Source organism: Juglans microcarpa x Juglans regia, chromosome 3D (assembly GCF_004785595.1).
Source record: "Juglans microcarpa x Juglans regia isolate MS1-56 chromosome 3D, Jm3101_v1.0, whole genome shotgun sequence".
NCBI classification, from domain to species: domain Eukaryota; kingdom Viridiplantae; phylum Streptophyta; class Magnoliopsida; order Fagales; family Juglandaceae; genus Juglans; species Juglans microcarpa x Juglans regia.
This window is the reverse complement of record NC_054598.1, coordinates 37,211,487-37,277,494: the sequence shown is the minus strand read 5'-3', so window position 1 is coordinate 37,277,494 and position 66,008 is coordinate 37,211,487. Positions and strand designations below refer to the sequence as shown.

Sequence of the window (66,008 nt, the reverse complement as noted above, 5' to 3'; positions counted from 1 at the left end):
TACATGTTATTTACTTTTTAAACTATTGTATTTAAGGTTTTTTTTTTAATCTTTTCAGTATTTTTATCTTACAGATTTGGACTTTGGCTTTGGTGATTATATTTATGTAGTTATATTTATGTAATTATATCCCGAGCAAAGACGTAGGATAAGTAGCCCACCGAGATACCAGAGAAAAGAGCTTTTTCTAAAGATAATATCAAATCAAAATATCTTCTTATATCCTCTCTATTAGATTGCATCCCTGATCATATTTCGGAAATCATCAGCTAGAAAAAAGTATCAAAGGAAATAAAGCATGCAGAATTCAAGAATTTCTTAACCATGACATGACGTACTCACTCATACAACAATCATGATCTAGAGATCGTCATTGTAACTATTCATATGTAATGCAATCCAAAGTTCATATTTTTTTCATTATTATATTCTAAAACATGATAAATGATGTTCTTTATTTTAGATTTTGTAATTATACATAGTCACGATTACAAATACGACATATTTTAAGCATATGTTCATTCAAGTAATAGATATATAAAACTACTTAAAATGTTACGCGTTGACATAAATAATTAGAGATGATTAAATTTAAAATAAAGAATGGTATTATTCAAACGTCCAATTAATTGTGATGATTACAAAATGTTCATTAACTATATATTAATGCACGTTAATATTTGGGGCCAAACCAAAACTCGGTATATATGCCTACTCGATCTCGGCGGCCTGTGAAACCTGTTTATTTATGTCAACCAGAACAAGCATGCATTAATGGTAGTAGACATTTGCTTTAATCCGGCTAGCTATAGTATGTACAGAGGTTGGAGCTGCCATTCGGAGGTCGGAGCTCCGACCTCCGATCGGAGTCCGACTCCGACTCCAGTTCGGAGTCGGAGGATCATTTTGGCTCTGACTCTTGTCGAAGTCGGAGGTCGGAAACAACAACTCCGACTACGTCGGAGTCGGAGCTCAGCCCTAGTCACATATGACAAAAACATACCAAACCCCTTCCAAATTGTAGGCTTTTAAAGTTATAACCGCACATAGTAATACGTATCCTGATAGACAAAAGCTTGGGGCCGAATGGTTGTGAAAGAATTGTTCACACCGGCCAATAACAAAATGCCACGTAGGCATTCCAAGATTAGAAACTCTGCACCCGCATGCACTCGACGCCCTCTCCTTCTTTCTCTCCCTCTCCCTCCCCCATTTACGTTTGTCATTTCGAAGCCAACCCTCTCTTTTCTTTCCTTTCTCTCCCTCCCAAGCCCCCATCTTTGTATATAGTCTTGTGAATGAGGGGCCATTTTGGTGCTTTCACCATCCACTTCTTGGTCCAGGAGAAAAAATGAAAAAAGTGGGGCTCAAAATAGAAATAAACTTTGAAGATTTTCAACCTCAGCCGTCATGTTGAATCTTCTTGAGGTTCTCTGTGGTTTTTGGTCAATAACATCACAGCTTTTGCATCATCTTTCTAGCTTTCAAGAGTTTCAATCATGCGAACAAAGTGTTTTGAAAAAAATAATCATGCAGGTTCCATGACCACAGACCAAATAGAAGATGATGTTTTGGGGCTTTCACACCCATCCGAAATAGACCAAACAGACCTAAAGAAAAGATTGTCAAGAATGAAAGAAATCGCACAAAGAAGCCCCAAATAGAAATTTTTTTACCTTTCAAACCAGTTCGTCGACATCGAGTGCTGCTAAAATCAATGTAGATGGGGCTCAAGAGGGAGAGAAAGGAGAGGGCTGGCTTCGAAATGACGAACGCAGATGGGAGAGGGAGAGGGAGAGAAAGAAGGAGATGGCGAGGGAGAGAAAGAAGGAGATGGCGTTGAGTACATGCGGGTGCAGAGTTCCTCATCTTAGAATGCCTATGCGGCGTTTTGTTATTGGCTAGTGTGAATAATTCTTTCACACCCATCCGGCCTGAAACTTTTCTCATCCTAATAATTGGTTTGTCAAAGTGAGAACAATGATATGGAGTGAAAACCTTCTTTTGTGGATTTCACTCTTTTTTAAAACAATTGCGTGATGCTTGTATATTCCATGATTATACGTAGTATTACTCATTTAAAAAATTCCAACAATAGACTTCTTTTCCTTATAAATCCTTGGTTAAAATTAGGAAATATAATAGGATTATTACTTTTTTATTACCCATTTATTATTCTTTTTATATTTAATTTTTTATTTTACTTAATGGTTAAGAAAGTGACTATTAGTAAAATTATATATTTTTTTAATTTTTTCTTAATGATTAAAGATATTAAAAAAATATTTAAAAGAAAATAATAAAAAAGTAAAAAATTTTAAATATAATATAAATAATAAAGGAATAGTGATCCGACTGCAAGAATACCATTATCCTAAAATTAGACCTCACGAACACGAATGGCCATACCTATCAGCAACTTGATGACGTATTTTTTGTTGCAATAATTACAGACTTTTCAATGGAGGAGATCAGTCTACCTAAAAATAGGACTGGGCAATAAACTAAAGCAGCAAAGGTTGACTTGAATAATGGAATTATAGGTTTTCATTTCAGGTTAGGCATCCTTCCCTTTTGAGATGGAATTCGGATATTTCAAAATTCAAAGAGGAGTGAAAAGGAGATCAGCTGTGCCTACAAAAACAGCTTCTCTCTTCCAGGTAAATAACATGCTGCTGTAACCATCCTTTATGTCAACTCATGAGCTACGAATGGATTAAAAAAAGGAAAATACTATTCCTACAGAAGAAATCTTCTACCATTTTTTTTTTTTTTACTTAACGATTAAATAAATATTTTTAAATGAATATAAGATTTTCTTTTTATTTTTAAAAATATCTAAATAATTTAAAAAATGATGAAAGAAAAAGTAAAAAAATAAAAAAAAATGTTTTGAGTGTTCGGTAGAGAATTTCGGTAATAATTATCTGTGGACGTAGCAACGTCTTTAAAAATAAATAAATAATCTCATAAATTAATATAATTTTATCTGATCTGTTATATTTATTTTATAATAATATAATTTCATAATCTAACGAGTTACATTAAACTACAACAGTTTATGAGATTATTTTGTATAATCTCTTTATGACTAGAGTATTTTCCTTACAGTGATGGGTTACGCAAAGCCATGCACTCCTTTTGAAAGAAATGAGAATATAAAATTTACATTAAAAAATTAGTTTTTTAATAATAAATTTTAATTTTTTTCAAAATAAATATATTATACAACTTATAACTATATTTAACGTTTATCGTCCGGTCAAAAAAGACTTCCTTAAAAAGTTATCTCATGTGGGCTTGACTATGATGCTTAATTAGTGCTAGATAATCGAAAAATGACCGGTGGGAAGAAATCATTGTAGCTCAAAGTTATGATATTATATGCAGTTGACTAATCTAATGTTGACATTTTAAAGATAAATTAAGCAAATATTTACAAACATTGACATTTGGATAATTTAATACCAGTGCTCTTATATCTTGCTTTCGCTTTCTTTTCTTTCAGTACACGAGAAGTTTGATCAATCTAAAAATGTTTATTCTACACACTACTCTTATAAAAAAAAAGAATAGATTTATAAATTGATATATTTTAATGTATCACGTAAATTTAACTTATCAAATCAACTACATTATTATTTTAGTTTACTTTTTATAAGATTTCAAAGTTAATTTAGCACTTCTCTTAACAAACATGGCTAATTGCGTCTTTTGCGAGGAAAATATAATACGTTAAAGCAAATCGCCGCCTCCAGGAATTTGCTCCGTTTGCTAGGGGAGGAGGGTTGAAGTTTTGGCTTCACCCACCTCCCTCCCTCCCTCGCCAGCCTTAGTCTCTGTTTAGGTTTTTCTTTCTCTGGCTTTTATGTTAGCTTTTAACCAGTGGCACCAAAACTAGGCGATCTGCTGCTTTCCGACACGCACCTCACCATCAACCTCCCCAAGCGCAAATCTTCAAGACGGCAGAAGAAATCTGCCCATTCGAGTGGCGCATAAACCTCACGTGCGGTCTATACCGTGTGCGAGTTTCACGTGCCGCCCTGCCTGCAGAAGCTTTATGCCGCCACGCACAGCACCGTCAGGATCAGCAGAGTCGGATCTTCCTGTTCCGTCCTTTCAACCCTCTCCAGGTGTGGCTCGTGTACTGTACGCGCCGCCACAGCCAATGGTGGCCCCTCACCAGCAATTCGTCTCAGTTTTTGGTTGCTACACTATGTTCCTTTTTTCCTAACCGAAGATAAAGTAAAAGTGAATGTGTCGGTTTCTTCCAGCCAGTCCAGACCAACACGTTGCAGCACACCCATTTGTATTGTGGCTTTTAGCTACAGGTTAAATGTCTGTTTATCAGACTATTCAAAAACCGTCTTTAAGTGGTCTCCCCTTGCGGGAATTGGGTGAGAGTCAATTTTTTTCTCCGATCACCTCCTTTGTTTTCTTATTTTTATATTGTAATATGTGTTGGCTTTGGGAAGACTATAGGGGACTTCCACTCTACTAAATTTATGTCTTGTATCTACTAGTTTATCTATAAATACTTACTTGCCGAGAAAGAAAAGAAAAAAAAAACCAATTCAAAAGGTAGGAGAGAAATTACAGAATCTTTCAAACGCAATTATACTTAGAAAGAAATTGAAAGTACACAATTTTTTAACAATAATTATACTTATTATTTCCTACACACCACACACTATATTTTTTTTTCCTATAATAAATATGTGGTGTGTGGATAATAAATAGAGCAATTCAATTAGTTTAATAAGAATAAAATAGAATAATAAAAAATAAAAAATAATATTAAAATATATAAAGTGTATGGTATGAGATAATTAACATTCCTATTTTTTAAAATGGTTACTCAAACGGGTCGCAATTATTTTCTAAGATAATTGTCAAGAAAAGATAATCTGAGGATTATTTTTGTGCTGAACGGTTGTGAAGTGCACTCGATAAAATATCGAACTGAATTCAAATCTCACGTTATAGGTAAGAGCATTTTCATTGATTTGGCCAAAATCTAATGATAGTTAAATTTTAATTAATATGTGTCAAAAAATCATCACATTAGATTGAGTATTTCTATAAAATTTTAGACTTCTATTACAGTGATTCTCTAAATTTGTAGGTGAACAATAGATTAGCCAAACATTAAAATATTCAATTCTCACTCTTCTCATAAAATATGTAGGTATTTTTTTGTAATTAAGAAATTTGGTTTGATTTATTATTATTAAATAAATAATGTTATAAAAATAAATTAATTAGTTAATATTAATTAGAATATTAATTATTAAGTTAATTATAATGATAAGTTAATTATAATATAATTATTATTAATATTAATATTTAATAAATGTGATAAATATAAATATTAATTTAATTAGAATATAATTATTATTAATATTAATATTTAATGTTACTTTAATATTTAATAAATGTGATAAATATTAATTTAATTTAATTAGAATATAATTATTATTAATATTAAGTTGGTAGAATTATAAAATGTGATACAAATAAATTAAATAAAAAATTATTAAATTAATAATATTTTATTATTATATAGAGAGTAAATGACTAATCTAATATAGAGATTAAATTTAAATAGAATATATAAATATAAAAAAATATAATATTGACTAAATTTTAAAGATAAATTTGATCAAATCAATAAAAAATACTTTAAGAGGAGCCTGAAACTGTAAAAAAAAAAAAAAAAAAAAAAAAAAAAAAAAAAAAACACAACAAATAATAGGAGGCAGGAAATAAATGACAATGAGTCGACGACGCACTCGTTTGGAGCATAAATCTAGCAAAAAATCTTTAAATAGAGCAAAGTCACCAAATGAATATTTTATTAAAAACAATACCGTCCGGACTTCAACTCCCCTCTCCCCTTTCCCTTGTATTCTCAATCCTCCCTCTCTCTCCCTCTTCTCTCTGTTTCTCTCCAATTTCTGCACATAGTCCCCCATTTATTTCCCACTTCTCTCCAATTTCTGCACATCTATCTCTCAAAGAAGAAATCGACGCACATCTTGAACAGAGAATATGATAAAAATTCTTCTGATGTTTATAGTTTTTTCTTTGAGTCCCTCTTCGGACAGGATGCGGTGGCTACATGAGAGACAGAGAAGACTTCAGGCCTTTACCTAGATTTCCTCTCTCTCTTTCTCCGATGGCTTTCGCTTCGTTTCTTGGGAGAGTTCTCTTCGCCTCTGTTTTCATACTTTCTGCTTATCAAGAGTTAGCGCATGCAATCACTACTTTTGTTTAACCTTCTATATGCTTTCAGTATTCATGGTCTTTTTTTTTTTTTTTTTTTTTTTCCTGCTATCGTAATCACATTAGTTCTTCAGCTTATTTGTGGTTTTTAAGCAAATATGAATTCTGGGTTTTGAAGGAATTTCATTTTTGACATGAAAATTGCTGTTGGATCTGTTATGTTAGGTTGCAACTCGTTGTTTGACCATTTTTATATTGAAACTTGATGTAGATTTGCATTTTCTTTTTTAGTATATGGTTTTGGTTGAAAAAATAACTTAGGGGTTTGACTAATTGAAAGTTACTTACCAGCCCATTTTAATTTACTTCATAAATCACTTTGAGTTTAGCTTGTTATGGGTTATTGGTTACATAAGGGTAACCTATTAATGGATTCTCTCTTTAAAACAAATATTCATTCAGGCTAAGAATTGGGCCAGATGTGTTGATGTCGGGTGTTTTGAAAATTTCACGTGTGAACATTAAGATGTAGTTGGTAGTTTTGGTATCATTTGGTGCAATTATGGTTAGAATCCTAGGAATGCAGCAAGTCTTCGCACAATGCAACATCAACAATGGGTGTCACTGCCTAAAGGTTGGTTCTTGGATTTTGATTTCTGCATAAGTTGAAGTAATGAGATCAAAAAGAGGTGATTAGTGTTCCTAGTGATGAAAGGTTGGCTCACCAGTTTCCTTTAAAGTCAAGTAGCTATGAAGTCCTTACTATAGAGTTGACATACGGTGGTTTTACTAGTGGTGGACGACCGGGTGGAGCTTCACGGTGTGGGAGAGAACGGTTAGGGTGCTCTATTTCGGATTCTTAAAACAAGGGTCGTATGTTTTGCTTGAATTGGTGCAATTAGATGAAATAATTTAATTATAATTTGATTATTAATTAAGATATGAACCGTAGAATTGCAAAATATGATAAAAATAAATTAGGTAAAAAAAATAATAAAAATATTAAATTAATAATATATTATTATTATTTCGGCTAATAGATGGACAATCCAATGTGAAAATTAGTTTTGAGTGTAATAGCCAAATACAAAATTATGCCATATTATGCAAAGTTTACATTTGCATATGTATATATAATTGTCACCAAAACTAACTGCCAATTTCTCTTTGCCCCATGATCAAAAGAAATATATATATATATTTCCCACAAGCATTCCAATAGAAGGACCACTGGCGCGAACATGAACTCTGGCAAAATGTTGAAGATTTTGATTTTAGTCTTTCTATTCTTCTTCCCATTTTGTAGTTCTTCCACTGAAACCTTAACACAAAGCCAATCCATCAAAGACGGCCAAACTTTGATATCCAAAGAAAAGAACTTCTGCATTGGCTTCTTCAGCCCAGCCAACTCTAGCTATCGTTATCTTGGTATTTGGTTTGCCAAAGTCAAAGAACAAATTCCGGTGTGGGTTGCAAACAGGAATGATCCTTTCAATGATTCCTCGGTAGTTCTCTCAATCAACCAGGATGGAAACCTTGTTCTCCATGACAGCTTTAACCGTTCTCGATGGTCTACAAATGTTTCAGTTCAAGGGCAAGCCTCCACTGCAGCTCAGTTCCTGGATTCAGGAAATCTAGTACTGGTCCAGGAAAACAACAAAAAGGTGTTGTGGCAAAGCTTTGACTATCCAACAAACACTTTGTTGCCAAACATGTCGCTTGGTTTGAATCAGAGAACCGGGCTCAACAAATTCTTAACATCTTGGAAGTCCCGAGATGACCCTGGAATTGGGGACTGTATCTATAAGCTAAATCTTACTGAGACGCCACAATTCTTCTTGTACAAGGGTTCAATCCCATATTGGCGGACTGGACCGTGGCCATGGAGGTCATCTGCAATAAGATCCAATTATAAGGTCAATTATATCAACAATGGAGATGAGATATCTTACAAATACTTCTTCGATGACTCTGCAATCATCACAAGATTAGTGGTAGACAACTCTGGATTGCTCCAACAATTTGTATGGAATGACGGTGAACATTGATGGAAGGAGTTCTGGTCTGCACCCATATATCGGTGTGACAAGTATGGACAGTGTGGCGCGTACAGTATTTGTAACCCAGACAATGTTGATTTCGAATGTTCATGTCTCCCAGGGTATGAGCCAAAGTCTCTGAGGCAATGGTATCTCAGAGAAGGTTCTGAGGGTTGTGTAAGAAAGAAGTCGGGTTTGTCTATGTGTGGGAATGGAGAAGGGTTTGTAAAGATGGAGCGTGCGAAGGCTCCGTTTTCTTCTGTCGCAAGTCAAATGTATTTGAGTATGATGAGCTATGAAGCGTGCAAGCAAGCTTGCTTGAGGAATTGTTCTTGCACAGCTTTTATGAGCTTGAATGATGGGAAAGAAACTAATTGCTTGCAATGGTATGGAGAGTTGATGGATATTGAAGTGCATGATGATGAGAGGTACCAAAGTGTAAATGTTCGTGTGGATGCGGCAGATTTAGGTATGCTTCTTTCTTTTGCAAGAGAAATGTTGGTTTTAATCCTTAATTTTGTTATAATTTAAGCAACTTTTTATCTAAGTGGTTGACTTATGAAACCATTTAAGATGTGTCATATTAACTAGTATAATTAAGGACGATAAAATCAAGATGGAAAAAATCAACATTACTTTTCTTATTTCCTTTCAGCCAAGAATACAAGGAAGTCCGAAGGTTTTCTTGGAAATAAGGGGAGGTTGGCTTTCATAGTAATGTCCATTGTTGTGCCATTGTTGCCCGTAATTTTCCTAGTCCATCTATGGCTAAGGAAGAAGAAAACAAGAGGTAAATAAAGTTGGTTGCATGGTATTTATTCACACACACACAGATATATATATATCTGTGTGTGTGTGTGTGTGTGTGTGTGTGTGTGTGTGTGTGTGTTTGTGTTCCAATAAGTCGTGACAAAAGTTCTCATATGTGAGAAGTTATTTAGGTTAGTTTTCCACATGATGAAGGGTCTTTAAATGCTCTATTAATTCCAATTTTTATTAAAGCATTTCTCCCATTACATTTTAGGACAATGAAGAGAAAATTGCACAATCAGTTAGTAAATTTTACTGGTACCAAAGACTCTTTGGAGGAAAATGAGCTTGAGGACAGTAATACAAACCCTGATCTACCCATTTTTTATCTAAGCTGCATAGTTGCTGCCACAGACAATTTCTCTCCAGCCAATAAACTTGGGTAAGGTGGTTTTGGCCCTGTTTTTAAGGTATATATGGTGACAACTCATGATTGCTATCTTGCAAGTTTTTTTTTTTTTTGTATTTCAAGTTCCTTAATATTCTATATCAATGAGGGTGTGAAATGGTTAAATGGAATTGAAAGAGCAGATTGACTAATCATGTCAGGGTCAATTACCTAACGGGCAACACATAGCTGTGAAAAAGCTATCCAAGAGTTCAAGACAAGGAGTAGAAGAATTAAAAAATGAAGTTAAGTTGATTGCGAAACTTCAACACAGAAATCTTGTCAAAATGTTAGGTTGTTGCATTCAGGGGGAAGAAAAGATGCTGATTTATGAGTACATGTCCAACAAAAGCTTGAACTTCTTTATTTTTGGTATGTCTTATTTCTAAAAATTTATTCCCATATATATATATATGTATATTCTTTGGTTGTCTATATACATAGAACCACATACAAATCACTATTGAAATCACCATTTGAGTGTTACTGCAACAAAATTGTTATAGATCCTACAAGAAGTTCATCCCTTAATTGGAGCAAACGCTTTGAAATAATCATTGGGATCACTCGTGGGATTTTGTATCTTCATCACGACTCGAGGTTGAGAATTATCCATAGGGATCTTAAAACAAGCAATATTCTACTTGATGATGAGATGAACTCCAAAATTTCAGATTTTGGTGTGGCTCGCATATTCAATGGGGACCAAATTCAAGACAGGACAAACATATTTGTTGGAACATAGTGAGTATCATATAAAAACTATTTTCACACTTAAAACTACACTAATTTTTAAGCACTAAGAAGATCTTAAGGTTGCCTTTTTATACTGTTCACATGTAATGACATTAAGATTAACTTTGACACAATTCTTGTGCAGTGGTTATATGTCACCAGAGTATGTAGTATTTGGAAAATTTTCGACAAAATCGGATGTCTTTAGTTTTGGTGTAATATTATTGGAGATCGTAAGTGGCAATAAGAATAATGGTTATTATATGTAGCACATTTCCCTAACTTTGATAGGGCATGTAAGGAACTAAAAATAACAATATTTACCACTTATATCCTCAGATTTAGATCCCTTAGCATTCTTATTCAAACTCAAAGTTTTCAAGAATGAGAGAGATATACACGTAAAATAAGTCTTACAACATTTATTATTGTCCAAGTGAATTTTTTGGACAATACTATATACTTGATAATTGTTGTAGGGTCTACTTTGGATTTATCTCTCTCTCACTCTTGAACCTAGAGTTTATAAGGGATCTAAATCCTTTATAATACAACGTTTTATTCATAATGCTACGAACCACATAGGTATGGGAACTATGGAGAGAAGATAGAGCCTTGGACATAGTTGATTCATCGATAAATGACTCATATGTTCCCCATGAAGTCTTGAGAAGCATTCAAATTGGGTTGTTATGTGTGCAAGAAGATGTTAGAGATCGACCAGATATGTTGGAAGTTCTACTTATGCTGGGTACTGATGCAACCACACTTCCTTCTCCCAAACAATCTGCTTTCATTTTTAGAACAACATCCAATGATTTAAAATTAGATGCAAAAGGATCTTGTTCTATAAATGAGGTGACATTAACCGAAGCTGAAGCTCGCTAATTAATTAGGTGGCTGCATTCAAATTGTTTCCTTAACAATTTTAAGGACTAGTAATTGACATTTTACTGTTTTTGGTGCTAAAGAAAAACTTCACTATTTTCTTTTTTCTGTTTTCTTTTTCTCAGTTTGCTAATACTACAATATTATTACTTGTATTCTGCGATAACTGAATAGATGAGGTATTAATATTTTATAGGTTGAAGAACCTTGATTTTGTTGTCCATCCAAAGATTCAATTAATTGAACTCAAATCTTGAAACTTACCTGCTCCCCAACAACCCTAAAGTATTTTAAGCCAAGTTATTGACTTTTTAAGGCTGAACTTCAAAGGGGGAGTCGAGTTTGGAGCAGGTGCCCCAAACTTGTCGCCTTAACATTACATCTCATAGCCATCGGCAATCAATCATCTCATGTACATGAACTTGACATAAATTATTGTCTTCTTCCTTGAATAAAATTTGCTATAAACTTGTCAAAGGCAGGAGTCATTATCACAAATGAATGCCAAGTACGTGTAGTAATTGCCGACTATTATATATACTAGTAATAGAGCAACGTCCAAGGGACGTTTACCTAGTTTATATTTTTAACAAAAATTATATGATTTTTTTACAAAAGAAAAATATTAATAAATTAATAAATAATGTTCTTTTACATCATTTTTTATTAATTCTTTTAAGTGAAATATTCTTTTCTGCATTTTAAAATAAAGACTTTTAAAATTTATTTCTTTCAATATTTAATAAGTAATGTTCTTTTACCTCATTTTTTATTAATTCTTTTAAATGAAATATTCTTCTATGCATTTTAAAATAAAGATTTTTAATTATTTTGGATGTGGGTATTAACACGAGAATTGTATATATGAATGATAGCAAAAATATAATTAATTTCACCTTATAGATCATGTCAAGGATTAATATATCTGTTAAGAAGTGTTACAACTACAAATAGATCCCACAAAAATAAATCTGCAAACTAGTATGGCTTCATATGATACATTATATGATCTACTTTATGATAAAAATAATTTTACAATCTAACGTATCATATTAAGTCACGTCTGTTTTGAATTTATTTTTATGAGATTTCTTTGTGGTTAAAATATTAATTTCTAAATTTTTTTGTACTAATGGCCACTAACGTATATTTTGTATTAAAAAAAGATAATGAGTGTGTAATAAGGCAAAAGCAGAAGAGGAACTTTCTTTGGTGAATATATTATTTTGGAGGGTGAACTTTTGTGGAAAAAATGAAACAGTATGGATTTTACAACATTACCCTTAATCTTACTATTTTATTTATTTTAAGTATAACCTTTAATCCTAGTTATTGGTTTGTTAGATAAGGAAAATATCTTCCCAAGTTTAATCCCCATCATCCATTTTTGCTTCTAAGGGAAGGAGTCTCAAAAGTGACTTAAGTCCTCAAGTCTATCCCCTCTTCTATCTCACTTTTTCCTTTTTCTCCTTCGATGCTAACCCTCACAATTTTCTCCAACATCTCTCTCTCTCTCTCTCTCTCTCCCTTTCCTTATTGAAAGCTTGAAGAACAAAATCATTCCGAGCCCTTCCACTGCGTCACTCAGTTCTCCACGAAGACCAACCAAAGCCTACAGAAATTCAAAGAAAATAGCCTCTGATTTCAACATAGACGACGAAAACAATAGCCATTGCGTTTGGGTCTAAAGATGTCTTAGATCTACACATTACCGATGGTTTTTCAATTTGGTTTGTTTTGGTGTACATCGGTATGTTAGTGTAAATGGATATGATATATGTAGTGAGTTTATACAAATTTGAATGGATTTTGTTTGGATTTTTGTTGTTTCTTTGAGATATGAATATATTTCTGTCAGGAGTCCTCAAAATGAAATTTTTCTTATTTCCTTTCATCTTTCCCTTTCTCTGTGTCGGTTTCTTTGTTAGAAATTTTCTTTGTGAATTCTTAAAAATTTGAAGAGATTTGTTTGGTACAAATCCAAGTGGTATTTTTTGTAATGGTGTGAGAAAAATCATACTGGTATTTTTTATAATGATTTTTTTGTACAAATCCGATCGGGAATGATTTATTACCGATAGAGGATGTTCACCCACCATGCACGGAAATTTGAGATTTTGTTGTTTAGATGTACACATATTACTGATTCTTTGAGATTTGAAGATTTTGTTATTTTCTTGTTCAACAAACTCTGTTCGACTTTCATTTTGTACAAATCCGAGTGTTCTTGTTTTTGGCTTTGTTCTTGTTTCTGGAATCGTCTGAAAGGATTTGTCTTATGAACTTATGTATTTATTTTTTAGATCTAAGTATTGGATCTGAAGAAACTACTCAATAAAGAAACTAATATATTTAACTGAGAAGAAAAACCTAAAGCAATCATACCCACGTGATGCGAAGATTCAGAAGTAAAGAATGAAATTTCGAAGGCTCTTGGTGAAGATCTAAGGAAATACAGAACATTGTAAATACAAGGGTAGGAAAGTTTTTATGGGAAAGAGGCGAGTAAAAGTGAGGAAAAAACTGCGAAAGGGTAATCTCAATAGAAAATCAGAAAGACAAGAAACATTGTCGGTAAGAATAGGGAGAAGAGAAAAGAAGTGGGAATTTGTTGAGAAATAAGGGTTTTTTTAGGAAATGAAGAATTTACACTTGTAGACTGTTGGCAAAAGCAATACCATGAGAAAATAAATAGGAATTTAATCAGAAAAACAAGGATAAAATTGGAAACAAAATATTGGACGAAAACACTGAGGGACAAAAACAAGAAAGAAATACAAAACGAATGACAAAATTGGAAAAAAGAAATGAACGAAGACCTGTTTATTGGGCTTATTATATATAAGATATATATATATATATATGTACTTTAGCTACTGAGAAATTATATAAAAATAATTTTATAAATTGATGTGGCTTAACGTTATTCGTCAGATTGTAAAATTACTTTATTGTAAAGTAGATCTAACTGATCACATGAAATCACGTTAATTTGTGAGATTATTTTTATATAATCTCTGTGGCTGTAACAGTTATCCTATATATAAAATTTTTTAATATTATTGTTATTTTAGGATTTGAAAAAATTGAATTATTTTTTGTGTTTTGTTTAAAAGTTTAAGAAAATTGTAATGATTAGATGAAGAAAATGAAATTAAAAAATATTTATATTTGTGATATTTGAATATTAAGATAAGATGAGATGATATATTTTTACTACCAAACCAAGCCTAAAGGTTTGTTTCTAAATTTTGGATAAAAAAAAGATGTTGCACAAAAGAAATCACAAATTAAGCCAAAGTACGTACTACAATCTCAAAATCATGCAACTCCACATAGCTATAGCTAATCCACCAATAAATGAGGTTATTCGAGAACTTTCATATCTTTGTTATGTCGCTGTTTTATTAGAGATTAGAAAAAGAGTCATGTCACACAATCTGTTTCTAATAGAATGAAAAATGGTCATGTAGGGGGATAAAATATACAACCCATGGCAAGATCCAGCCCACTAGGCCAAATTAGATGACAAAATAGAGAGGAGTGAGAGACAAGAGAGGACTATGGGTTAGGAGTGTAAGAAAAGGATGTCAGAAAAAAGTAAGAAAATTGAGGCGTGGTTAGACACGCAAAGAAACCAATCACCTCCTGACAAACAAGCACGAGCAATGGAGGGTCAGATAAAAGCAAATGGCCAGAGTACCAACTGACTCTCTCTTCTTCTTCTTTTACCTCTCTAGGAAGATATATTCTCTAGCTTTTTTTGTATAATAAGAAATGAGAGACCACAAGAGACTGTAAATAAGTATATTATAATGAATTTTTCCTCTTCAAACATTCGTGGACGTAGACAATATGTCAAACCACGTAAATCTGCGTATCTCTTTCTTTTATTTTTTTTACACTTATTTTCTATTCACCGTCATGGACGTACGTATCGATATCGTACAACTGCACTGGAACACTGCCAGAGACTCCAAATAATATCGATCAAAGCCCAAATCGACCAATGGACTAAGAATGATTCTTTCTTTTTTTTTGTCTGTTGTGCGATTTTTTCTGCGTCAACAGTCCAAATAAATGGATGTGAGTTAAGGGTTATACATTCGAGCATACGCTCACCTCCGACTCAATTAAAGTAGATGAAGGTCCATCGCCAAGATAAGGCGTAAGAAAGTACAATGGAGCCTTTGAATTTATATACATGTTACATTGGAAGTCTTTGAATTTATATACAGATGATCTAATTATACTACTTCAATGTTGAAAAGAACAACTATATATATATATATATATATATATATATATATATATATATATCCATGCATGGATGCATGTGAATGGTCCAGTAGTAGTATTACTTGTAATTTATGTATATCCATGTTAGACTGAATATTTTCAAAGCTCGAAACTCTCAGAAGTCGTAATACTGACGTTCTCTCAATGATTACTGTAACGTCGACTGCATAGATGAAGGCTTCAAGACCCGAGATGATCATGTATGCTTTCTTTCATTTTTTAGTTTTTGTAAAAACTTCTTGTTTCTAATTTATAAAGCATATATCTGACTTGTTATATATATATATATATATATATATATATATATATATATATATTTAAGAGGTTAAAAAGCACTTAATTTATGCATTTGTTTATAAAAGCACTTCCTAAATTCGAAGTGTTAATAATTGTAAGTCGATTTGCCTAATCTTTGAGATCAGCTCAATTGAAAAGAATATAATTAATTATTTACAACTTTTTTGTTCTCAAAGAAGCAACGTTGTCACGCCAAAGTGCTAAAAGACATCCGGATCGATCAGATGGGAATGGGATAGAGTAAGAGCAAGGTGCAGTGTGGTTTGATGTTGTTAAACGTTAAAAAATATTCAAAAGAAACGTAGGATTTTTTTTTTTTTTTTGTATTTTTTAATTTTAAGTTTTTCTCTTTTAATTATTTTTTATTTTTTTAAAAATATTTTTATGAGCTAAGCACTTCTCATCCTTTTATGTTTTTTAAATTATTAAATTTTTTAATTTAAAATCAAAATTCGTTTTTTATGTTCATTTTCGGTTCTAGGCAAGTTACGAAGTTAGTCACAATGGTCATTGGTGGGGAGAGAGAGAGTAATGGGCAGGCCTCTCTTATAAATGGGCTCAAAAGAGGCCCAAAAATACCACCGAATTCGGCTCCAAATCTCCCTAAAACTCGCCCAATTTTGTTTAGCGCCACTTTGAGTTTCCCGCGGCCACTACACCCAAAATTAGCTTTCAATTTTGTTTTTGCGCCATATCCCTGCCCCCATTTGTTTACCTCTCACTGCTCTCTGAATCTCTCTTGAAGAAAACCAAAAAGCTGAGCTTCTGGAGAGAGTCTGCATATCTCCATTTCTCCAACCACAATGAACATCTGATGTCCTTATTCCCATCTGAGACTCGACGCCACCATCACTGTCTGACCTCTTGCCTTAGCCGCCACCCACGATACATGACATCGAGCACCACTCCCCACCATCCAAGAAAACAAGCCGAACGCCTCAGCGCCAAGCCGTTCGTCCACTGTCCTTGCCGTCGCCCCCACCGCCCTCCATTCCTGGTGCCATCACCGATGCCGGTAAGTCTTTATCCTTCTCTCCGTCCTTGTCTTTGTTTCTTTCTCTCTCCCCCCATCCGCGTCTATATCCTTCTCTCCGACGGTGACATTTGATTTTAGAAGGTTTTTGTATTTACGTTCTTATTATCGTGAATTTCAGGTTGAAGAGTTGAACCTCGGGTCAAGGGTGTGACCACAACAATAACAATGTTTTACTCTCAAACTTTTTTGGCGCGAAAAGGGCCACTGGGAACGGTGTGGTGTGCTGCTCATCTTCAACATCGCCTCAAAAAGTCTCACTACAGTTCCACCGATATCCCCTCCACCGTCGGTATGTACACCCCCTCCCCCCAACAAAAAAAGAAACCCAACTCTTCATTTTCACTTTTTCACACACCCGCCAATCAAAGTTTATTTTAAATCCGTGCTAAACTTCATCTTCATGCTTCGTAACTTCTTCAAAATGGGTTAAAGGTGTAGTTTTTATTGTTATTTGGTAATAAAATGATTTGATAAATTCTATTTTTTGCTTTAATTTCTAATGATTGTGTGTTGGATTTGTTAATTATCAACTTCAACAGTATGTCTAGCCTGCTTAAAAATTTTACATGGTAGACGCAGTTTTTAATAAATTTGGTTAACTCTTTTGTGATCCAAATGTCTCTTTATAGATCGAATCATGTTTCCGGAAGTTCCCATTGCCCTCAGAATGTCGGGCCACCTTTTATTAGGTGTTGTTCGGATATATTCAAAGAAAGTGGATTATTTGTTCCAGGACTGTAATGCTGTTTTAAGTGGCTTAAGAAAGGCCTTTGCGTCTATAGATCTCAATTTGCCGGAGGATGCCAGACAGGCACCGGTTCAATCTATCACTTTGCCAGACACGTTTGACCTCGATACGTTGGATTTGGACCATGACATTTATGATGAGGGGTAAATTTCTTGAAACTTATTTCTTTCACCGTTTTTGTCCACCTGTAATACCTCCATATAACAAGCTTGTGAATTTTTGTTCTCAGGTCCCCAGATAATCACCTCAAGAGTCGAGAGGAGATTACGTTAACAGGTCATAAACGTGTTTCACTTTTTCTTATTAATTGTGTTCTCTCGACTCATAAATGCCTAAACGAGTGTAAATTTTTGTGCGACAGATCAAAATCCTATTGGAAGAGACCCTTATGTTGCTATTTCTTTTGATGAGGTCAGAGTCCTTTATTCTGTTACGTCAATGTTTACTATCATTGCTTTCATCTTGCGTTGGCCAAATTCTGTGGTATTTCAATTGCATATTTTCACGACCAGTAGTTTTCTGATCTGTTTAGGATTTCATGATGATGGATTCCTCACATCCAGAAGTGTTTGCTGACTCTGATGTCAGACTGATGGAGGGGTATGTTTCTGAGTGTGTTTAAGTACTTTCACTGCCTTTTCTTTTTAGTGATGGAATGCTAAAGTAATAATTGCTGTTCTTTGCTAATTTACAGCATTCTCCCTTCACCTCCGGTGAATGCTAATGATGGATTTCAACATCATAATCCAAGTAATCAGAGGGAAGAACTTAACTTGAGGCTTAGCAATGACAAGAACCCTCAAAGTTATCCACATGATGTGGAATCTCGAGATGAGAGTCTAAGTAATCAGACAGAGATGCTTGATAACGATGCCAATATCCCCCAAGATCTTCCAGATAGGGAAATACTACGTGATTCTGTTCATGGTTTTGGCTTAGAAAACCTTCCTCCCATATTTCCAGATCATGGGGATGACCTAGGCGGAAAGAAAATATCCTTAGACCAAACAATGAACGAGAAGGAAACCTTCCCTCCAATCATGGATGAAAATTTATTGTCTGGAGGGCAGTCTTTGCCATTTCAGCAACATTCAGAATCACCACCTTCTGCAGCTTCCCAACAGGCTACCGAGATTTTTGATGCACACGTTTCATTAAGTGAGTGCATTTTTCTCATTGTTGGATGTATTGATAGGATGAGGACTCGGATTTTTTCAAGTCTGAGCATTTGTCTTTTTAGGTGTTGGGCTGGGGATTATTCTATCAACTCCACCTGTTAAGCAGCCAAAAGCAAGAAAGAGGAAGAGGAAACAGTTCTTTGATGAGTCCACAGTGTTGACTAACAAGTATGGCTGGTCATGTAATCCGTAGATTGATTTTTTCTCTGATACTAGTTTACTGACGTAAGGATGTAAATTTTGTAGACTTATGAAGAAGTCTCTTGAAGATTCTAATGATTTATTGCGGAAGAAAAGGGACGCCCCTTGCTCTGCTTTGGGTATCTGGAAGTTAAACAACACTTTACGAAAGGAACAAGTTTTTTCACCAGCCTTCATTGACTGGTGAGTGGGCCTTTCCCTTTGCTGATCTTTTTATTGCTGCTGGCCATCCATTTTAAGTGTTCTTTTTTTCTAAGAACTGGGGCTTCTACATGCAGGGTTGTGTTTGGATCTTTGTGATATTTTCAAGGACCTCATATCTACAAAACCCCATCTCATTTTCTCCGAGGAAACTTCTCCAGATCCTAAAATTGCAGTATCCCCTGCTTCAACAAATGAAGCTTTCCTAGAGCCGAGGGTTTCACAATCTCCTGCTGCCACAATCGTAACTGTCCCAGAGTCTAGGGATGCTCAATCTCCTTCTCTTGTGCATGACCTTGACATGGAAATTGAACGTCCTCGAAATATCGAAGCGTTTGATGGCGGCAGCTTCTTACCTGAATTTGTGCCATCCCAAGCTAGATTCACGCCTTCTCCTCTTAGAAGATGTGACTTTACTCCTGCAACAATCATTGAGACCAGGGTGTTATCTACACCCCATGTAGCAGCATCCACCGGAACTGGTGGGTCTGAGAAGAGAAGAATGACGTTTTCAGAGGAGCATCCAAGTCTAAAGAGCACTGGTCTCTCAGATATTCCTGGTTTGATGAATTCCGCCGAAGCAGATGTAAGTCCTTGTACTTCAAGAACGCTGAGAATTGCCTTTGTGTTAGGTTTTATTAAGAGATTGCGACAATGGTTTTTCCATTTACATGAAGTAGACGGTTCATCCATTTTTGTATTAAAAAAAATAACTGTCAAGGGTGTTTACATGATGGCTTAGGCTACGTTTGGGTACTAAGAGAACCTCAAGTACTCTCACTACTATTCTTTATTTTATTATTACTTTTCACCTATTTTTTTACTATTCATTATTTTTATCTATTATTCATTATTCTATTATTACTTTTTCACTACTATTCAGAAACATTCTCAACACTTTTCAAATATTCTCACTATCCAAACGTAGCCTAAATCACCTATCTTATATGTCTTATTGTATGAACTATACATTTGTTACAGATCCAGCTTCTTTAAGATTATGATACCATTTCAAATATATGAGATGTTTAATATTTTTACTTCTTGTTATTGGACATCTTTTTGTTCCTCTTCATCCCCTCCCTTGAGAACTACTTGCATTTAAACTTTGAGTTAAGCAGTATTTTGACTCATTGAATTGTTTCATTATAGGACCTTTACTTTTTGGAAGAAGATAACAATACCCCAACAGGTAAGCCAAGTAAAGGTTTATATTGATGTTTAATTTGGGTGGTTCTATAAATTGTAGGATGTTGATCCCTTCTCAGTTACCCGGTAAGAAATCTTAATTGCAGTACATGGGAAGTTTATATGAACTCCAGTTTTCGTAAGCAATATATGGATAACATGTCTTTGCTTATAGCAGGATCGCAAGGAACGGGAAGAATAGATTCATTGTCTGCAAGAACCAGGTAATTAAAGAATATTTTGTTAGTTATAATGTGTGAACCTCATTTTGGTGGACAATTAATATGTGTTGTCTTTGACATTCAGGGCTGTTGCTCAATATTTAAAAAGACATTCTCCTTTCAACGCAAGCTCAGAAGGCCTATCTGGAGATCTCATTTTGAACAAGACTTTAGAAGGAAGGACAAGAAAGCTATGTGCTCGCATGTTTTTTGAGATGCTTGTAAGTTTCTGAAACATTTCCATTGTGCCATATTTTTGGAAGATATCTGTATAAGGCAGGTGTTACCACTTGGAGATAATTAAGGATGAGGCAGGTTATCATTTTGCATAGCAGCAGCATGAATCAATGTGTTTATATGTTATTTAATGATACACATTTCTTTGGATATGTATAACCAGCTCATTTTATTGAAAGTTGCATTCATAGGAAATTCACTCTTGAATATTGAAAAATCACGGGATTTTGCATCAACTTGTTTGCATCTGGTTAGTTTCTTGTGATGAAAAACGTGACAGTCATTGATCTTTTGTCCATCTTCATTCCCTTTTCTTGAGTTTGTGAAACTGAGTTCACTTTGGTTAATTCACTTATCCTGCTGTCCATTCTTCATGCATGTCAAAGTGAGAAGTTAGTGATCAGAACTTTCTGGCCGCATATAGTCGACATGATGAATAGTCTACCAATCAAGTACCGTGAATAAAATGTAATTTTCCATGTCTTAGGTTTTGAAGAGTTACGGACTTGTCGATGTTCAACAAGAAGAGCCTTTCAGCGATATTCGTTTGAAGTTGACGCCTACACTTTCGAAGACTCAAATTTGAGTTACAAAGTTGGGCCATGTGCTTACATGGCCTTCATGTATAAAGATAAGGATCTAGCTACTATATATTGTACATTACAAATTTTCTACTACCATCAGCATTTGATTTATTTATTTATTTATTTATTATTATACCGTGTCTGATTATGGTGATTTATGTGTATTATTATTTGGTGAAGAGTAATGTTATACACTATCACTATTTTACTTTCATTTCACTACGCAAGAAATGTCATATTTATCACCATTGAATAATCATTCAATGGTGATAAATGTGCCACATCATGTATAGTGAGATAGTGGTGTGCTGTATAGAATTTTCTTTCGGTGAATGTTGTCTGATTTTGGCCAAAAAAAAAAAAAAAATGTTCGTCTTTTGCCCACCCAGTGCATTATGGCATTACATAAATCAATCTCGATGAAAAGTGCATGAAACAAGTCCCCCATAATAAAAGAAGCTATTGATCCAAAGGCAAAAAGTCGATCTCATGTAAGTTGAGACAAGTTAGACAACCAAAATGAAGCACCAAGAGCATTTGTTCGATTTTCCTTGCAGTGTCAAGCTGCAACAGCGTTAAATCAGCTGAGAGACAGAGGTAGAAGGCTCTTTGTAAAGTGTGTTTCTTGTTCTTGTACGTGCGTCTCTGATGCGCATTTTATTGGACATCACAATTCGATCGATTTGGGCCTTATATATAGAGAGATGTTAATTGTAATCAAGAAAAATTTACAAAAGAATTTATTTCTTTCCGTGTTGGTTATTGTTATAAAATTTTATAAACTTACAAAAATTATAAAACAATCAAGCTCTAAAATATGACCATAAGAAAATTTTTTGTACAACCAAAACTATCTTCAATAAACAAAACAATCAAGCTCTAAAATTTTTAGTCTCATATGACTAACCTAAGTCTACTTTGTAATCTTTGGTTCAAAAGTTATCACTTCAAAAGAAGGGACTTCTTATAACTTTAAAAAAGATGTAAAATGAAGTGGTGAGTTGTCACGTGTTCAGTAAATAGTAATTTAATGGGGATGTGGGAGTTTGTAATTTTTTTGATTATAAGAGAGTGAATAAATTTTTAATAAAATAATATGAGTAATACAATTTTATCTCAACCAATATATTTAGTCAAATATTATATTCAAAGTCACATGATAATAAAAAAATATTAATATATGAAAAAGATATCATGTCACAAAGACATAATGCCACAAATGATATCAAACATGTCATAATGATATTCATATCATGCGCTCAAGAATATATAGCATGCCATTTAACTTTTAAATTTAATAAGTCACATATCTTTTTTCAAACATTCCAACCATTATAAAATTTGCACAAATTCCACAAACAGAACTAAAATGGTATAAGAATATGCACAAATCTAAAGTTTATACAAGTTCAAAATATAATATCTAAGTGCATCATTCCAAATAAAAGCATCAATCCTTTTATTAAAAAAACTTATTAAAGAGCTACTTACTTCAATTTTTAGTCAAAATAATCACGATATTCCTTTGCCAAATATTACTTGGAACCTATTACATAGCCATTATAATCCATCAACTTCTATACTAAAAATGATATCACTTAACTCTAATTCACACAATCCTTAATAACATGAATTTAGATCTGTTCTAAAAGATTATCTTCCAAAATTGATATACTTCAAATTTCTAGATTTGAAACATGCTATTGGACAAGCATGCACACCGGCCTCTATTTCCTTATTATTTCAACATAAATGATGTCTACACTCAACTATATAACAATGAGATAAACCTGGATTAATTCTAATTAATATCGACCACTAAAACTTGAATATTAAATTTATCTTCAATGCATCCCAACAACATAATCCATTAAGTATATTCTAAACAATTCACAACACCAAATCTTAACAAATTTCATATTCAATATTCATTAGACATACTATTTATGAGGAAGAAGAATTTACCTAATATTGTCATGGGTGGTGATAATACAACAAGGAGCAGTGGTTGTGGGTGGAGGTTACATAGAGAGAGAGAGAGTAAAGATATATATTCATGGTTGGAGGGGGGGGGGGATTGAGAGAGATATATAGGGGATTGAGAGAGAATCGAACAAAAAGGGAGGGATGTGAGAGAGTGAGTCGGAGGGGTAGAGAGAGACAAGATGAGGGGGTGTGCGAGAGCTGAGAGGGGGGTTTGTTGTGTGAGAGAGAATCAGAGACGGGGAGAAGAACTTACGGGAATGGAAGGGAAGAGGTGGGGGTGGGAAGAAAAAGGGAGGGGGCTGGGCCTTTATGCGTGGGCTAGACCTTTTGGGTTATTAAAATCTTCCCTCATTCAAGAAATTTTGCTTTCGAAATTTGATATATTATCCATAGAAAATAATTGAGGGTATTTTGCTTGCATTTCATCCTCTCGTTCCCATGATACTTCTTGTAAAGTTTGATTTCTCTAAAAAAACTTTTACAAATCTTATTATTTTGGAGCATAACACTTGCTCTTTAGAGTCCACAATTTGAATTAGGGTCTCTTTATATGATAAGTTTTCTTGGATTTGCAATGGTTCATAATGTAATATATACGAAGGATCAAATACATATTTTCGTAGTATGGAGACATGAAAAATATTATGTATTTTAAAAAGTCTAGGAGGTAATGTAACTGGATAAGCAATTGGACCGACCTTTTCCAAAATCTCAAACTATCCTACATAACGGAAACTCAACTTTCCTTGTTTACCAAATCTCATAATACCATTCATTGGTGCAACTCGTAGAAATACTTTACCTCCAACCTCAAATTCCAACATTTTCCTACGTCTGTCTGGATAACTCTTTTGTCTACTTTGAGCCTTTTACAACAGATTCCGAATTAATCCTATATTTTCAGAAATACATTCTACAATCTTAGGCCCTAAAATTTTTTCTTTTACCAACCTCATCCCAACAAATAAGAGATCTATATTTCTTCCTGTAAAGAGCCTCATAGGGCGCCATACCAATGCGCGCTTGGTAACTATTATTATAAGAAAACTCCACTAAAGGTAGATGGTTAGTCCAACTCCTTTTAAAATATATCACACAAGCTCTTAACATATCTTCTAAGATTTAGATAGTTATCTTAGACTGTTCATCCATCTGTGAGTGGAATGTTGTATTAAAAATTAATTTCATACCTAAGGCTCGTTGCAATTTACCTTGAAATTGTGAGGTAAAACGTTGATCTCTATCTAAAATGATGGTTACTAGCACACTATGTAACCTTACGATCTCTCCTATATAAATTTGGGCAAATTTGTCTAGAAGATAATTCACCTTAATTGGAAGAAAATGTATTGATTTCGTTAGTCTATCCACCACTGTCCAAATTGCATCTTGTCATTTATTCAACCTCAGTAACTCTGACACAAAATCCATAGTTATATGCTCCCACTTCCTATTTCATCCATTTTGGAATAGGAAGTGGTTGCAATAAACTCGAAGGTCGGTGTTCCATTTTCACCTGTTGACACGTTAAACATTGTTCTACAAATATGGCTATGTCTCGTTTCATGTTATTCCACCAATATGTACCTTGAATATCTTTGTACATTTTAGTACTCATTGTGTGTATGGTATAACAAGAATTATGGGCCTCTTCTATAATTTATCTTTTTATTTTTGGATCATTTGGCACATACAGTCTATCTCTAAATCTCAAAATACCATCAGCTGACATGTTGAATTCAAACTTCTTTCCATTTCGTACTTCTTCCATGAATCTTTAGCAATTTTGCATCACTGCCTTGGCTCTCTTTAATTTTCTCAATCAAAGTTGGTTGTACATTTAACCTAGCTAGGTAAGATTAAGAATCCTCCACTAAAACCTCAATCTCATACCTCTTTAAATCCAACATAATTTGCCTCAAAGTGGTCACTAAAGCAGTTGTAGCACCAAAGGATTTCTTGCTAAGTGCGTCTACCACTACATTGGCCTTACAATTGTTGTAGTGCTCAGTGCACAGACTGTAACATACGGATCCTAAATTAGGATATATAATTATTATTATTGTTATTCTTTTTTTAGGATCTATTTTGAGATAGTGATTTTATTTCATCAGGTTTCTTCTACTCTGCATCCCGTATATCCCTTTGTTTGATTTTCCAAGTTTGAATAGGTTCCTATTTAGTAACCAATTCACGCTCCAAAAACCTCCCATAAATTCTCTCTTTTCCTCACAATATTCCCTTCATCAAATTAGCAGCACCCTTGCGGTCAAACTCATTCTCACAGCAAGCCCCCCACGTTGAAAACAAATAACAATTCTATAGAAATCGACTCTCTCCTTGCAGGAAAACAACACAAATAGAGCCGACGGGAATGTCAAGCACTACCCAAACTGCCTAGAAACCGCCGACAAGGCACACCCTGCCACCTCACACCATTTTGAGGGAACCAGTCATTATTTATATATTTGTGGCAATATTAATTATTTCTCTTATGTGTAGGAAAAAAATAGTTGCCCTGCGTGCTAAATCTGCAACCGATCAAAATTTAACAACAAGTGATATGAAAATTTTTATAAAGGTTCTGGGTTCACGTTCAGGCTATTTGAAGAGTTTGGGTCGTTGTGTCAAGCCTTTTAGCTTATACTCATCGTCCAGTAATGCCAACACTTCTAGAGCATTAAAGGAAGCGAGGTTAGAGATCGATGAATTGAGAACAAACCAACATGAGTTAGTGGCCCAACGAGTTGACTTGGAGATGTGAATGAAACAACAAGAAGAGCAACAAGCAAAGTTCATGAGAGAAATGTAACTCCAAATGCTGATGCTAATGCAACAACTCAGGTCTCTAAGCAATTAATTTAATTTATAGATTAGATTTTCAATTGTCATCTTTTGTATTATGATAACTATTGTTTTATTTAGTTGGTTTGCATTTATGAGACTACTTTTATGTTTGTTGAACATGTGTACTAATGTATTTTAAGATGTTATTTGTGTTTCTATTTTCTATTATTGGGTTGAAAAAAATATTATGTTGTTCGAACGGTTTTTTTGAATGCAAAAAAACCTTTCAAACAGCAAATAAGCGCCAACCATTCGAATGGTATAATCAACACATTCAAACGTAATGCGTAAAACAACCATCGGACAAATCGAACGTTACATAATCATTCAAAGAATACACTAAGCTTTCGAACGAATTTGAATAGTAAGCTGTTCACACGTAAAATTGATGTTCGAACTATCAACTACATACGTTTGAACATTCAACTATAAACGTTCGAACAATATATAACGTTCAAATTTCAATTTTGACGTTCGAACATAAAGTTGTTTGAGTAGAATTTATTCTATCGAACAGATAATCTAATCCGTTTGAACATGTAAATTTTACCGTTCGACCGATATTTGGGACGAAATAAAATCGTCCAAAAAAAAAGTTCGTTCAAATGCTATCAAACAATTTTCTCCATTTTCATCCTAAAAAATTATCTTATGAGACAATGATATTGGGACGAATTTGTAACGCTTTTTTTTTGTCCCAAAAACTTCTTTGGGATGAAACAATATCTTTTTGAGATGAAAATTTTCATTTCAAAAGATACAAACTGTTGTAGTGTCATATTCGAGATCACTTGGATTTTAAATGACGGTTATATGGTAAAGTTTCTTAAAAATGCATTCAGTACTTAAAAGAACCGATTACTCACACCATTAAGGATATTTTAAATCATAGCTGCTAATCTATGGTCCCTATTCTAAACTAAGCACAATCAATTGTTAATGAAAGTGGCGTGGTATATGCCCATTTTACTTTGGCAAATTTCATAATTAGGCGCACCATACATTCACAAATCCATGATAAGGCGCACCTACTTTAGTGCTGGCTATTGGCATCCATGAAAGATTTCGCCATCATAATCTTAAATTTCTCATGGAACACCATCTCTTGTTTTTTTTTTTTTTTAGTTACTTTACTGCAACTTTTCACCTATAAATCATGAAGATAGCCACACCCAACTGCAGTCATATCTTAAATTCTTCCTCCCTTTCTTTCACAGTGAGTGGGTGAAGATGGAGACGAAGATGAAGATGATATGTGTTGCATTCTGTATACTGCTTGTTCTTCTGCTCCCTGGGATGACTCAAGTGTCTACAGCCATTACCTGCGACCCACTTGAGCTAAGTGCATGTGCAGTAGCCATCACATCCTCGACTGTACCCTCAGCTACGTGCTGCAATAAATTAAAGGAACAAAGGTCTTGCCTTTGCCAGTATGTGAAGGACCCAAACCTCCAAAAACTTGTCAACTCTCCCAATGCCAGGAATGTGGGTAACATTTGTGGCACTCCATTCCCCAGATGCTAGGCTTCCTTGTCATTGTTCTGGAAAACTGTTATCTATTTTTCCCAACAAAAGAATTAAGGTCTTTTTGGCTGAACTTCCTTGGCATTAAGTGGGTCAGTTGGTGTGCCTTCGGTACAATAGAAGGGGTTCTTGTTAGTACTGGAAAAGTCATGGTAATCGTTGAAATGGTTTTTGTCTTGTATGTCTCGTTTTATATGGAGCTCTCTGTATTTTGTGTCTTTAGTGGAATTTTAGTATAACTAAGGCCAAGGCTATGTTTGTTTTCTCCTGGTAGTTGGAACCCAGATTTGACTATCCTGGTACTAGTAGAATGTCACTTTCATGATTCAGGTCACTCTCGCAATCACTTGAGGCATAGAAAGGAGAGACCAGACCATGTCTGAAGAGTGATCCAAGTTATGCCATTGGGTTTTTTTTTTTTTTTAATTGAAATGCTTCATTTTCTTCATTTCTGATATCAGAACTTGCTAAGCCAATAGCAAAAGACCGAAGATAAATATAAAAGATAGACATGCTATTATTTATGAGGATGAGTTGCTGATCGACTACAAAATCAGCACATATTTCGATATCAGTAGTTCGACCTATTGGAAGTTGGCTTATGTATAATATTCTATTACGGCCTATTACAGTTTTAATATTTTGTCTAGAAATCTATTGTAATATCTCCAATCTAAAATATCTTTTAAGTTGATAGAGATTTCGGTTATTAGTAGAGGTCATAGTTTGAAGTCACAAATTACTAAATAGTTGAAAATTGTGGTTAGAAGTCCGGAAGTTCTGGGTAAGAACCATCCTGTGAAGTCTATATAAAGGGTGAAGTCTGATCATTTTGGAGAACCAAATTTAGAGAGCCATAGAAAACGATGATGTTTTCTAAGAAAGCTGCAATTATAACCTCGATTCAGTCATTCGGAAAATAAATCAAGATCCAAATAATATCAGTGTCATTCCAGTCAAAAGTGAGACTTAAAACTGCACGACAGCATAATGCTTTGATGAGGACATTGGGCAGAATGAGTGAGAGGAGGGTGGTGAATAAAAGTTTGGTTAATGGGATCCCATGTAAGCTTTAGTTGTAACATTGATGAGTTTTTGGGACTATAAATCCAGATATAGCTTGAACTTTCCTTCAATTATTTCCTATGACTATAAAATAAAAATTATGCCTCCAAGGGCAGTGCTGTAAAAAATAGTCATTTCATAAAAATTATGCCTCCTATTGACCCATGATTATTTTCCCTTCAACAAATATTCATGCCAATATATACGATACCATGCCACAGCGAGGCCAGAGAGCAAGAAACACGCGGGGGGGGGGGGGGGGGGGGGGGGGGGGGGGGGGGGGGGGGGGGGGGGGGGGGGTGGTGGGGATAACAAAAACAAGAACAGGTATGATTCAAACTTCAAAGAAAAGGTCTGAAAATACAATTCCAACTATTAACAAACACAACACCAGATTCTAACTTCTACTATTACAAACATATATCTGTCTTTAGCTCGTTAAGGTAGCATTTGAAGTTTTATCTATGATCCATTTTGTTCCTCAACAAAAAGTCATCAAAATTGTGGAAAATGACGCACTGAGCAAACAATTAGACCTTCGGATATTCACTGTTTTGTTGCTGCTGCTGAGGTGGGTAACTAGTATGGGTCATGCCAAGGCCATCGTTCTGATGCTTCTCCCATCCACCCGTATCAGCTCTCGAGTGAGACCAGTAGTAAAGGGTTGAACCCAGCAGAGACAACAATGTTAGTGCTGCTCCGGCAGCAAAAACGCCTTTGCGGAGGGTGGCGCATGACAAGTCGTTTGCTTTAAAATATCCTCGATACTTGGTGTGGTATGCATTCCTTGCGGACCCGGCCAATAAGCATGCCTCAGCACCCAAAAAGCTAATCCTAATTTAATTGTTTAACACAAATGTAAGCAGAAACATTAGACTTTGTACCATCATTGATATGCCCAAGTCCACAATCAGATAGCAATAAAACAGAAGGATTAAGAAAAAATCTCCCCAACATCAGGTGCAACCAACACTTAAATCCTTGTGGTTTGAAAACCAACTAGGCTTAACTCTTCGAATTATATGATTTCCTACACCCATAGTGCTCTCTTCACCTGTTGTTAGTGGGCTTAGGCAAAAACACAACAGCTTAGATCAAGCTTCCAATTTTCACTCTATATATCAAAGCAAGAAAGCACGCGTTCTAAATGAAGCCCAAGGGATAGAAGGAATTGAGAAGTAGATATAAGTTGTCAAAGAATTTGAGAAGTCCAAAAAGCTAGTGAAAAAGACAATTGAATAAATTGATATACATCTAATTCAAGCATGTATCCAAAACCAAACCACTATCCTATTTGATTTACTTTCTACGAGAGAGAGTAAAGTAGAGAGTTGCATTATTTGATCTTGTTTAGGTATATACAAAGATGTTAACAGGACACATTGCTCCATCTCTTTTTGGTATGATAATTGGGCAGAGGCCCTCTTATTGGTCAATTTCCTGTGATTGATCAACCTTTGATTAAGATAAAAGATTGTCATATTAAGAATGAGTGGGATATTTCTCTTCTGAATAGCTTAGTGGGCTATCAGAAAGCTACAGATTTGTATGAATTTTTGGATCGTCGGAAGGGGGGTCAAGATGTGCTTGTTTGGTTAAAAGATAAGGAGGGCAAGTTTACTACCAAAAGTGCCAGCGACTGTATTAGGGTTGGTTCGCCTCCTTTACCTTGGGATCAATGGATCTGGCATACTAATCTCCTTAAGAAAATTTCCATTATGATGTGGAAGGCTGTTAACAATTGTCTTATTGTTGATGAGAATATTAAATTGGTGGGTGTTCCAATGACTTCTAAATGTAATTGTTGTCAAGTGGGTCCTATTGAGGATTTGAATCATGTGCTCTATATGGGGGATTTTGCTAGACAAATTTGGCGTTTAGCGGCTTGTCAATTAGGGGTTCATATGGCACATTTCCACACTTGGAAGGAACAAATTAATTTTTGGTTAAGTCATGCTGGTAAGTCTTCCCAGGTGAGAATTATTTTTGGTCTTCTTCCTTCTATTATATCTTGGAAATGATGGGAGAGGCGTTGTATTGCCCGGTATGAAGACAAAGTTTATACGACAGAGTCGGTTTGGCATGCTATTAAATTATGGCTTCATCGTATTATGGATCAGGTTATGAAAGTTTCTTCAATGTCCACCCAGAATATTGATATTTTAAAAAGGTTAGATATCCCGGTTTTGGTTCCTAAGCCTAAGAGTGTTTAGTTGGTTAGATGGACGTGCCCTAACTAGGGTTGGGTTAAACTTAATACTGATGGTAGTAGTCTTGGGAATCTTGGCTCTTCTGTTGCGGGGGAGTTATTTGGGATGAGACTGGCAGGTTACTTGGGGCCTACTCTGTTTCCTTGGATCCGGATACTAATAATTTTGCTGAAATTAGAAGCTTACTGGAAGGTGTCTGTAGGTGTTACACTCTTGGGTTTTATTGGGTTCAAATGGAGACGGATTCTCAATTGTTGGTTAATTGGTTGACTAAGGATGATTGTCATATCTGGTATTTAGAAGATTTCTGGGATGAATTACATGATTATTTAAATTGCCTGGATTATACTGTGAATCATATTTTTCGAGAAGGAAATAACGTGGCTGATTTTTTAGCTAAGTGTGGTGCTGAAGGCTTGAAGTTTGACTGGTTTGAAGAACATACGCTGCCTAGTCAGTTAAGAGGTCTGCTTCGCATGGACAAATTGGGTTTGCCTTATTTAGGGTCTCCTAAAGTTTGTGACTGGTAAGTTTTATTTTGGTTTGATTAATCTCACTGTTCTTGTTCTGTTTTTCCTTGCAGGTTGCCATAGGTTGTTTATTTTTAGGTTATTTTGTCTTTCTTTTGGAAATGTACTTGGATGATATGGTTATAAAGGTTTTTTTGATGGCTGAGTTTTGATTTTAATTATATGTATCCCCAGGAGTCGGATTGTAACCATAGTTTTCCTCCGCCACAAGTGTGGGCCATAAATAAAATTGGGATACCGTCGTCTTTTTCTTAAAAAAAAAAAAAAAAAAAAGAAGATTAGTGGGCTTATAATATTATTGAGCTCACTTAATGTATATTTCTCTTCTAGTTTAGACCAGAGAAATTTCCATTGCTGAGTTCCGTTACGCTAAAACTCACGGAGCACCTTAAGAAATTGGACAAAATTTTTCCTTTTACCCTTTCTGGCCATAATTTGAAACGTAAATTACGGTTTCTTACTTAGTAAAGTTCCCAACTTTGGCAACTACTCGTCGGCGAGAGCAATCGCACATGATGAAATGATCTCGACCGTCCGATGAAGCGAATAAAAGGGAAAAAAGCAGGTAAAAGGAGAGAATTTACCAGGAGAGGATGAAGAAGAAGACGGCGCAAGTGGTGGAGCTGCCAGTGACAAGGCCTTTGCCAAAGCAGAGACACCTGGTGACGCCGTTAACCACCGCTTGGCTTAACAGCAACAGCCCGAACGCCGCCAAGCCGTACACCGTCGACGCGTCCGATTTGTACACGCAGTACGTCCTCTCGTCGTACTCATCAGGCACCACAACAGCCTAGGGAAATAGAAATAGAGACAGACGGAGAGACTTAGCTGAGCTTGAAAAACACAGATCCACAGAGAGAGAGAGAGAGAGAGAGAGAGTTACAGAGCTACGACGTCGTTCGGCGCCGATGGCGAGGACGAAAGCGATGAGATGCAGGGAGATGATGATGGCCAAGATGGACACCGAGACCGCCATTATCGCTACGTCTGTCTCACTCACTCAAGTCTCTAATTTCAGCACTGTTTCGGAGTTTTCTCTCACTTATTATCTTGCTGCCATTGAAATGTGATGCTGCTGCTTTTGATACTTTTTGTTTGGACTCAATAATACTCCCAAAGAGAACGCGCCATAACTTGCTTTTGCTGGCACTGGACCTGTTTTTCCGGGGATGCTTTTTTGGATGCTTGTGATATGGGACCCCATCCTTTTTGTCTCGCCTCGCGGATCAGACGGTCTTGCGACCACCGAAGAGTTGTGTCGTGTTCTAATTATTCAAAATTCACTTTTAATGAGTTTTTTTATTGTATCTTTTAAAATTTATTTTTTTATTTTATATATTAATTTTTATAATATATCATATATCAATTTATTTTTTTATATCATTTAAATATTATATTTTTTAATTTTTTTTATTTATTTCAATTATTATATTTTCTACATCATGTATTTTAAATATTTCTTTATACATCATATATTTTTTTATATTTACAATATTTTTTTTATGTATAATATAATATTTTAAATTACTTAAAAAAAGAGTAAAACGATAAAAAAATACTTACCTTTATTATTAATAATATCAAAATTTATGCATACATAAAAGTCAAAGGAATTATAAACAAAGTGCTAGAGAGTAGATGAAATATATGAGAGTGGAGCATGTGCAAAAGTGATAAAATGATTAAAATGAAAATAAGATAAAAATGAATGAGAATGAAATGATAGAGAAATAATAAAAAATTGTTCAGATGAATGAACAGTTATCTCTAAATATAGAGGATTTATTGTAACTGAATGTAAAATAGAAGAAAAATAATACTTTGCCTACTCAATTTTCTCCCACATGTTGACATCTCATGTATTTTATTTTATTTTTAATTTTTTTATTTACTTACTTGTTAAGGAAGTGATTATTAATGTATTGATTTTTTTTATATTTTTTAAAAATGTTTTAAAATGATAAAAAATATGAATAAAAAAATTAAAAAAAAATAGACCAATTTAACCTAACGGTCAAATGAAGCGGTACTATTTAAGTGGTAGAGTAGCATTGCTCAAAATAGAATAGATGATCCAGAGATGATTTTAAATGAAAATTAAAAGTTAAATAAAATATTATTATAATATTATTTTTTAATATTATTATTATTTTAAAATTTTAAAAAGTTATATTATTAATTATATTTTACATAAAAATTTAAAAAATTATAGGTGAGTGTGGTGGGACCTTGGATTTGACTACGTTTGAGTGTCGTGGGCATATAACTGGAACACGGCTGTTTTGGTCGCAACGACCCCTGTTGTCTTGCACTCAAAACGTGTAGCCTATGGCCCTATATGGACAAGTTATACGTAGAGAATGTAATCCAACTCAGCAAAGGATGGATTGGGTTCATGGGTGTAGTGCCCTCCATCCATTAGTGCGGGTTTTGTATTACAGTTCACTATGAAAGTAGGCTCGACTGCCTATTTTATGACGTGTTAGGAGAAATAAGAAGGTTGTCCAGCCCTGCCCAGGTCGCAGCAAAGCATTCGAGATTTTTACAGGCTCTTTCACTTAATTGATGACGTGTTCTCTTATAAAATTAAAAATATTGTTAGAATAAAATATTTTAATATTATTATTATTTTAAAATTTTAAAAAATTATATTGATTATTGTATTATGTTTTGAAGTTAGTAAAAGCTATAATGATTAGATAAAAAAATTAAAAATTAAAAATTAAAAAATACATATTTTGTGTTTGAGTAATGTTTAGAAATAAAATTGAGAGAACTTTTGAGAACTCATCATCTCATCTCATTTATCAAACATACCCTAAGTCAATACTATATAGTTATACTAAGATTTTTTTATAATCTTTCTACTTAAATTAACCAATTAACCGATACATCGTCAATATGATAGAACTTAATTTATAAGCGAAGTTTAAAATTCTGAATATTAATTTTTTTAATCGGATATGCAAATAGTACAGAACGTGTGTCATTCATATACTAGTTTACGAATAAAATTTTAGTTATTAATAATTTGAAATGTATGTTTTGTCATATATATATATATATATATATACACACTACTTGTGTATATTGTACTCCTAAGTCCTAAGATTAATGGTACTCAAGTATATAAGATGCTTCTTAATTATGCTAACATTAATGGCCAAGTATGATGCTTGTTATTCACAACATTGAATGTAGCCAACTACTTTTAAATAAAATGACTAAACTAATGATTTCTTGTGTTAATCCTTCTCCTTATAAATAACATACCATGATTCAATTAATTAATTATTAATTGTATCAACTCTAGCAAGGATGTCGCAACTATGTGTAACCAATCATGGAGCTCTACTTGGATAAGGCCGGCCCAACAAATTAATTAAGGACTACTATATTAATTAATTATTAATGGTATCTTGATCAACATTAATGGATATTAGAGAAGCATTGGTAATAAACTAGTCAAATGTCAATACAAATCCAAACTTTAGCTAGATGTGAGAAAAAACCTCTACATTGGACTAGCTAATGGTCCAAAGCTTAAGACTTGTTAAATAGTAAATCTTAAATCCTCTCCAAACATGACTAGCTACTATTCATAATGGAAAGTAATATTTTATTATTTCATCACTTTCCTCTCTCTTTGAATGGTAAAACATGCATGGCATGCACATTATTTCTACTAATTGATAGAGTAGATACATTATTTCTATAAAGTATGAAGATCTAAAAAATATATGAATTGTATTTGTTGTAAAAAAAATAAAAAATATATATTATATTATTATTTTAACTTTAAGATAGCTAGTCCAATGTAAACTCATTTAATAAAAAATTGATACTATAGCTAAAAATTAAAATTCTAGCTAAATTTTAGACATGGCAATAACTAGGCATTGTCAATGCTCTTACGCTTTTGATTCCTTCAATTCAAGTTCCTTTTATTCCTCGCATATTCTAATTCGTATAGGGCTCTGTATAAAGCAATATCAGGTATATGCTTGCCTTCATATCAAATAGTACTCCATATTTGGTAAGATTTGCTGGTTTAAAATAAGGTACATGATTCATATCTTGACAAATATATATATATATATATATATATATATTTATGTTTTTGGATAAACATACATGTACTGCATGATGAATGTGATCAGCATACACACGATCAATTAAAGCTTGGCAGCTTTGAATTGGCGTAATCTCAAGATCATAAAGTTAACAGGGTCAGTCTGTAATTAAAGTGAAAGGCCAGATCGAGAACCTTTGCCGAGTAAATAAGTGTGAAATACGTATGCGGAGAATAGACGGGTACATTTGTTTTTGTAGTACTCTGGCTAGCTATGAATATCAGATAGGAGATAAAATAAAGATGTGATCCTTACAGATTGCTGCATTATTACCCGCGCATCGAGCAATTAAATTAAGGTTAATCTTTCAAAACAGCATTAATCATGGCCGTTTCCCTCATCCTCTTCTCTCACTTTGAAAGCTTTTAGTTTCAAAACAGCATTAAAGTTTCAGCTCTTGTTCAGTCCATGCAAGGCTAATTCAGATCTCTAGCTCAATGATTCTGCCCAGGGTTCTTATCGTCTCTCGACGAACTGTCCGCAAGAACAAGTTTGTTGATTTTGTGGGTTCGTTCTGATCTCTCTCTCTCTCTCTCTCTCTCTCTCACTAACACACCATTTGATTCTGTTTATGGCACAAATAAATTTTATGCATGCTTTTTCTTGGGTTCTGTTTTTTTTCTAGTGTATTTTCCTTCCCTGAGCCATGGAGATCAAAACGTGCAGTGTCTTATGATCGCCAAATGTTCATGCATGGTTCTCGCTTCGAACATACGATTTCAATATGTCACTTAATTTTTATTGTAAATAATTAAGAATCTTCATTAATTTTTATATCACGCACGTCTATAAGCATTTTTGGCGATATATATATATATATATATATATATATATATATATATGTGAACAGGAGAATATCATCTAGATCTCATCGTTAGCTATGGAGCAGTGCCTGTGATCGTCCCAAGAGTTAGTGGAGTCCACATGCTGCTGGAAAGCTTTGAGCCCATCCATGGAGTTCTTCTCTGCGAAGGAGAAGATATCGATCCATCCCTTTACGATGCAGAACTGTCAGGTTTTTCCCCGGAAGAACTTGAAGAAGTTAGGGAACTGCATGCAAGTGATACCGCCATTGACAAAGAGAAAGACTCCATTGAACTAAGGCTCGCAAAGCTTTGCCTCGAAAGAAACATACCGTACTTGGGAATATGCAGGGGATCACAAGTACTCAACGTTGCATGTGGGGGTACTCTTTATCAAGATGTAGAGAAAGAACTCTCAAAGCAATTCCCTGAGCTTCAAAGAGTGACTCATTTAAATTATGAAGATTATGATGGGCATCGCCACCCAGTGAAGGTGGTGCTGAATACCCCTTTGCATCACTGGTTTCAGGATTCTATGGAAGATGAAAAAATGGAACTCATGGTGAATAGTTATCATCATCAAGGTGTTAAGCGATTAGCTCAGAGATTCGTTCCCATGGCTTTCGCTGCAGATGGTTTGGTCGAAGGGTTTTACGATCCTGATGCTTATAGTCCCGGAGAAGGAAAGTTCATAATGGGACTTCAATTTCATCCAGAGAGAATGCGTCACCCGGATTCTATTAACTTTGATTATCGTGGATGTCCTTCTGCATATCAGGTGCGTGTATATAAACGCATGTGACTTGCTTAAGTAAAAGTGTATCTACCTTTACTCTAATTAGAATTTAATCGATATTCAGCACTGGTTCTCGTACGTGTAGGAATTTGTGAAGGCAGTAATTGCTTACGAGAAGAAACTTGATTGCTCAGCATCCGTGCCAAAGGGTCCAAAGCTTAATCAAGAACAGGAAACCAAGAGAAACATGATTCTAAAAAGTTTTTCGACTGCAGAAAGCTTGTGCATCTCAGGGAGTGGAGTGGTTTGGGCCCACAAATCCGAACTGGAAGTTGGAGCCGAGTTTTTGGAGGTAATTACAAGAAGTTGTCTAACATGGAGGCCGAACTTCATTTTCATCCTTTATATATCTTGGGTCTCATCTTGTGCATTTCAATTTATCAAGTCCAGGGAATTTGAGATGGTTATGTTGTGTTTCTGCAGGAAATTACAGCATTGAGCTTGAAGCAAGAAAATAGGCTGAAGCAGATGGGCGCAACAGTGAGGAACGCATCGTTGTGCGCGCAGAGATTAATGGAGAGGATGTCAATAGCACAGTTATCTGAGTTAATGTCCATCTACCGCCTCATGCGCCAAATATGTTCAGAGGCTTTAGAGAAAAAGGTTCAAGACCTGATGATAGAAGAAGATTGTTAAAACCCTCGCACCAGAGACAACTCATCCATCTCCTTGATGTGTTAATCTTTGGGATCATTTTTTTTTTCTTTTTTCAGTACTTTGGGATAAGTTGTTCTGTGGGAGATCGTTTGAAAATGATTTTCATGTTGAATTGGTATGTAAAAGACATCAGAACAGACGATTGAGCTATCAAGAATGAAGAGAGCTCCCAAAACATGAATATATATAAAAGTTCATCAAAAAGAAACTCGAGTTTCCCGAATTAACATTCAGAAACATCTCCAGCAAGCATTTAGTTGAATGATATAAAAGAAATTACAAAGTTCCTCAGTCGAAGCAGTTGAAGAACATAATAATTAGCATTCAAATACACATCTTGGGCTGATTAGCATTCAAATAAACAACTCGGGCAGCCTGACAATAACACATACATAACCTATCAAAATCCCCAAATAAATAAAAGTACATTCTAGGACAAATCATCAGGACAACAAAAAGAGCCTGGAATCTCATAATTTAGCCTTGGCTGGATTGACGTTCAAAAGTACATGTGGAATGGGGCTTGCTTATACTGATGATGCAAATAGCAAACCAAACCACCAGTAACCTCGATCGGAAGTTTGGAGCTAGGCCTTCTGCAACTGAACCTTGCTCTATAGTTCTCTCTCCATTAGCCCTAGCCTTATTACTGGTGCTCCAAATTCCACAGCCTTTACTGTTTTATGCTTTCTTTATATATATCATTTTTCCTTCTTATAGAAAATACATAAACCAAACCAGAGGATAATTAACTAAACTTCCAATCTTGAGATCCACATAAAGGGGTTTTCCACAGCCGGCCCACGCATGGATGGCAGAATATATTAGTCGGCCGAGACAGGAGGATAACAGTTATGTCAAAACTTACTACCGGCGGCAGAAAAACAGGAAATCTGGATGATTGACCTGAAGCTGTCTTAACCAGTTGTCAGCTGCCTGCAAAAGGGAGTTTGCCAATTGGCGCTCAAATCCCCCATTAGGCGTCCACAAGGATCCTTTGAACTTGTATGAGGCCAAACCAAAAACTGGTAAGGTCATCTTAGAGGCACCATCCACCTCACTGGGATATGTCACCATTGGAGCCTGTCCACCTGGTGCACCTGAAAGAAATACATCATGAGTCACATTTACACAACTAAGCTAATAAATCTTGACTTAATTGGGAATACTAGAAAATTAAAAAGCACACTTGTTTCACGGCACATACACATTCCTCCCACAAGCCACATGAACACATTCAGCATAAAAAAGAACAAATAAATTCAGCATCTTCCTTTATTCAGCTCCATGAATCATCAGATATAACACATTAAGTGTGTGCATAAGCGTGTAGAGAATATGAAAATACTCTTTCTCCTGGGTACTAAAATTATATGAAATGCACATTACACCAATAATTCAATTAACCACAATCATCAAAACCACAGAAAGATATGTGATCACAAGAAAAATCCCCCACGTCGAATTCATGAAGACTGAATGAGAGAGACCATATTCATATTCTGGACATGCTAAATGTTCACATTACAGCAGCAAACAACCAAATCACATCCTCACTTGGAAATAGGATTATTGGTAAATTTTTTCCTTACCTTCCACAGGTGTATGAAGAGAATGATACGTCAGAAAGCAAGCATCCAGATCTTTTAATGTTGGCCCTGTGGGTATTCTGTAAATCGGATACCTACAAAAGTTAAATAACAAGGACAAATTAGTCACGTCTGCAATAACTGCATACATAACCACGCAAAGCAAAGGCAATGTTAAAGGGCAAATACCATGCCACAGAAATCCAGCTGGAAGACAGATCACAACTTCTTAGTGTTTTCAGCTCAGGAAAACGGCAGGCAAGATCTGATACCTGTTGAAACAGAAATTATCAAGAGAAGGCTTATGAAAAGGGAAAGCATAAAATCATATACTTATGAGTATTTCCCAATTTCTTATTTTAGTTTAAGTGAAGGAAGAAGAAAAGGGGAACTAACCTTGTCAGCTAAGGGTTCACGGCTAGAAGGCAAGTCCCGTTCAAAATACTCAAAAAGCAGGGAACCTTGAGAATTCACAGATTCCCCCTCATCACTAGAAAAGTCTTCCTGAAGTTCAGTATGTTGGTCCCTTAAAAACAATCTATCCATCCTAAGAGCAATCTCACTAGATAGATGGTGATGACTCCGTTGCTCCCGTACATACTTTAATCCTCTTTCAGGCTCACAATCACTGCAACCATCACTACTTGAATCTCTGGACTCACAATCACTATGCTCACCTGGTCGCCTATTGTACAAAGGAACCAGAAAATTTGTTTAAGAAAACCATGTGGTTGCACGAACGCTGTGTAACTAGCAAAGAAAACAAAAAGGTGACAAACAATATAACTCAAACAAGAGCAGCATCATGCAATTAATGGACTATTTCAACAGATCCTCAATTAAAGAAAAGTTTGCCCCATCGATTGCCATCCTCAAAATAACAACTGGCGAATTATGACATCATATAACTACATCAGTGGATACATTGAGATCTAACATGTCCAACAGCTAAAGTGACATCTAACCTACAAAAAGTGATAACAAGACCAGAAAAAAAATGAAATGAAGATCAACTGTATTAAGAGGCATAAGGTTTTATGATTGCAAGGGACATAAGGCACGGGTTTTATGATTTTCATATTGGTAGGATATATATGTGTGTGTTTATTGATTACTTATAAAAAAAAATGTGTGTGTGTGTATGCATTGAATATTGCCCCCTCCATTGAAACATAAAGCTCAAGTACCAGCTTGCCACTAGTTCTAAATCCGCAATCTGTTCCCTGAAGCCATCGTTCAAACTTCCAACCAACCATGGTTCCAAGTGGAACTTGCTCCCGAAAAACAAAAAATTCAAGGACATTTCCTAGTATATTTAGAGTACAAGTCCGAATCATACGTCCAAACTACCTATGTTCGTAGCATCGCATTGATAATAATCTAAACAGAACTCAATGCCAGTAATATCAATAACATCAATACCTGGACTTTGTAGATGACTTCGTGGGCTTGCCATATATCTGTATGCCGGACAAATACGGAACATAGTACTGAACAACACAGTCGCTGTCATTCAATATTAAAGGCACTCCGGCACCGTAAGCACTCCACTCCCTAAAAGACTCCCATAGATCACCGAGCACAAAATAAGGCCGAAACTCTACATCACAAGTCCTAAAGCCCCTCATTGTCCTCTGCAACCAAATTGAATTTAACACTGCTATTAACTCGTAAACAAAATTTGTATACAAGCTCCATACGGTTAATAATATAATTTCTTACATTAACCAATATTTTAAGTTTCCGGCACTTACTTCTTATATCAGACCCACCAAAAAATTTTCAAACTTCACTTGGTCAAATAATTCCATTAATTGGAGTTAGTTGCTTCATCTTTTCAAAAATCAATAAAAAGTCCTCCCCTCTCCTAGTTCCTTAGATTACCTCACCAGCCAAACACAAAATCAACGAACCTTAGAGAGATACTGAGCCGGCACGGAGGGCGTGATCGCTTGCAAGAACCGCTCGAGGTTACTCAGCTGCGGAACCACCACGAGCTCGAATGCTGGCACGGCGACTGGCTTGGGAGGCTCGTCGGACCCGGCCCGGTTCTCCGGCTCCCTGTTCGCCAAAGAAGCAACCGGTCTTACCGTAACAGCCAGCGATTGACTGGCCGTGACGTCACTCTGGCTCTCCGAAGTTGCTCCCTGCGCTGGAGTGCCCTACGCGCTTTCGCCGGATTGTAAAACCGGTCCTCTCCGCGGGCTCGCTCGAACTTCAACCCGGTTCCCAACATGTCCAAATACTAAAAACACAGTCAAATCCGCTTCACCCCCAATAAACTCCGAATTAAGTCAACGGCTTCGAATATATCGCCGGGCGAGGTAATTAATTCGGTTGTATGCGAATGCAATTGGAGATGAGCTATTCCGATATCAAAGTAGAGGATCTGGGGGTCTACGGCTCGCGAAAATCAGAGGTTGGTGAATGCGTAAGGATATTGCTGAATCCGATCAGGAGAAAGCGATTGGAAACTGTCGGAAAGGAAACCCTAATGAAAGTTGAGAGCTACGATAGATCTGGTGGTGATGAGGGTAGGTATGGAGTAAGGGCAAAATAGTAAAATGATTATTCTGCAGAGGAAAAGGTATGGAAGCTCAGAATTTAAATGGACGGAGGCAGGAGAAGAAGAGATTTTCCGAAAGGTCGAGTTCATCCTCGATGAGTAAGCATCTGTAAGAGGCGGGAGTAGGGGTAGTTTGTGGAAATTTGTAGGTATATCATATTTGATTAAGATCGTTATCTATTTGAAGAGATTTATAAATCGGGCGGCGATTGGTGGGAGTTTTTTGGGCTTCAGGATTAGTCATCAAGGTCGTACCCGGGTTGGGGACACGTGTGAGTGGAAGAAGAAAAGAAGACACGTGTATGGTGGGATTCAGAAGGGGGACGCGGAGGGCTGTCCCGGTACGATCTTCTCAGAAGAGGCCCCAAAAAAAGAAAGAAGAAAATAGTAGTACTGGCAAAGCCACACGGGCTTTTGAGGAGCGTGACGAGACGCGCCAAAGGAAGGGCCCACGTGGAAGTCACGGAGTGCCCACGTTTGGCTGGAAAACGATAAAAATTATTTTTTTAATAAAAAATTCTATTCATTATCTCAATTTCAATACTTCTCTCATCATTTTATAACCTAACATTAAATAATAAATTTATAAATAAATATAATAAATAATTTTTAATTATCTAATATAACGTATAAAATGATCATAAAGCTAGGATTAGTAACATTACTCTTCCTTAAAATCCAAACGCAGACAATGGACACGTGAGGGTCAGTTTGTAAAGTGAATTATAATGATCAGCCCGACGTTGGGACTGAGCAGGAATTTTCCTAACATTACCAAATGTTATCAGCAGATGGTATGGATCATAACACTGAACATTATGAGTTTGCAGTTATATTTCCTTTTATAAAAAAGACGGAGCATTCTAATTTTTTATAAATTGGATGGTGTGTAAAATTTTTTAAAAAAATTGAAAAATTATAATTTTAGATATGCAAGCTACCGTGTAATTCTTTTTTTTTTTTTTTTTCCAAATTCACTATGCTAGCTTGCACACTCTAGTAATGTACAAATCATTTTCTAGAATAAAAAAACATGAATTGCAAAAAATTTATAGTTAAGTAGGGAGAATTAGGGGTGGGCGGCGGAGTAACGCCCATGCCACCATAGCCCTAGCCCCGCCTTGGTGGCACGAGCAACCCTACCTACATATAGAAATCCCAGCAAGGGCTAGGGGCGGTTTGAGCCCAAGCCTGCCCCCCTCCACACCTCGAGCTGGGCTTTAAGCCCATCCCAATTATATATATATAAATTATATTTGATACTAAAATAATGTCGTTTTGGTAAAAGTTTTATTTTTTAAAAACACATATGACGAAATGTTGTCGTTTAGGATGGAATTCAAAATTTTTTAATAAGTCGTTTTAGGTGGGGGTTAAGTTAAACTTAACCCACTCGACAGTCTTCTCTCCCCCTCCCCCCTTTCTCTCTCTTTCCTTTCTCGTGGTTCTTCCCTCAGGACTCAGAGCCCCTCTCTCTCACCACGACGATGTCCTCCTCCTCTTCTTCTTTCTCTCTCTCATCTTTCTGATGAATCGATTTTTTGAAGGAAGGAATGAATTTAAATTTTTTTTAGTACTTTAGGATTTTTTTGTTGTTGTTGTGTATTTTGTTGTGGAATGTGAATTGTATTTTGGTTTAGATTTTTCATGGATTTTGATACTTTGTTGTGAATTTGTGATTTTTTTTTTTCCGCAATCGTTGGTGGGTAGTGTCGTAGTGGATGGGGGACGAACGGTCAAATTATTCACCTAGCCCCCCCACACCAAGATGTGGGGCCCTGGCCCAGGTGTGCGGAGGCAAATCCTAGGGGGCAAGTCCCACCCTCTGCCCATACAGGGGCGTGGTGCGAGAAGGGGGCAACCTCATCTCGTAGGATGCATGTAGCACGTATACCCCAGGGAGAATATCATGAAATAATTTTGAAAATGTGGCAATCGAATTGTTGAAAAATAAAATGCATCAAAATTATGAAAAATCTTAATCTTTTTTTGAAAATAATCCTCACAATCTTCTCTGTTTTAATCCAAATATCTAAATACTAAAATAATATCAACCATTGAATATATCTTACGTCAATTTGGTAATAAACAAGAATCAAAACAAATTTTTCAAAATAGTAAAAACTTATATATTTCACAATAATTTTATGAGTTTTGCTACTCATCATTTCCACACATCACACATCATATTTTCTATTTTTTTCTCTTATTAAATATGTGGTATATAGAAGAATTCAATAAGTTTAAGAATAATAAAATTTAAAAAATTTTAAACAATTTTAAAAAATAAAAAAGTATGGTATGTAATGTGTGAGATGATGAGTAAAATTTCTAATTTTATTCTCTTCATACTTCATAAACTCAACTATTTTTTCAAACTTCAATAAATTAAGACACGTCTCAAGAATAATTGCAATACAAACATATTTTAATGGGCATCATCACCTCTTTTATAAAATTCCAAAAAGGCATCTTTAAAAATCTTTTAAAAATTAAAAAAAGATTGAGAAAAACATGTGCTGACAGAGTTTATCATATTTGTTTTACTTTCAGAGAACAAAAATATTTTGCCATCCCCTTGAGATCTCCCAATTAAGTTGAAAATCCCAATAAAATTTTACTTACATTTGTTCATATCGTCCTCCGTAGCCACACCCTGAAAGTGTTGCAGCCGACGTAAAAGTCGGTCACATGCCATGCCACGCGAAACATAAAGTTATGGGAGGTTTGGATATAAAAATCTCTTATCTTAATCATTTTATTTAATTATTATAATTTTTTAAATTTATTTATATAAAATAAAATATATAATATAATTTTTTATATTTTAAAATAAAAATAATATTAAAAAAATACAATTCTAACAGTATTTTATTTAACTTTTAAATTTTATCTCATCTCGATTCATTATTCAAATCTCTCATTAAAAAAAAAAAAAAGATTTTTTTGTTATTATAAAGCAATTAAAGTAAATGAAAAGTAAGAGATTTCAATTTTTTTTCGTTTTTTACAAATTTGACTATTGGAATTCTCACTCACCAATTATTTACTTGTGAGAAAAATAGAAAAGTCAAAACAAATGAAATGGGATTCAAAAGCAAACATACAAGACTGCGTTTTTGTGCTTTATGTGGAAACCATATTGTAGAAATTACGGTCAGAAATTGAGCGAGGAATTAAAATTTTAAGCAGCAGCTTTGAGGTTCATCGAATGCTTTACTTCTGGTCAAGAGTGTTAACTGTATGAATTTTAAGGTCTATAGTAAAATAAATAAATATATTTGTTAAGTTCGTGTTTTGTACACCTAGACTAAGTTTCTACAACCTAGGTTAGGATGTTCTACTTGTAATTACAAAGACAAATGTGGACTCGGTGGTGGTTTGAGAAGCTTCTGATGCTAAAGTCAGTACTTCGTCTAGAAGAATTGTAAGAGAATAATAAAGTTTAGAGAGCTTCATTTTTACTTGGAGCGTGGTTTTTATAAGGGATTTCGAGAGGACATTTTCGCACCTTGTATTAGGGATAAGTGTCACGCCCACAATTGCCATGGTCATGGCCTTTAATGTGGTGTGACGTCTAAGGTAGTGCCATTAATGCGGTGTAACTTCTCGGTTGGCGTCTCGGTGGTTGGTGATCGGCGTAGTCACTTATCGTCTCCATCGTTAGGGAATAGAGGGTTGTCCGCTCTTTTTGTTCACTTGCTAGCGTAAATCCTTTAATGCTGGGCATCACAGGTGAGTGTTAGGGTTGGCATGTCCCGTCTGTCCCTTTTGACTTGTTTCCTGCACTATACACTCCCTTTCTATTAACACAATTTGTAGGCCAAGCCCTTTTGGTGATTCTCGAGCCATGGGAGGGGAGGATCTAGTCTGATCTGGCCCGTCCCAGTGGGCCGAGAGGAGATTATCCCTTCCAATATTGTTGTACAATATTTATGGAGTTATTTAATATTATCCAATTACATGACTTACAATATATACCACAAACTTCATATGCCCATCTCTTTTTCAGTCAAAATTGTGAGTGCAAAAATATTTTAATCGATTCTAATAATAATTTAGGTCATATTTTCCGGTGTCCAGAAAGGTTGCTTTTGAGCTAGAAAATGGTCAGTGATACTACTTACATTCTCGTCAATCGTGAAGCTCATTCCAATGTTACACAATACATTTAGATATTGTTTTAGAACTTCATTAATGGTAATAAGGTTTGTTGGAGGTAAAATGAGTGCAAGAGTAAATTCTATAAAAAAAACTTATGGCCCGGTATGCAAGGGTGTAAAGAGAAAGCTTGGAGGAAGAGAGAGTTATCAGCCAAGACTTGACCGGACATGAATCAATAACGAGACATAAAACCTGAGGACAAGATATAAAGAAGGGAAGATGGGACATAAAGCAAAGAAGGAAACTAGAAGAGAGAAAATTCTGGATTAGCTCGATGGCCATTAGGGAGACCTACTTCGGCAGGAGGCATGAGAGCTCCAAGACCAGGGGTTAGAGAGAATTACATTGGAACTATTGTAGAGTTGAGCAAGGATGTAGAGCTTGTATCAAACTAGATTTATAATGGATTTATTGTGAAATCAACGCTTATCTTAAAAGATTAAGTTATTAAAAAAATATAAATTTAATCATTAATATTTATCTTAACACTCTCTTTCACGTGTGGTCTAACTCTCATTCAATAAATGAAGCTAACACGTGTAATATTTAATTAAATATAATAAAATAAAAAATTATGATTTAAACTTATGACCTCTAATCTTATACCATACAAAATTATTATTTATACTAAAAGATTAAATGAATAGGAATACGTGTATTTAATCATTTACATTATCTTTACACTTAACACCTCAGATTCGTGGATTTATGTCTCAGTGCCTGCTTTATTTCCAGTCATTCATGATTAAGCAAGCTATAAATGAGAGTTCCAAGCACATCACTACCACGTGAGAGGAGAGGGTCATCGAGATATACTCATGTGGCTGGCATTCAACTGTGATTAGAAAAATGCATCAAGAAGGTTATACTTTTCCACATAGCCGCCCTGCTTCCATTCCTGATACTTTTTCCTCATGTTTATATTATATATAAAATATACCTCCAATCATAAGATCATTTTTTTTTAAGAAGAAGATGGTATTTTGATTTTATTAATAGTCTTCATTTTTTATAGAGAAAAATTGTGACTAGAACCAGACATCTGGGATTACAAATAAACATAAAGACCAAAACTCAGGTATAAAAAATCTAAAGACCCAACCACAAACTAAGAAAACCAAAAAATTACAAATCAAACAAAAAGAACAATCCTAAGAAACCAACCTGCAAGAAATCACACATACAAGAAAATAACAAAGAGACGAGAAACAACAAACCAAGTACCTCACTTTGATAACCTCAAATAAGGAAAATCAATTATGTCCATGTGAAGAAGGCCTCCTAACTGACTGGATAAGGTATCCCTATCATCAATCCAATCATAAAACCTCATGATCGATATGTTTAAAGTTTGTTTTTATACATGACTGTAGTTCTTAGGGGCAATATACCTGCTATGTTTTTCTCTTTCATAGATTTGGATGAGTCTTGGAGCTAGTCTAACTTAGTTAGTTACTCTGGTCTGAAACCGAAGTAACTATCACATGCACTGTAGTGCAGCTTGTTGGATGCATGGAATGGTTATTAAAAATTCCAAAAGCTTGTAGCATTCTTAGGTCATAATTGCTTATTACCAAATGTAGGATCAATTAAAGATTGCTTAGTAGGAGAAAGGGAAATTGCAATATTTTTGGCTATTCTCAATTTAAGTGATGAATATCAATTTTTTTTTTCTTTTCTGTCATCTCTCATGACACTTGTCTCATATTCTTAATTAGGTTGGTTAGAGCATATTTCATTTTCACTTGAATGTTCTCATTAGTGCCAAAGCACTAAACTCTTTCTTGTTCTTGGATTTTCATTATGAGTTTTTCTTGTAAACATGTTAGCACAATTTTAGTTATTTTTTTGAAATTTGAATCTCCAAAGATTGTTAGCACAATGTTATTAGTGTCAATTTGAATCTCCGGGGTTTGTATATATTCTTTTAAGCTTAAATTAGACAATTTTTTATGATTATTTTTGGCTTAGTCTCATTTTTTTGTTTTGACATTTTTTTTAATTCTTTTAGCATTTTCCGCGAATATATCTTGTGGCAATTACTTTTTTTTTTGCCAAGTTTTTTCAACAAATATTCTAGTGGGTAATACTAATACCCACCCGTACCTCTCAGTAATTTGTCCTATTCCCACAAGCAATGATGAATGTAAACATACTTTTGTAGCGAGCTTAGTATAGTATTGTTGTGGGATTTGTCATGGGAATAGCCTGGTATTTTCTACGACTTCAACTTTTCGTGAGATAAAATAATTTTTATAGCAACTTATATCTGACGAGCTTTCCACAAATACAATTGGTGGAAATATAAATTTTCTCACAAAAATATACTTTTTTGCCACCAAAAGCATTCTAGTAGCAGCACGATTGCTTGTTAAATATAATTCCAAGCTGGAATTTTACAATTTTCTTATTCAACTATTTTTTTACAACAATTCTTCTATGTACAAGCAAAACTGTGTATCAATTGCAAACCAAAAGGTGACATGGCAGGCAACAGGAGCATTTATGTAATTATTGAAAGTAAAAAAACAAAAGCAATTAAAACAAAACAAAGAAGAATCATGCGTCTCCCTCCCAGCTCACTTCCCTCCCTCCCTAGATTTAACAACCGCTTCCCTCCGTCTCCCCAAATCGCTTCCTCAACGAAGCCTCCCCCAAATCTCTTCCTTAACGAAGCCTCCTCAAAATCTCTTCCTCTGCGTGCGACGGTGAGATTGATGTGAAGTAAGTATACAAGAACATATTTATTTATTTATTTTGTTTTTGTAACTAAAACTTCTAAGAGAGAAAAATGTGAACCATCTGAATATACAAAAAGAAGCATGCTTTAGTGTTAAAACCCCCATAAGAAGGGGTTAAATATATGCCATGAGGAGTGAAAAAGAGAGGAGCTTTTGAGTTGCCCACTTTCTAGGATTAATTAGGATTTATGTTTTTTTTTTTCTCTTTTTTTGATGAAAGCAGTGGGCACTACTTTACTCTTTGTTCTTGCTTTTGAGGGAAAATTAGTTTTAAGTTTAGCTTTGGTCTTCTTCATAATCTGTGTCAAATCTATGTTTTATGTCTAGCACTTATGAAGACAGCATGAGCACTTATGAAGACAGCATGTGCGCCTACATTTTAATCAACATGGATGTATTGAAGTACATTTTGTTTTATTTGGTATTTCATGACTTATAAAGGTGTTGTTTGCTAATAAAAAGATATCCGTATATTATTGAAACGTTAGAACAAAGTATTTGCATTTGCTTCCTTTCTCATGGAGGCTCTTTAGCTTGCCTTAGGAGTTTTAGACTATTATTGCTAACTAATTTTTATTTAGATTCCTTTGGAGTAGTTATCTCTAACTTTAATATCCTTTTCACTATACCAAACCACAACAAAGTCTTTTGAAGTTACAGAATACGTGATATTTCTAATTGGCTCAGTTCCTTGTCTATGAGTGCAACCACACATAAATAATTAAGTCTAAAAGTTTGAATGAATGGTTTCAATTATGGCTGCTTTTGGATTCAAGGCTTAGCTTGGAACTTCATGAAAATTCTAGTTTGGGAAATTTCATACTTCAAGAAAATCATCTAAAGCAAAACTTTTATTAGTTGTGCAGTTTTATCTATGTTTAGCATTTCTAGAATTTAGAATATCCACTTGTTATGAACTTAGTTTTAGCATTGCTTGGATTTGGAATCCCAAGTATGTTAAAAATAAGTAAATGCGACAAATCTGGTTGTATGATTGTGTAGTCGCTTTGATATAACTTGTTTTTATTTGGTAACTTATTCTTCATGATTAATGTTGGAAGGCTTCGCTGCAACTTCTATGCTTTTAAACTTTGCCTGTCCATTTAGTGATTGTATTGGATTAATTTTCAGTTTACACTCTTATTCTTGTGCAGGACATTCAAGCACTGATCAACAAAATTAGTAAGTCTATTGTGACTCCTCTTCCAACAAAGTATTCTGATGGAGAAAGAGAAAGAGCACGCATCTCCTATCACACCTCCTACCACAAATCCATCAAATCAGATGATACCAAGACCATTTTATACATATTTGTCAACTCCTCCTAACATAAATCCATATATCAATCAAGCAACTAAGGTATTATGAATACTAACATTAGATGCCATAGGTATTATGAATATAAAAAATTTAGAACAGGCCAGCCAATAGATTTAATTTTGATTTTGATCTATCTTCAAATCTTTAGTTTGAATTGGTATATATATAGATATGAATTAATTGGAAAAATAACATTAGATGCTTTCTTTGTGAGACAACAAATTAATTTAATGAATAAGAAAAAGATGAAGCTGGATGCCAGAATATTTGACGAGTATGTTTTTTTTTTTTTTTGTAGTTAGGGCAAGTTTTTTCAAACACAAATCACCTTGTAATTACTATCTTCATCCTAATCATGATAAACCCTAAAGAAATAACATGTTTATAGATCGAGCTAATTAGTAATTTTCTAAATAGTGATGATCTGTATGAAATTAGTAATTTCCTGACATAAAAAGCATCCTCTATTGAAACGGCCTTATATTATATATATATATAATTGTACAGGGAGTACGTATATATAAGTTACATGCTATGAAGGCTACTTAGAAGGGATTAATTAATGTATATATAATTGTACAAGAAGTACATACATATAATTGTACAAGAAGTACGCATTAGGTGATTGAATTAATGTATATATAATCTGTTTTATATTAATGTCTATATTTATTACTACATCTTTGATTAATTGTCATTATTGATCTATATGTTAGGCGATACCAATGTCTTTTTATCCGGATTTCTCAAGCTATATGCATGAGGGCCATGCACCAATACCACATGCTTGGTTCCTACCATTCTTATCTTGTCCTAATTCTAACCCATCTCCATGGACTTGTCAGGTAATGAGTTAAATTTTTAAGTAGCGTGTGTATTTTTCAAAATGCTTAAATTAATTCAAAATATTGTAGTAAACTGAATGTAAATCTTATGTAGGGATTTCAGTCATCAGCCCCCTCTTTGATTGGTTTAAACTCTGCAAGCTCAAGCCATGTGGAAGAAATTCAGGAGCCCATACCTGAATCGAGGGAAGTTGAAACTTTGTCTACGCCCTCTGAACACAAAGATTACAATGAAGAAGGGACACAAATTACAGTGTATACTAAGGAGGCCGATATCATTGAGGAGCCGAAGTTAGGGATGATGTTTAAATCTGAAGAAGAGTTAATTTCTTACTATAAAAGCTATGGGAAACAATGCGACTTTGAGATAATGACACAAATGAGCTATAGGTTTGAGGATGGGAGGCTCATATATATCACATTGGGTTGTGCTCGTGGCAGGAAGACACGAAATCGGACCACAAATGTCGCTCGACCACGTCTGAGATCAAAGACAGGCTGTAATGCAAGGATAAATGCTACGTTTTTTGAATGAGTGTTGAAGTTGTTGACTGTTCACAATACCCACAATCACAGACTAAGTCCACAAAAGTCGAAGTTCTTTTGCTGCAATAGAGAAGTGAGTTTGTCTGTTAAGAGAATGTTAGATACAAATAATCAGGCTGGTATTAGAATGAACAAGAGCTTCGCCGCTCTTGTGCAAGAAGCAGGTGGGTTTGAGAACTTGACATTCAATGAAAAAAATTGTCGTAACTACATTGACAAGGCACGCTACCTTCAACTTGGGAAAGGTGGCGTTGAAGCCCTCCATGAGTATTTTGCTAGAATGGAATAGAAAAATAATGGATTCTTTTCACTAATGGATATTGATGATGATGAAAGGTTGAAAAATGTCTTTTGAGCAGATTCACGAAATAGGGCATCATACAAATATTTTAGTTATGTTGTCACGTTCGACACTACATATCTGACAAATAGGTATGAGATGCCGTTTGCACCGTTTGTTGGTGTAAACCACCATGGATAGTCAATTCTTTTGGGGGCAGGATTGATTTCTAATGAGGATACAGAAACGTTCACATGGTTCTTTCAAAGTTGGTTGAACTGTATGGATGATATAACTCCAAAGGCTATTATCACAGATCAAGATAGAGCCATGACAAATACGATTGCGCTAGTCTTTCGGAATACCTGACACCGATTTTGCTTATGGCACATACTGAATAAATTATCTGAAAAACTCGGTTCACATGGTGCATACAAAGATAGGTTGAAAAGTCAGTTGCTTAAGTGTGTGTATGACTCTCAAACAATAGAGGAGTTTGAGAGTTGTTGGGAAGTGATGATTAAAACATACAACTTACAGGAGAATGCTTGGTTGCAGAGTTTATATGCTGATCGTACCTATTGGGCACCAGTATTCCTGAAAGAAATTTTTTGGGCTGGAATGAGTACAACCCAACGAAGCGAGAGCATAAATACTTTCTTTGACGGGTATGTTCATGCTAGGACAAATTTAAAAGAGTTTGTTAATCAATTCGATAATGCGTTGAGAAAGAAGATTGAGAATGAAGATGTAGTGGACTTTCACTCATTCAACATCACAATTCCTGTCGTCTCTATTTCTCCACTTGAGAAGATATTTCAAGCCACATATAATAATTCTAAATTTAGAGAAGTTAAAAAAGAAGTAGTGGGAATGCTTGGTGTTCTTCCAACTCTACACTGAAAAGATGGTATAATTGCAACGTACCATGTAGAAAATGAAGTCTGTGTTGATGATTTCATCAAGGAGGTGACCCAAATGGTGTACTTTAATGAGGCTGAAGTTGATGTGAAGTGTTCATACACACTGTTCGAAATGAGAGGGATATTGTGTAGACATGCATTAGCCATTATGAGAGTTAACAAAGTGAAAAAGGTACCAGAAAAGTATATATTAGATCGATGGAGAAAGGACATTAAAAGGACATACACTCTCATACGCAATACTTATGACTTAGTTGATGCAAGGCCAGAAGTGAGCAGATATTCACATATATTGAAGGTATGTTATTTTCTTATTTTCACGTATATATTGTTGTCGTGGTTTGTTACATGGTCGGATTGTGACATTCTTATTTTCTTTTGAACTTAACAAAAAAATTTGAATAGTTATGCTATGACGTTGCCACAAATGCAGCGTCATGTGATAAGCATGCTGGTGATATGATAGATAAGTTATATGCAATGAACATCGCCTACCGCACCAAGAAGTCGCCCCAACGACCCTTGGAACATGTTGCAGATACAACTGTCGATGTAAGTACAACTGGAAGTTCAAAGAAAGTCCTAAATACCTTTGTAGTTAGAGACAAAGGAAGACCACCATGCCTCAGGAAAAAATCAATGATTTAAAGAGTCAAACCCATGACGAAGAAGGCTACTCAGAAGGGAAAACATAAACAGGTCAATTCAGTGTTCTATTATGAATATTTGATATTTTTATCTTGTGTATTTGTTTGTTAGACGTAATCTAATTTTTTATTGATTTGTAACCACATGGAAGAGATATCGATAGGGTTGACACGTGCAGGAATTTATTTGGGCAAACAATTGTTGGGACTCAAGAGAGTGTTGTCATTCAGACACTTTATGATTCTATTGTTTTACTTTTTTATTCTTACTTTTTGCAACGTTTGGTAATATGATTTTGACTTTTTGACTTTTTTATCTATTGCTAGCCTCTTCAAAACACTACCAAAGTGTTGGACTTTAGTGAAATCCAACATGGAGATGGGGCACAACCAGAACTTCATAAAGCTCTAGATGAGACTGAAGATCGTGGACACGTGCAGGACTGAAGATGTTGAAATACTTTCGTTTGTAATTAATTTTGTAGGTGTATTTCATTCCATGGTTGGGATTTGTTTATATTAGGACTCATTTGGTGTAATTATGAGAGGTTGAGATTTTGAGTTGTAAGTGTTAATTAATACTTGTGAAGTAGGGAGTATGTTACATGTATATGCAATGGAATCTTGTACATAATGAAGTTATATTTTGTTAAAGTGAAATTAAGGACACCAATGAAATTATATTTTGTTAAAGTGAAATTAGGGACTTGAAGTTATGATACTGAGTTGTGAAATTTTTCATGTAATTTGTAAATGGTTTTCTTGGTTTTTTTTTGCCAACCAATGAAGTTATATTTTGTTAAAGTGAATTCAGGGATTGAAGTTATGCTACTGAGTTGTGAAATTTTTTATGTAATTTGTGAATGGTTTCTTGGTTTCTTTTTGCCAATCAATGAAGTTATATTTTGTTAAAGTGTACTCAGGAACTTGAAGTTATGCTACTGAGTTGTGGAATTTTTCATGTAATTTGTGAATGGTTTCTTGGTTTCTTTTTGCCAGCCAATTTTCCATGATCTGGTATCAACCTGTTTAAAGTACTTTAATGGAATAAATAGCGTCAAGATCATATTTCCTAGCTTCATACATAGATAAGTTATATACAAGAACATTGATGCGCATGCATCGTTTACATCTCAATTTCTCAACTAGTTGCTTAAGGTTATACACAACAAAGGCCACAAAAGTAAATAAAAAGTTCCCTCTAGTATTATGGTTTCATTGTTTACAAACGCAATACAATGAAATTAATATAAAAATAATCCAATAGAGTCGAAGTAATGTGCGTTCACGCCGGATGTCTACTTGTTGCCTTTGAATATTAAGTTGGTCGTTGTGGATTCCCAACTTATACTTTACAATATCTTTATCCTTTATTCGAAGCTCTTCCTCATTTCTTAACAACTCAATTTCTATCTTCACAAGTTTTTTTTCTCTTTCCTCACTGTGATTTGCCCATTTGAAATAGTTGCAGTGTGGTAATTCCTAATTATAAAGAAACAAACGTAAAATATCAAACTTTTATAGAAACTCAAATGCACGTCAAAGTTATACTAAAAAATTTCTACCTCTATATTGTAGTTTGGACACCCAAAAAATGATCGGCCCGAATTTCTTGGCGTATTCGATGTTCTAAGTTTTGCGAGCTTCCCATAGGTGCACTTGAGTTGTTCGTCGAAATCTATGAAGAAGCTGAGGATGACATCCTAATGAAGAAGCTGGCTTCAACAAACATGTTCCCAATGTACAACCCATAAACAATGTCAACAAACCAACCAAAGAATACAAAAATTTTGCATATACATTACCAAAACTTTGCATATTACCAAAACTTTGCTTGAAGTTTTAGAAATGTGGGATAAACATCAGATTTTGCATTTAATTGGATATAGCCAAGTAAATCTAGAAAATGCATCAATAAAAGAAACGTAATATTTATTTCCAAGATGTGAAACAATTGGTGATGGACCCTAGACATCACTAAATATTAACTCTAAAGGAGATGAATACTCGTGCATGGAAGAAGAAAATGGTAGCTAATGGCTTTTAGCTTGCAAATACACATAGCATGGAGCTTTGGATTTATTGGAGAATACTGTAAGCTGAAATTTGGAGATGACACACCGAACAATTTGAAAAGCTGGATGACCTAAGTGTCGATGCCAGTTGACATTTGTTGTGTGTTCACTGACAAGTGCTTGTTTTATTGGACTGGAAGGAAGCTGATAGAGACCATTTTTAAGATGCCCTTGAAAGATTATTTTCTTTGTGCTGCAATCCTTAATCACAAAGTGAGATGCATGAAATTCAAAAAAGATGAAATTGTCACGAGCAAACTTACTGACTGAAAGAAGATTTTTTGTAATGTGAGGGACATGAAGGAGATGTTTTAAAACAAAGGAACGAGCAGAAGTGCAAAGAACAGAGGAGCCGATGTGATCAATGGACAAACCTGAGCCATCACTAACATGCATTTGATCAGGGTTGTTGTAAGGTTTTGTAGACAAGTTGAGATTGGATAGATCACTGGTTAGGTGATGGGTTGCGCCGGTATCGTGGTACCAATTCTCATCAAGTGCATTTTGTTGAGAAGTATAATATACTTGGGGGGGACTGAGATGAGGATTGTTGAACAACATGATCAAACCTATAGTGACAACTAAAAGCACTATGACCTGCCTTGTTGCGGATTTGACATGTAGGGTGATGACCATTGGAAAAGGTACCCATTGATGGGGGAATGACGACCCCTACCGTGACCACATTGGTCACGACCACCAGAGTTATGTCGGCCACTGCAGTTGTTATAGAAGGGCCGCTGATTTTTACCTTAATTTGGATGATTGCAAGAAGCCATATTGGCAAAGGACATCGCAAGGTCAGTGGGAGGTTGATGTTGCTCAATGCGCTGTTTGTGCGCGAGAAGATGTCCATACAATTCATCAAGTGGCAGAGGATCCACATGAGTTGTCACGGATGTGACAAAGGGATCATATTCGGTCCCTAAACCTGCAAGCAAATATGAGACAGTTTCATAAGAATTTAAAGGCTATCTGGTAGCAGCAAGTGTATCACTGAGGACTTTCATTTTTTGAAAGTACTTAGATATGGTAGATGATCCTTTCTTCATGGTGGCAAGTTGATAGTTAGTGCTAGTGATACGAGCTTGAGATTGTGAAATAAACATTTTTTCAAGAGAGAGCCAGAGATCACGGTGCAACCCATGACATGCGAGATGATATTTTTGGATAGGAAAGATATGAGGCTACTGAGAATGATTTGGCCTTGTTGGCTCCATATTTGCAATGCTGGATTAGGAATGGTGACAACAGTAGTTGAGGTAGATGTTGGATTGGATATGGTGGAAGGTGGAGGAGGGTTGGTGCCATCAACAAAGCCATAGACATGCTGGCCACGTAGATAAGGAGTGACCTAAGCACACCAGAGGAGGAAATTCTCATGGGTTAATTTGATGGTGATCAGATGATGAATATTGGTAAGGCTAGTGATAGGAACAGAGGTGGAATTCAGGGATGGCTGTGGGTGGGTTTCAGTAGAAGATGGTGGTGAGGATACATGGCTTTTCATTGGAACAAAGGAGAGACGTAAGTCTTGGTGGCTCTTGACACCAAGTTAGAATACACAAATAAGTGATTGTTATTTAATCCCCTTGCCTTCGTTGCAGGAGTTGACGTTGCTATATATATAGATTATAAATAGAGGAGTTTGTTACAAGAGATTGCAACTAGAAAAACTAGATTACAGCAGGATATTTAAATACAAAAGGTTTTTGTGATATCTTCATTATTTGAATTTACATTGTTGTTGATCAGTTTTGGGATTCTCAGAGAGAGCTTCGACAGGATCCTTAACACATCTAGTTAAACATGTTGATGGAGAAATGTTTGGAGATAGTTAACGCCCTGCTTTCATTCCTTGATACTTTTCCTCATGTTTATATTATATATAAAATATACCTCCAATCATAAGACCATTTTTTTTTTTTAAGAAGATGATGGTATTCCGATTTTATTCATAGTCCTCACTTTTGATAGAGGAAAATTGTGACTAGAACCAAACACCTGGGGTTACAAATAAACATAAAGACCAAAACCTAGGTATCAAAAACTAAAAGACCCAACCACTAACTAAGAAAGCCAAAAAATTACAAACCAAATAAAAAGAACAACCCTAAGAAACCAACTTGGAAGAAATCACACATACAAGAAAATATCAAAGAGATGAGAAGCAAAAACCAAGTACCTCACTTTGATAACCTCAAATAAGGAAAATCAATTATGTTCATGCGAAGAAAACCTTTTAAGTGATTGGATAAGGTATCTCTATCATCAATCCAATCATAAGACCTCATGGTCAATATGTTTAAAGTTTGTTTTTATACATGACTGTAGTTCTTAGGGGCAATATGCCTGCTATATTTTTCTCTTCCACAAATTTGGATGAGTCTTGGAGCTAGTCTAACTCAGTTAGTTACTCTAGTCTAAAACCGAAGTAACTATCACATGCACTGTAGTGCGGTTATTAAAAATTCCAAAAGGTTGTAGCATTCTTAGCTCAGAATTGCTTATTACCAAATGTAGGATCAATTAGAGATTGCTTAGTAGGAGAAAGGGAAATTGCTAAATATTTTAGTGGGTAATACTAATACCTACCGGTATCTCTTGCGAAATTGGTCCTATTCCCACGAGCAATGATGAATGTAAACGTACTTTTGCATCAAGCTTAGTAGGTTATTGCCACGGGATTTTTCGTGAGAATATCCTGATATTTTCCACAACTTTGACTTTTTGTGGGATAAAATATTTTTATGGCGACTTATAGCCCATGAGGCTTCCACGAATAAAATTGTTGAAAATAAAATTTTCTCACAAAAATAATGTTTTTTGCCACCAAATACATTCCAGTATTAGCACGGCTGCTTGATAAATATAATTCCAAGATTGAATTTTACAATTTTCTTATCCAAATACTTTTTACAATTTGGAGAGCTAGACACGATGCGTGAACTTCAATGCATTGTTGCAGTCTACATTGTCCGCGGGCCGAATAATGTATTGGAGGGCCACGTACCGTGTTTATCTTTCTCTGAACTACAAAAAATGTTGCAGGAGATCTCAATCTAAGTTCGTTCAATGAATATTAGGGTCACATATATATTACATATAATTGGTGATCAACACAAGAAACTTAGCAGTTACGTACCTGTTCTATTTAATTACTAGAAATTATAACAAATACTACTTATCCAAATTATATTAGAAAATGGCAATAGAGTAAGAAAGAGTAGTCCAAGGTCATGTTCGACAATCGAACTCATGAGGATGAAACCGCCATGAAACTCGGCTAGATGAAATCCATCTGAGAGATTCACGTGGTTCTATGCATGGCCGAGGGCCACAGAAGATATATACTGATGCCCCGCACTTGACTGCTGATCTAAGGGTCCAACAAAAATGAATGTTTGCTATTAGCATGGGCCACAAGTACTACTGCTGGTCTAAATGTCTATGATCTATCTATTGGTGTGGGTGGTCAGACGACTCAGACCAACAAAGGGGAGGGCATGGCAATCATGCATGGGTGGTTGGATGGCATTAATAGATCATTAAGATCTTCTACCTCCGGCAAAGGGGGCTGAAAAGATGAAAAAAGAATATCCGTAAACATGACTACTAGAGTTGATGAAGCAAGTTGATCGAGGATGTTTAGACAAACAGAAAGAAAGCGAAAGTGGCTGGCATGTGACACCAAACCTAGAGAAATATAAAAAGAGAACATACAGAATCTATATATATATACTTATCTTTAATTTCAAATCTTCAATATTTTTATCTAATCATTACCTAATCATCACAATTTTTTTAAATTTTTAAACAAAATACAAAAAATAATACTAATTTTTCAGATTTCAAAATAAAAATTATATTAAAGAATTATATTCTAATTATATTTTAACTTTATAATATTTTTTATTCAACTTTTTCATTATTCTTTTTCAAAATCCAATAAAATGTTTTAACTCAAATCATTTTATTACAATTCAAAAACTATTTCATTACTATTCACAAAATTATCATCTCATCTCATTCCTCAAGCATTCTCTAAGAATATCTCAGACTATTTATGAATAGTAGTGACTATAATAATGAAATAATTTGAAAATATTTAAGAATAATTATGTTCCTACATTAAATACTACAAACATAATGCCTTAAAAAAAAAATACTACAAACATAAGATGAGTCAAAGCAGTTTTCTCTGTCACGTGACAAAATTTCCAATTCGTTTTTGTTATCATTGCTTGAAACATGGATTCAAAGTGAACAGACCATCGCTGCAGGTATTGACATTGTTAAACAAAAAAAAGTTGATAACTACTTGTGGAGGATCGAGTTAATATTGGTTTGGCTCGAATCGGGGTCAAGGCCCATCACCCATAAAGCCCATCATCTATAAAAGGCTCAAAGGAATCGTGCGACTGGACAAACACCTAGCCGCTGACCTATTAGGAGGGGATAAATCTCACGTTATGGATATAGACCATATGTGATTAAGATGATTTCGATATATTAAAAATAACTTTTATAATGATTGAGCATAGTGCAAGGTTAATCAGTTATGGTGCTCATCTTCTATTTTCTATATCTATATATATGAGCAATAGGTAATATTCATCCTTTTTGATTTTATGTACTTTTGAATTATTATTTCTCATTGCTAATTTAAGCATCAGAGATGTCACAGACATATCGTGCCACCTATTCAATGATTTGTAGGTGAGCAATCACTACCGATAGTAGGACATGTCCTCTGCAACTTGGATTGAATTTGGCAAGACAATAGAGATATTACAATAACGAGTAATGATATTTATCATGCATTTAATTATTATTTTTGTATGTTTTAACATGAGATCAAATTACCAAAAAGTTATCTATTATTTATAATTTTTTTTTAAATTATTTGTTAAGAATACACATTTCACATCACTAATAAAACATGATTTGATATTTACCAGAACTTTTAAATTTTAAAATTTTAAAAATTAAATTATGTCGTAGATGATGTTGAAGACATGCCATGAAAATATAATGATTAAGATGAATGTATTTTTCTAAAACAACTGGTGGGATTTCTGATAAATTTCTAGGTCGAAAGAGTTGTCTCCCTTTTAAGAATCCACTTGGCTATCCTTTTCAACTTATTGGACAAAAGATAATTAGGACTTCGGAGTTCAGACTCCCTTTTAGACTTTAAGAACAAACAAAGACTGAAAACTAACAATGTTTTGATGAGAGTTCTGAAGAAACAGATGAGGAATGGGTAATGTAATTGAGTGGCTGTTCAAACTTCAAAGTGGCCGGTTTGACTTGGCTTTTTCTCGTTACCTCTCTTTTTTGGGTAAGCACTAAGCAGGATGCCTCAATAAAATAAAGCTAAAATACAGAGGAATAACACAGAACTCCAAATTCTTGGAAAATGTATAAGATTTAATTTACTTTTCCTTTCAAAAATGAAAATTCATATGTTTTTTTTTTCAACTTTTACTAATAATCATCCAAAAAGTTCCCATCTTCGTCCGATCACCAACAACCGGAGCTTTGAGCGGTGCTCAGTTGCCGAGTATCATCATCATCATCTTCTTCTTCTTCGCCGGAGGTCTACTTCCTCTGTTTCACTTCTTTCTGTTGTTCTCTAATGGAAATTCACACACTTCTGGGGAAGTTTGACTTGGCGTTTATCGATCCTCTGGTATCTCTGTTTGGCAATTTTTTGCGGTCACTGTCGCCAAGTTGCATGAAGTAGCCAAGACAAGAAGTCCAAATATCATCCTTTTCAATTTGGACCACCTTGCTTTCGGTTTTGGGTATTCAATCTTTCTGACTTACCTTATTTGTAGCTATTTCTCGAACTTTTATCCGTAAAACCACCAAGTGTTTTAAAAGTTAAACTAATAAAAAGAGATATATTTAATTATTCATATTATATTCTTAATATTTTGTTACGTGTTAGTCAAACTCTTTTTTAATGTGTAGGTTTAATATGTGAAATATTTAATTACATAGAATAAAATGTAGAATCTCTCTTAATGCGTAGGCTCAAGGTATAAAATATTTAATTAAATGTGACAGCATGTAAAATCAAGATTCGAACTCAACATCTCAAATATGATATTATGAATATTACATCCTTAACACATTCCTACGCTATTTATTAAGTATTTAATATTATTTCAATTAAATCTAAATACATAATGCATACTCCAGATCTGATTTTCGCCATCTTCCTTCTTATTCTCTCCTTCTTCTATTCACCCATATTTTGGCTATTAAGGTTTCTTTTGTTTACTTTTATTTTATTTTCTTGAAGGCCGAAAAATAAAAATCTATAGCTTTCTGGCAACTTTAGAAGACACGGGCGACACTAGCAGATTCGTAGGTCGAAAATCATTTGGAGGAAAGTGGTGGTTTTGCAAAAATCACCACGCGTGGTTCTTACGTGCCACTCACATTTGCGCATGGTCCTCACGTGCCATCCATTCCGACAGTTCTTCTCAACACACGCGTCAGATCACTGGGCTTGCCACTACCAGACCTTTCAAATCTGACTTTTGTGGTTGAAAAGAGACAAGTGTGTTGCATTCACAGGCCGTTACAAATTCTGAAGTCTAATGAAGTTGGTCCAAACTGTAATTCGTATTTTTTCGCATATATCTTACTACTTTCTTTTTGAGTTTCCTTATTGTTAATTTAAAAAAAAAAAAAAGAATTTGTCTCTTAAACATTTGTCTGTAGAGGTTAAGTCTTCTCTTTCTATGAAGGGTGAGGTTAAGTCTTTGTTTGGGTAGAGAGTGTTTTCTCTTAAACGTTTGGCTGTAGAGAGTATCATCAATAATGAAGACCAGACCAGTCACAAAAAGAAATAGTGTATTGGTGGAGTTCCAAATATATTATTTTAGTTTATGATATCATATTTGATATAGATATATCTTATAATGTATTCAGTCATAGATGCAAATTTCTCAGATGAATGAATGATAACAATTTTCCTTAAAAAAAATACATAATGCATAATTAATTAAAAGCGAGTGACTTTGGTTCCTAACAAAAGTAATACTTTTGAAAAGAAGTAGATTTAATAGTCTAAAAACTTTATTCAAATTTGCAAAATGGAAAAAGTTTCCAGCCGGATGGGTTTAAAACTTATTTTCACACTGGCTAATCACATTGCAACACGTAAACCATCCATGAAAAGATAAGCTGCATCTCAAAACACTCATCCCCTCTTCTATTTCCTTTCTCCACACGTAAACCTCTCTCCCTCCCTTCCATTCTTTTCCTCTCACTGTAGCCAACCTGCACTTGTACCAACGTTCTCTTCGTTCTCTCGCTCTCCCTTGGACTCCAAAAAAAGAAAGAATTAACATTAGTTTTTTTTTTTCCCTGCCCAGGTTAGAGAAATGGGCTCTCTTTGTTTTTCTCCATCCAACACAAGATAACCCAAATAACATATCCGAAAGCATTTTCTCTACGAAAAATACTTGTTGCAACCGAGTGATGGAACTGGCGCGCAACTGGCGCCCCATTTAATAAAAATTTTTATTTCTTTCTCCCTCTCTCTCCCTTCATTTCGCTTCTTTCTCCCTCCCACTTTTTCATTTCGTTCCTTCTCTCTATTAATTTTTTCTCTGCTAAAGGGTCTAGTGCAAAGCTGAAATTTGAGACTTCCGAAGACTACGAAGACGAGAGATAAGAGACCCAACAACAATCTTGAAGACACAGATGATGAAGATTTTCGCTTTGAACTCGTCTCCCTCCATTCGTCTTCAACACCTTCAGCTGAAAGTGACAAACAACTGAAAATTAGAACTTCAAATGCACAACAGTTGAATCCCATACCAAAAATGAAGAAGAAATCTTGAGCAACTGCTCGATGACCTTCCGGTTGACGAGGCTATCATCGAAGGCCAGAACTTGAGCTTTTACGAAATCAGACGGTGAAACATCAAAGCCGTCTATCCTTCGCCTTGAAACAAAAACGAAAACTTATGCTTCTTAGCATATTCAATAGAATCTTCTCTCCCTGTAATATCCCATTCCCTCCAGGGATCTACAACATTTAGCTTGGGATTCAGAGCAAAGAATGCGAGCTCAAAGCGCACCTGAAAACAGCATCAGCTCTAACTTCAATGGCAACATCTATCATGGCCTTTGCAATAACAGGGCGAGCCATCGAGGATCCCAGCAAATATTTCCTCTCATAAACTGCACCCACTCTCAAACAAGGATATATGAAGTCTTATTCAAATTCCTCCCTTAAGTCCTTCACCACTAACAGAGAAGCCCCACTGGATTTAGTCTTCTTTTCCAAGCCTTCCAATTCTTTTATACCCTGACCAACATCAGCAGTGAAGCAAACAACATCACAGCCATAGTTCTCCCTCAGCCATGGAACAATGACTGATGTGTCTAAGCCACCACTATAGGCCAAAACAACCTTATTGAATTTACCACGGAACCCTCCATTGAGTATAGATCCAGAAACTTCCACCTCTCTTTCACTTTGCAACACCGCTCGAATAACTTGATTGTTACGAGACTTGGTACAATTGCCAATGTTACTAGTGGCTGCAACATCATGGCCATGAAGCTCACTTGTTCTAGCCGCCAACTTTGGGAAAGAAGACAATATTCTTGGGCAATATACTCTTTTGTTGTACAGGAATGACTCTCTCTTGGGTGGTAGAAAAGCGAGGCTACTCGCCGAGATTGCCTTGAACAGAGCCATAATCACAAAGCCTAAAATATAACTCAGGGAGTCTCTCAAATCTCTTTGCGTCCTCTGTTTTGTCTCTTTGAGTCCCTTTCTTAAATCAAATCCTTTCTCTCTCTAAAGACGCCTTCCAGTTTCCATGAAATTTTCTTGTGTTTTTTTTAAGTTTCAGTTGGTTTTTTCTTTTTTCTTTTTTGACATGGCATTATGTGGCAGCCGATTCCCTGGAGGTTTCCCACCCCCGGCTGCCTATAGCAAAATTGTTTCTCTACAACCGCCATGGGATCATCAAAAAACAAGAAAAAAGCTGTAAGTAATGGAAATCTACTAGAACTTTTAATGGAGCTTTCATTTTGTAGGAAGGAAGAAAGAAGATGAAAGGAACAACATTGGTACCAGTCGAGAGGCTAATCAAGAAACATGAAACTGCACATGCATTCAACCACTTTTTAAGTTGCACATGGATTATAACATAGGTGATTCAGAACCCTATATGGCTTATGTGGAGAAAGGAAATAAAAGAGGGGATTAGGTGTTTTAAGACGCAGCTTCTCTTTTTCTAGATGGCTTACGTGTTGCGATGTGATTAGCCAGTGTGAAAATGGATTTTAAACCCATCCGGCTAGAAGCTTTTCCCTTGCAAAATATACTCGTAATTCTCTATTTCCAAAGAAATGCCTTAGCATAATATATTGTTGTATACATATTGCCATATTTTAAGTTTACATAGAAGTAATTTTATCTTTGTAAATATCCAAGGAACAAGAAGTCAATATTCTCCTCTCTCTCTCTTGTTTTTTTTTTTTTTTTTAATTTTATGCTACGGAGGTGGCGGGTTTCGAATTCAGATTTTTCATTTGGAGAACTGCCATGAGGCAATTAGACTTTTGACTTATTTCCCTTAATTCTTAAAGTACCATATATATAAAGTAGAGTTTTTCAAGTCTTAATATTGTTTTCAAATTAAATATTATAGCAAAGAAACATATGGTAAATCTTAAACACATGGTAAATCTCAAATCTCACGGGACCATTACGTTTTAGTCATTTACATTATTATTTGGAGGATTTGCCCGTAGAAGGTGTTATACGAGAAATTCAAAAGGATAGGCTTAGCTATAAATATGGCAATGTTTATTTTATGTGTTTGTGATTGTAATAAAAGATATTCAAGTCAAGGGTTATTAATTGTAGGAGAATTTGTACTGTAAAAGCTGTTATTCCAAAGAAGAAAATGATCTATTTGTGTTAGGGGTGCTAAGCCAATCCATTGAGTCTAAAAAAAATTTTTTAGGTTTAAAAATATTATTTTGAAACCAAATTAAATTAAAATTTATACATACAAAATGAACTTAAACTCAATAAAATTATATTTTAGATTGTCTTGGTCTCTTAGGTTAATCTTTATATAGGAAGTCAAGACAATACAATAATTATATAGTCCCACATTGTTTAAATATGACTATTGTATTACTTTGATCTCTTATATAAAGATTGGCCAATGAGACCAAGACAATCCAATAACTTGAATACAATTTTAAGTATTTAATAAATTATATATATCTATATACAATATATTTATTTATTTATATATATAAATATATAAATTCTTTTTTTTTTATATATATGTGGAGCAGAGTAGGGGGCAGGGCCCCGCTGGGGTCATCCTACCCCCAGCCCCCGTTGGGGTCATCCTGCCCCTCGCCCCAATGATGCTTCTCCCTGCGAGGCAGGGGCGAGGCATGGGCGGAGCGGGGGTGGGGTAGCGGG

At 34.9% G+C, this 66,008-nt stretch overlaps 5 protein-coding genes, 1 long non-coding RNA gene and 1 pseudogene across 6 annotated transcripts; 4 read left to right on the top strand and 3 right to left on the bottom strand.

Moving 5' to 3' along the window:
* Nucleotides 1-7,481: 7,481 nt before the first annotated feature.
* On the top strand, nucleotides 7,482-11,570 carry LOC121255301 (annotated as a pseudogene).
* Nucleotides 11,571-16,841: 5,271 nt separating this feature from the next.
* Nucleotides 16,842-21,454, top strand: LOC121253991 (sister chromatid cohesion 1 protein 3-like). The gene is given in 14 exon segments (XM_041153944.1): nucleotides 16,842-17,006; nucleotides 17,347-17,608; nucleotides 17,695-17,741; nucleotides 17,827-17,876; nucleotides 17,998-18,065; nucleotides 18,160-18,623; nucleotides 18,706-18,811; nucleotides 18,890-19,004; nucleotides 19,006-19,027; nucleotides 19,123-19,631; nucleotides 20,198-20,237; nucleotides 20,409-20,457; nucleotides 20,540-20,675; nucleotides 21,179-21,454. Coding segments are annotated over 14 exon segments (2,091 nt in total). The 5' UTR covers nucleotides 16,842-16,882; the 3' UTR covers nucleotides 21,278-21,454.
* A 7,552-nt stretch (nucleotides 21,455-29,006) lies between these two features.
* LOC121254995 lies at nucleotides 29,007-32,541 on the bottom strand. Its single transcript, XM_041155291.1, has 3 exons — nucleotides 32,321-32,541; nucleotides 32,022-32,227; nucleotides 29,007-29,531 (listed from the first exon to the last, which is right to left on the bottom strand). Exons 1-3 carry the CDS (start codon nucleotides 32,411-32,413, stop codon nucleotides 29,228-29,230), a joined length of 603 nt encoding a protein of 200 aa, XP_041011225.1. The 5' UTR covers nucleotides 32,414-32,541; the 3' UTR covers nucleotides 29,007-29,227.
* A 3,277-nt stretch (nucleotides 32,542-35,818) lies between these two features.
* On the top strand, nucleotides 35,819-38,093 carry LOC121255577 (putative glutamine amidotransferase GAT1_2.1). The gene is made up of 4 exons (XM_041155951.1): nucleotides 35,819-36,077; nucleotides 36,421-37,151; nucleotides 37,255-37,461; nucleotides 37,593-38,093. The coding sequence occupies exons 1-4, from the start codon at nucleotides 36,008-36,010 to the stop codon at nucleotides 37,803-37,805; spliced, it is 1,221 nt and encodes a 406-aa protein (XP_041011885.1). The 5' UTR covers nucleotides 35,819-36,007; the 3' UTR covers nucleotides 37,806-38,093.
* LOC121255578 lies at nucleotides 38,050-42,122 on the bottom strand. The gene is made up of 7 exons (XM_041155952.1): nucleotides 41,526-42,122; nucleotides 41,329-41,466; nucleotides 40,838-41,049; nucleotides 39,812-40,100; nucleotides 39,605-39,687; nucleotides 39,419-39,510; nucleotides 38,050-38,926 (listed from the first exon to the last, which is right to left on the bottom strand). The coding sequence occupies exons 1-7, from the start codon at nucleotides 41,649-41,651 to the stop codon at nucleotides 38,694-38,696; spliced, it is 1,173 nt and encodes a 390-aa protein (XP_041011886.1). The 5' UTR covers nucleotides 41,652-42,122; the 3' UTR covers nucleotides 38,050-38,693.
* Nucleotides 42,123-52,855: 10,733 nt separating this feature from the next.
* Nucleotides 52,856-53,894, top strand: LOC121255299 (protein FAR1-RELATED SEQUENCE 6-like). Its single transcript, XM_041155564.1, has 3 exons — nucleotides 52,856-53,098; nucleotides 53,206-53,352; nucleotides 53,775-53,894. The coding sequence occupies exons 1-3, from the start codon at nucleotides 52,856-52,858 to the stop codon at nucleotides 53,892-53,894; spliced, it is 510 nt and encodes a 169-aa protein (XP_041011498.1).
* A 926-nt stretch (nucleotides 53,895-54,820) lies between these two features.
* LOC121256583 lies at nucleotides 54,821-55,275 on the bottom strand. The gene is made up of 2 exons (XR_005939025.1): nucleotides 55,013-55,275; nucleotides 54,821-54,929 (listed from the first exon to the last, which is right to left on the bottom strand). It is a non-coding gene; the product is annotated as an uncharacterized LOC121256583 (long non-coding RNA).
* Nucleotides 55,276-66,008: the final 10,733 nt, after the last annotated feature.

What these genes read in the sequence shown, in the direction of transcription:
- LOC121255577 (XM_041155951.1), top strand. Translation starts at nt 36,008, where the DNA reads ATGATTCTGCCCAGGGTTCTTATCGTCTCTCGACGAACTGTCCGCAAG. An exon ending in CAAGTTTGTTGATTTTGTGG is followed by an intron (nt 36,078 to 36,420) that starts GTTCGTTCTGAT and finishes ATATGTGAACAG; the next exon opens with GAGAATATCATCTAGATCTC. An exon ending in TTGGAGCCGAGTTTTTGGAG is followed by an intron (nt 37,462 to 37,592) that starts GTAATTACAAGA and finishes GTGTTTCTGCAG; the next exon opens with GAAATTACAGCATTGAGCTT.
- LOC121254995 (XM_041155291.1), bottom strand. Translation starts at nt 32,413, where the DNA reads ATGGCGGTCTCGGTGTCCATCTTGGCCATCATCATCTCCCTGCATCTC. An exon ending in CCGAACGACGTCGTAGCTCT is followed by an intron (nt 32,228 to 32,320) that starts GTAACTCTCTCT and finishes CTATTTCCCTAG; the next exon opens with GCTGTTGTGGTGCCTGATGA. An exon ending in TTCTTCTTCATCCTCTCCTG is followed by an intron (nt 29,532 to 32,021) that starts GTAAATTCTCTC and finishes CAATTAAATTAG; the next exon opens with GATTAGCTTTTTGGGTGCTG.
- LOC121255299 (XM_041155564.1), top strand. Translation starts at nt 52,856, where the DNA reads ATGGTGTACTTTAATGAGGCTGAAGTTGATGTGAAGTGTTCATACACA. An exon ending in GATATTCACATATATTGAAG is followed by an intron (nt 53,099 to 53,205) that starts GTATGTTATTTT and finishes AAATTTGAATAG; the next exon opens with TTATGCTATGACGTTGCCAC. An exon ending in TTGCAGATACAACTGTCGAT is followed by an intron (nt 53,353 to 53,774) that starts GTAAGTACAACT and finishes ATCTATTGCTAG; the next exon opens with CCTCTTCAAAACACTACCAA.
- LOC121255578 (XM_041155952.1), bottom strand. Translation starts at nt 41,651, where the DNA reads ATGTTGGGAACCGGGTTGAAGTTCGAGCGAGCCCGCGGAGAGGACCGG. An exon ending in CCAGAGTGACGTCACGGCCA is followed by an intron (nt 41,467 to 41,525) that starts GTCAATCGCTGG and finishes AGGGAGCCGGAG; the next exon opens with AACCGGGCCGGGTCCGACGA. An exon ending in AAGTCATCTACAAAGTCCAG is followed by an intron (nt 40,101 to 40,837) that starts GTATTGATGTTA and finishes TTTGTACAATAG; the next exon opens with GCGACCAGGTGAGCATAGTG.